This window comes from Vanellus vanellus (genome assembly GCF_965231255.1).
Source record: "Vanellus vanellus genome assembly, contig: HAP1_SCAFFOLD_840, whole genome shotgun sequence".
Taxonomy (NCBI): Eukaryota; Metazoa; Chordata; class Aves; order Charadriiformes; family Charadriidae; genus Vanellus; species Vanellus vanellus.
The window spans coordinates 15471-80029 of NW_028127020.1; the positions used below are offsets into that span (position 1 = coordinate 15471).

The following is a 64559-nucleotide window of genomic DNA, read 5'->3' on the forward strand; positions in this document are numbered from 1 at the left end:
CTTCCTCACTTCCATGTGTTTTTCTCTTTGAAAGCAAGAACTCCAATAATGTATTTTTGTTGCTGTTGTTTAAACTTAAATATATTTAATGGATTTCAGTAGCAGTAGCTGTGAGTCATGATATAGTCAAGTCAAATATGACATGGACAAATCTGAATGTAATATAATTTGTTGGATGTTGAGATAGTCCATAATCTAGTTAAAATGCAGCAGTGTTGCCCTGTGTGCTTCACTGTAACTTCAGAGAAGTTGTTTGATAAATATGGTTTATATGCTTTGATAGCCTGTTTTCTTTTTGCCAGCAAACCGGTCACCTTACCAAGTTGTACAAGTGGCATGGAAATTTATTTTGAATGCCACTGATCTATTTAAGAGTGAGACAAAGTATGTGACTGTGTCCTTCAGTTATAATTCCCCTTCAATTGTAAATTGATGCATTTGTTCAAATATACAGAATAAAACAGTATTACAATCAAGCTGTAGTTATCATGGGAACCATAATTCTTGACTCTTCTTTTTCTTGGCTTCCAATGTGAAAAACCGTACTGTAGTATATTAAATTGTTTAGTACTGAGGTCTCTGTTTTATCATAGTATGTGACATGCTACAGTACCACTCTGTATAAAAACCTTTGGTGCTTGAAGCAGGAGTGGAAGAGTAAGAGTTTATTCATGTCTTCATGTATAGATATGAGACTACAATATTTAAAAAATGCTTGCACAAATGATAACCACTTTGTAATGGGTGGTTTTTTTGGAGAATTGTGTTTCTTTGCTTAACTGAGGAGCACTTGGAACGTAGTGAGTCTGTAAATCTAAAGTCATAGGCGTCGACTGTTAGTTGTGTGTTTCACTTAGTAATTTCTGCTATCCTGAAAGTTACTTAGACTTTCACAGTAGTCTGTATTATGCACTCATGCAGTATTTCAGCATAACCCGACTGAATTTTGGGGAGCTTTACACTTCAGTAATGGAAAAAATGTTTGCTGTATAAGATCGTGAAATATTTGAGACCCCACACTCACGAGAGTAGGCAAACTGATTTTATGAAGAAGGAGCAGTTGTGTTTTCAAAATGGATGCTCTGAAAGGTGGCAAGTATGAGATCCTAACACTTTGAAATAAACAGAATTTTAAGAGAGATCTTACAAAATTCTTTTGTCCTACCAAGAATGCATGTGTCGCGCAAGGCTTGTGCCCATTCTGATTGTTGAGGAGTCACGGTTGTGCTTTGATAAGTTAATTTTTAAACTTTCTCATGAAACCTACTTCAGCTTCTAGATAGCATGCCATATGTACAGGATAAGCTCATCAGTTATTTTGTATTCTTCTTAAACTAAGTTAAATTGCAATCAGTGTGCTTACAGGTAAATTTGTTGAGAGTAACAGGGAAAGAAACTATATAGCAGTATAGATTTTCTGTTTAAGAAAAAACTTAAAGGAATTTTAGGATGGGGTTGTTTCTTAGTTCAAATAATACTAGCAAAGCACCTAGAAGAAAGCGGAGGGGTGGTTTTGTGTCCACAAAGTAAAGGTTGCTAACAAAACCTGAAGTAACAAGGGTTGAAACTAATCCAGCCTAGACACAATCAAAAGCAGTGTGTTGTAAGACAGTAAATTCTCTTAGGTGGTGTTTAATGAGGGCTGCTCTTGCCATTTTTTGTATCTCTTCCTTAACTACTACATTTTGAACCTCTTCTCCAAAGTAGCTTTCACAAAGAATAGAGGGGAAATCTTGAATTTGTTTAAAAGCTCTGTAGTTGTTGTGCCATTAGTACAAGGTATCTCTGCTACTGGAAGATCACGAGCTATCAGTCGTTTAGTGACCAGGTTTAAACAGAATAGGGGCTTTTATAGGCTGATTTACTAGAATACATTGCTTATAGGCTTGTTTAAAAGCGTCCCTAGCAAATTTGATATGAAAAAATGGCATGAAGACAGTTGGAGAAGATTTCATCATCGTCTATGAATAGCTGATAAACAAAAGGAGGTGCTGTAATGCTGTTGTTTCCTCCCTTAACCTCTTTGTCCCCCATCCCCCCATGCACATGGGATTCTGAAAGTGGCATTGGGAGGGGGAAGTAGATCTCAATCTAATAGCGTGAACAAAGCTATGGATTATAGGTACCTGCTCCTGTTTCTGTGATGCTTGTCAAAGGCATATATCACTTCTGTTACCCCTGTCCCCGAGCAATAAGGCAATATCTTTTGGGGCTGGCAACAGGCTTTTAAAAGGCTGTGCTCCATCAAGTACGTTCTTAACAAAGACCTCTAAGTAGCACGGTACTGCACCACAAGTGACAATTACTCATTAAATTGTAACTTTGAATTGCTGAAAACCGAGACAACTGTATATTAGGTTTCTTTATTTTAAACTATGTTAGAAGCTCAGTGTTTTACGTCTGAAATATGCAAAAGGTGTCAAACTAAAAGGCAGGGCAGCTTTTCTGCAGGCCAAATAAGTCTTTCAGATAAGTTTGATGTTGATGATTTAATGATCTTGTTAGTATTATCTTATTTTTAATCGAAAAGGCATGTGTGTTGATGAGTGGTATGAAATGAAGTCTTGTGCTTTGGGTTCCACATCCCTGTTTTAGAGGATATATGGAGCAGTTACACATTAGCAGAATACGGTCCCAATGTAGGGTTTGTTGTAGGATAAAATCAAAACTGACTCTTTGACAGTTAGTTGTCAGTTTTCCTTGCCTTTTCAAAGGCTTGGATATGTATTTGTTTCTTCTGGTCTATCCTGAAGTTTAACAGGATGGTAGGACTCATCCTGAGTTAACTACAACAGCAAGCTCTTGGAAATTTTATGTGGAAAGTACTTAAAAATGTTCATAAAGACTATCTTACTGTGGTTCTGATGCCTCCTTTTTCCCCTGTATGGTTATAGATCTGAATCAGGCAGACATATGTGATTGGAGCATGAGTTGATACACATTTGCCCATCACTCAGCCTCATTTTCTTATTAATAAGATAAGTGGAAGGAAATAAATTATTTGTTCTTGTTTAAGCACAGGTTTTGTATGGTTAAGAATGATGCTTATTCTTTCCTCTCTTCTTCCCCTTTTACCCTCCTATGATCACAAAAGAAATGGTCAAACCACCAGTTACGTGTTTTTAGCTGGAAGAGTGGAAGAATCATCCATCCATCTAATGTGTCAGGTATAAAAGGAAAATGCTTACCCGAATATTCAGGTAGATACTACTGTAGTAGAAAAGAGGTGTAAATTTGGAGTAACTTCTGAAAAGCATGTAATTGTGAGGAAAAAAAACCCCGACAAATCAGGACGGCCAATTTGTCCTTTTTTGAGTGGGAAAGCAAGTTGGGGCCTTAAGGTGAAGGGTCTGGATAGTTTCAGAATACGCAGATGCAATTTAAGACAGTAGTCTTAGTCACCTGGCTTGGAAGGAAAAATACAACTTCTGTATTTAAATGGATGCATATTTAGAACTGGTAACACTGTTGACACCAATGTTACAAACGCTTTGCATTTTTATGGACTGAAATCCCACCCATCATCTCCGGCCTTTCCCAAAAATCAAGAGATCTGAATTCTGTTTGCATAGTCTGTCTTGTGATAAGCCTGATTGTATATAGCTATTCTCCTGGTCATGGACCGCCATTTACCCTATGTGATTACAAAGCTGTTGTGCATTAACTGATGGAATCCATAATATATTTAAATTCATACACAACTGGCATTTTCTGTGTTAACAATTCCAAACTTTATATTCGGTTTCTTTATGTCTTGCAGTTTCTCCTTAAAATCTATATGAAATTAATAACTTGCATCTTCTGTGTATTAACAGCATCCATAAAAGTGATTTTTTTGAAGGAAAAATGATTGATTTTTTTTGGAGATGAACAAAACTTAAAGTCACATCTATTGTGCATCTTAGTCCAAGTCAAGGTTTCTAGAACATGAAATGTCATTTATTGGAATTAAACTTATTTCATACTGAGGCTTCTGTTTTAAGATACAAGTATTTTCAACCGTGGAAGGTTAAAAATGATATCATGAAATATGTTCCTGTTATCTTGAAATATGTCTTGAGTCAGCAGCTTAGTCAAGTTCTGGTTTTGAAACTTGATAGATCCCAGCCTCTGGTATTCCTTCAAATAAAACTGTCTCTTGCTCAGAGATGGAACATTTGGAGTTAGTCACAGATGTGAGCTTTGTGAAGTTGCGAAAATGAGGCTCAGGTTATAGAGCCAGAAATCACTCTTTTAGAAGTTTAATTTGTTCATTCAAGAGATTTGGCGTAGTGAAGGGTAGAAACCTGTTCTCCAGAATGGCATTCACTTTCCCTATATCCATGTGTACATTTAATTTTTTGTTGGCTAGCTAACTGACCGCAGCAAAGGGATTACGTGAGATAAAGCAGAAAAATTACAAAAGAAAAATTGTCCTCTTGCACTGATTTTTGTATATTAATCACAGGTTGTTCTTCATGTCTGACCCTGAATATTCACGTTTCCTGCTAGAGAACTAATAACTCTTTAGCAGATAAAAAGTCTCTGGTCTGTAATAATATAGTCTACGATGTAGGTATTTGCTGTAAGCTGTAGGATCAGATTTTTGTCAGTCTTTAAATTTTCATTTTCTTCTTACGCTCTTTATTGAGTATAATTATGGTTTGGTTGCTGATCACTGCATAATTGCACTTGATACTCAGTGGATCCACTGTATGTAACTTCAGGTAAAAGATCATCTATATAATGATGCCAAATGATAAAGCCACTGGTAATTTATTTTCCTTCAGCAATAGTGTTGCAATTCTGTGAGATCACATTGGTATCCCTTTAAAAACACCTCTAAATTGTTGGAGAAGCATCCTGTGCGATAGGTCTTGTATTCAGTGAGTTCTTAGATGTTCCTGAAAGATTTATAGCTAAGTCCAAAGCATTTCAAGGCCAAGTATAGCAGTCTTGTCAGATACAGCTTTACAGCCTAGTGACTTATAATGAGAGTAGAATGTAATTAGAAATTGTCCATGTCTTTACTGAGTACTGGTGAAAACTATGGCTCAAAGGTTAATTCAAATAATAATTAATATTGGTTTCTGTCAGAACAGGGTGGTAATGAAATCTTGTCGTACGATGACTCTGATCTTAAGAAACGGGTGCATAAGAAATAGAGGCTACGGTTTACCTTTTCTGATTATATTCAGTTATCCTACAATCAGCATGATAGCTTGATAAAGCGTAATTTGAGGGCAATTTAAACATACTCAGAAATATTACAACCTACAGTGAAAATCATCTAACATGTTGCATCTGTTTAAGGAGATAGATTCATAGCTAAATTGCTGAAGTAGATGGATTTACTACAAAAGATCCTTAAGGACTGTGTAAGAATTTTTTTTCGTTGTTAATAACTGAGCAATACCATGTGTTTGTGGAAAGTATTCTTAATAAGATTTGCTAGCATGAGAAATGTGGGATGTTACATTGATGTTTGTTTAAATTGGACTAGTTTCAACGAAAGCGATAGACCAGGTTTTGCTGGCAACCAAAACAAATTCTGTTCAGTTTCTTTTCCTGAGTTGAAATTTTCTATTGGAAGAAAAGAATGCTGTTAGCTTTTGCTTAAGCTAAAGCCATAATTTTTCAGTTGCAAGTGGTCAGTGAGCTACTAGACCTATTCTTTTGAGAGGCTTTTCATGAATGCTTTGCTATCTTCTGTTTTTTCTGTGTCTGCTCTGACTGTGTTCTTAAAATCAGCCTACTGAAAAGCTTCTCCAGAAAGTTCTAGTTATAGCTTGGTTTCATGGATCCAAATAGTTCTGCATAACATGCCTTTCTCAAACTGCGCCTTTCTATTCAATCTGCTTGTCTTAAATGTTAGTGGACTGCCTCACGCAATTTTAAAGTTGCTGTAATTTTTTAAGGCCGTTTCCTCTATGGCCAAAAAGGAAACTTAAATGCGTCTGATTAGATCTGACAAAAATCAGGTATTTTCATTCTTACTCTTGTGAAAGTGATCACAAGACTGATTATTTTTTTTTTATTTTTTTTTTTTTTTCACTTATCTGGATAATGCTTTCCATACAAAGTGCTTTGGTTCTTGGGAAGCAGAGAGAGTCCGATGTTGAGATTGGACCTCTCAGGAGTGGGGGCACCCTCTGGGAAATGTGTTACATGGGGGGGGGGTGTGGGGAGGGTTGAGAAAGGCGGGAGTGGGGTGTGTTCGAGGGGTGTTGTAAAACTGTTGAGTTAAGAGAGATGAAACATGTTCATTTCTCAGAGCTATTCCTGCTGTTCTTGCTACGTTCTTCATACATTTTTGTCAGTAGCCTGGATGAGGGAGTTTGTGCTATGGTGAAATTTCCACTAGGTGAGATGGAAAAAAAAGCACAAATTTTAATGGTCGCAGTGGGGAAAAGCTCACTGTGCAAGTTAGATGCTTAAATTTTCTCTCTATATTTTATCGTAAGCAAAGAAATAGTGGCTTGGGAACTGAGCAGCATTTAGTCTTATGGAGATGTCTGAAGCTGCAGGGTTTGAAAAGTCTGGTGAATGAGCCTGATTGGGAAGTAGAGACTTTTTATCTAAAGTGAAATCTATATACAAATTTTGAAAAGCTAACAAAAGAAAAATCTAATGGACAGCTGAAATATTTTTCATAGTGAATTAAAGTTGCAGGTTTATGCTTAACGATTTAGTTAAGGGAATCCATTGCCTGTAGAGTTGATTTGGCTTCTGTAGTAGGTCTGCTGTAGTGGTACTGAAAAAAACCCATCTTTCTAAATCTGAAATAGTGGGATTTACTGAAATGTTAAATCCTAATGCAAAAATGCTCCACTTGTAGCAAGACCTAAATATGCCAAAACTTGTGCTAGTGCTTGAAGGTGTCACAGTACAAATGCGAATAGATAGAAATTTAAAGGGAGGTGCGTTGTTGAACATCATAAAATTGGGGTTTGTTTCTGTTTACTCCTCCAAATGGGAAATAGAACCATAGTTCTCCCAGTCCCTTTACGTGACAGGTCTGTGTATTGATATGGAGGTATTGGCGAGGACTATTCCTTTTTAACCAGAGATGCATGCACTGGTGTACATATGCTGTCTCCAAATAGCAATGGGACTACATGGTGGGGAGGGGGGAAGGGAAAGGGAGGATGGTCATTTCAGTTCATCTTTTTTTACAGTGTAAGTGGCAAAGTTGCTCAGGCTACATCTGCTTGAAATGTGTCATAGATTGTCCCATAGCCTGCCTTCTCCAACCACTTGAAATTCTTTCGGAAGGGAATCTTCCAGAGGATTGTGTCTGTGCTGCGGCATAAACAGTTGTCGTGTGAAACTGATGTGAGCCTTAGTTTTACTCTGCCTCCACTAAAATACACTTTTAGGGTAGTTTGTGCAGGATCAGCACAGAGGAGTACAAAGAGGGAGCTTTTCAGTACAAAGGCTGCCTGTTTGGCCTGCCCAAACCACCGTGAATGTGTTTAAAGGGGACTTTTATTGCCATGGAAACTCTCAGACAGGAAGGAATTTGTCCTGCCATATCTAGAAAATAGTCTGTAATGGTCAGCTCTTGGAACAAAAGTGTTTCAAATAGTGGGATATATTTAAAAATTCTTGTGGTGAATATGTTTTGAAAAAAAGAATATGTAAAACCCAATCTTATGCTAATAGACTTTTAGTATGGGGATTTAGGGAAGGATGCAGACAAGTACAATGTAAGTAGGGGAACTGTGATAAGAAATCTAAGAAAGCTTTACCTCTCTCTGTCCAGAAGGCTTCCTAGGTGTTGAATGGACGTGGATGAAATATTCTTCCTTTAAGTAGTGTGTTTTTTCTGTCACAGCCGTTCATTGAGGGACTGTGCGTGTGCTTGGCTTGAACTGCTGGAGGCAGTCCTCTCTGAGCACTGTGTATTAATTGCTTTTGGAATGTCTTAACTAGAACCTGTTCTTTGACTCTCTTGACAAATATCCTTAGTATTAACAAATGGCCTTTATTTTCCTATATCACACTGAGATATAACATTTCTTGTCTAAAATGAATTCTAACGCCAGATCCCAGAATATTTGCACATCCTTCACTGGAGTTGTACATTGGTATGAAATAATTCAAAGTCAGCAATCTTCCCTTCCAGCCAGCAGGAGTAGCTAGTGGTAATGGCAAGATTTTCCATGCTTTGTGTAGTGTTTGGCATTTATTTGATTGTGTGTTTGATCAGTTTGATGCAAAATATTTTTTGACGTATTTGATCAAATTAGAATTCCTTTTTTTTTTTTCTCTGCAAGTTATACCAGCAGACACTGTTTTCTCATGTTATTTCTCTACAGCAAATGCCTGGCTTGTTTTAATGCTGTGCTTTTCAGGTTAAGTTGTTGAACCACCTGGCTGTGGCCTGAAGGCAGTTTGAAGGAGTGGTATAGTAATAAGCTGATCCAATGGGTTGTGCTGCTTGAAATCAGCCATACCACTCTTGCTTCTTCCCTCGTGCTGTCATTGCTGTTCAGCTGCCCCTGTGGTGATGATCTTCTGATGGCAACTAATGGTTAGGTCAGCTTAGCTCTAGTGTCAGACTGCACCTGAACGTTTTCTTGAGATGTTTGGGGTAAGCAGTAGAATGAAAGCATCTTGTTTGTGGTTAGGAACAAGAATAACTAAGGAGGAGAAATTGTCACGAAAACTTTCCGCTGCCCTGTCAATTTTGCCCTTGGTCACAGCTGCTGAAAATCAATGTTCAAAGTCTAATTCTACATGGCAGGCCAGGTAAAGAACAGTTATATATAATGGAGTATTTCTGCATGCCTTTTACAAGCATTGAATGACCTTGTTTGTGTTATCTGGGTTAACACTGTAATCTGCTCCTCTCATATGAGGACTTCCGTCTTACACATTGATCAGTTTAGTTGCTTGTCTCCTGACTTGAGGAGCCAAAAGGATTGCAGAAGGTAGTTACAACCAGGATTAAAAGAAACAAGAAAAAAAAAAACTACCTGCCTCTTCTTGTTTATAAAACTCTCTCTGCTTAATGGCTCTGTTTCTCTTATAGGGCTTAGTTCGTTTCCCTCATCTGGGGACTGAGGGTAGGCTGCCATCCAGACTGTGCCAGGGAGTGGGCATCTTAATCATGGACAGTCATTTGTCTTTCCAGAAGTGTGGAAACTCCTGTTAAATGTATTTCCCTAATAGTTAACTAAGTTGAGAAAGGAAATACTGGTGACATCATGTATGACCTAATACGTATTAACTGTGCAGGTGTTGTAAAGCTGTGAATCTAAACTGTAGTGGAATAATTGTACCATATGCCATTTTTTTCCTTCTTTTTTTTTTATTCTTCCTCATTTACCATGTTTGGTTTTTTCCTCTTTAAAAATGTATTTCTGTGTGGCTTTGGTTCTGTAATACTTCTTATTTAAAAAAAAAAAAAGAATACCCCCGAAACCTTGATCGGTTTCGATCTTAATTCATTTCCTTACTCATTTCTCCAGTATGCATGAGTAGTTTTTATCTCCTTCGTCACCCTTCTAGTTCTAGGCTTTCTCGAGCCAGCAGTTCTTCATCTGCTGTGCTTTTCATGAAGAAGGCAGATGCCCAGCGTGCTCTTTTCCGCTACCTCCTGCTCCCCTGAGGAGCTAGCTTGGACCCAGTGCTTGTAGGTCCATTTTGCACGGCTCAGTGTTGCTCTCCTGATGGGAAGTCTGGGAAGCACTAAATCATCTGGCCACGTACCACTTCCTTCAACTTTTTCCCCAGCAGATCCCGTGGGCTGAGTTTGCAGTACGGCGTGATGGCTGTGCACAGCTTTAAAGCTAAGGAGCTGGGATGGGCTTTCTGCCCCCACCCCACCCCCTCGCCCCACACCCGCACAGACATTTCCCTGCTCTCCAGCTGCTCTGGTTTCCATCTGTTACAGGGCCTTCTGGTGTGACTGTTTCCTCATCTGCTGAGCCGAGGAAAATGTTTAAGGACCAGACACTGCGCTGACCCGGGAATTAGGGGGTTGTGGTTTTGGAGAAAATGGCTTGCATGCTTATTTTCCTTTCCTCTCAGAAACTTGGCACGCAACTCACACATCTAATATCTTGAAAAACTTCGTTAGGTGCATTTTCATTTCTTTGTAGCAAACGTGTTGTGTATGTGGTGTTGTGGGCCTGTTCTACATGGCAGCTGCCCCCTGCCCTGGGAGGAGTGCTGTGCTTCGGTCTGTGATGGAGTCGGAAATGTACAGTGATGCTAAATGTTAACTTGAAGCAGACGGTGAGAGAAACAGCTGAAGCCTTATTTGTGAAGACAAAAATATTCAACTGGTAAGAAGTAGCAGAGAGGCGAGGGAGGCATTAGGAAACCCTGGAGTGGCCATCGCTCGCTCTCTTGGCCCACAGAACTAGGGAACTGTACCCCATGAGGTGTCTTCTCTTGGCAGGCTTCAGATGGCTATTTTAGGCTGCTCTTGTCTTTAGCACTTCTTCCATCCTGCAGTCGCTTAGATTATCCCTTTCACAGATGCTGGGCTGTTGCTCTCTTGAGTGATACTGGTCAGTTACGGACAGCAGCGGCAGAGATGGTGGCAATGCCAATGTGCAACTGAGGAGCATTCTTGTAAAACAAAATAGGTGAACAACAAAACGCCCATTTTATACATGGAGAATTGTAACTGCTTCTGACTTGCTGGTATACAGAAACCCTGCAGAACTTCATTAATTGTCCCTGCCGATGTATATAAAATTGTCAGAGTGCAGTCCCTTGCTAGTTAAATTGTCCTAGTAAGTTAGTAGCTTCCCTTTTTCTGTCTACCGCGTGTTCTTCCTTTTGGAATTATTCATTCTTGGCTTTTAAAATCTGTTTAGACACTGTCAAATTGGTTTGGATTTCAAAATTATATGTGTAAATGAGAAATGTACCTAGCACCCACTTTTGTAATTGAACAAAGCTTTTATTTCCAGAACCTGACTGCTACTCAGCGTGTGGGAGAAGCGTGCTCTGACAGCTTGGGCTGTTTTTTGAGGACTTCTGTGATCTCACTGAAGGGTTTTAATATTAATTCATCACTAGTGTTATGGTTGTGTTTTGATGATAGTCACTTAGGAGATGGGTGTTAGGCAACCAGTTGAAAATTACTGTAAAGTGATATATTTTTTTTTAAGTGGTTCATACATTCAACTTGAAATCCCAGAGCACATTAAAAGTGCTAATGCTCATTCTCCTGAAAGCAAGGTTTCTATGTATTTCTCAAATTAGCCCCCCCTCTGCCCCCAGATCCCACCTAATACAGTATATGTAACTTAACCACTGATTTCTGACTGGGGATTGTGCGTTTATTAGCTTGATGTTGGCAGAAATTGATAATGGAGAAATAATACATTCTAGAGTTGCTGATAGGAACAATTGTTTGCCTTTTGGGAGGATAGATGTATTGCATTATGAGAGGTGTCATATACTTCTGGAAGTTTTTCTATGCAAATGCATGACCGTCAGTGCAGTTGCCGCACGTTGTTCTGTGCAGAGAAGAGAAGCTCCATGCCCATGAAATGTATTGCCTTGAAAAACATGAAGTGAATGAAACAGCGATCGAGGAGAGGACTTGGTGAAATAAGAATGTTTGTATTGATGGATAAGAGTTGTGCGACTCAGCATCTCGGTTGTGTGCTCAGTCATGAGCAACTACCATGTTGTAAATACTTTAGCTGAGCAATGAAAATGGGTACGGAGATGTCAGGTAAGGGGCTCTACAATGTTTTGGAAAGAAGCTTCCCCACCCCGTCTTCTACACTTGGAGCATTACTGGGGAAGATACAAAATCAGGATCAAGGGGAAGCCAACTTGTGATTTCTGAAGTTCAGGGACAAACAATGGTTTAAGGAGTTAGGTTATTTGGTATGCTAGTTTGTCTAACTACAAGGCTCTCAGATTAAGTAGCTTCTGTATGGTGCAGCAGAAATGGGAAATCAGTTTAAATGACCAAATTAGTAGTTATCTGGGTTTGAATTCAGCCAAAGCTGCAGATGCCTAGTTCAAAAAGATATAGGGGAAATTGGCTGGATAGTCTCCTGGCTCCAGTGAAATGTGAAGTTTGTGGTAAACACTGAAATCTTCAGTCTAGTTCTCAAAACTAGACTGAAGATTCCAGAGTGTGTTCTGAAGCCCTGTTTCATTTGTATTGGTTATCATAAAAGGTGGCATGTCTTTTGTGAAATAACAGGTGGACATGGCTTTTCTAACAAAGTATAAATGATTGAACTCTATTGATGTCATAGAAATCTATGTAGTGTCTCTATTTCAAACCTATCTTGTAGATGTTCCTTGCATCACTGCTTTGTTGATGTATACTTCCTCCTTGCTTCTCAAATGAAACTCTGTCTTTAAACTTGGTTTATTTGGCTTCAGCTCTAGAAAGAAAGGCTTTTATGGTACTGCTCTGGACCTTACCTGTAAATTCATCCCAGCTTTAATACTGTTACTTCATTCAGTGTTTTAGAAGGTATGAGAGGAAGCTTGGTTTTGTCCTTGTTGTGAAGAAGTCATAGGGAACAGGTGTGAGACATGAAAAATTAACTGTTCGTCCTCAGGTAAATTAGTATGTCATGGCCATATCAGTAACCTCAAATTTTCAGATTATCAACAAGGGCTATTTGCGGACCAGGCTGATAGCATGGAGCTGACTCTCCTGGTTTAAATGAACTAAATTGACTTATGTGTTTATTGTAGACAGAAAAAGTGATTTAGCCCGTTTCATAGTAGAGCATCTTGATGTTGTGGAAAAAAAAAAAAAAATTAATTCCCTCCTGTATGTGATGCTGCTGACATCCTTTTAACCAGACAGATGTTGATGAAGTGGTTTTGTTGTTTTCTTGGTGTGTTTTGGTTTAGTTTTTTTACCCTATGCTTCAATTACTATGTACTAAAAATACTATAGATGCTATGAAAGAAGAATTTCTATATATCTTCTATCCCTTCTAAAGACAATCCATTTTATATGGAGGTGTTAGGAAAAGTTACTAGAGTACATACACTATTTAGCATTTAGTGTTACTAACACCTAACCACTGCTTCTGTAATGCAGGTGTCTACAAATGCATGTATTGAATAATCAGAAAAATAAGTATGCCACTTATGGTTTTGGATATGTATAGATATTAACTTTTTTGATAAAAGACTGTCAATATTGTCAAGTCTGAGGCTTAGAATTTGTTCAATAAAACCTTCACTTAGCATGCCCCTAGAAAGTTACCTTATAAGTCGCCACAAATCAAACACAAATGCAGTCTTCCCCAGAGGAAAAAAAGACACACAAAAAAAGCCCCCTTAATTTTAAATAAATACTTCTAGGTTTTGGTAGCAACAGCTTTTGAATACACGGAGAGTGCAGCCTATACTGTAACTCAAGCTTGCCATGAGAGGCATGGCTGACTAGTGAGGAGTACCTTTGAAAGGGAAGGTGGCAGCTGGCTTACCTGGATGCTCAGAAGCAGGCTGGGACTCCTGACGATCCTGATGAACAAATCCGGTTGACAGCTGTTGCTACTGCTTTGCAGACATCTCTTGATTAAGTTGATCCCAGTATCTCTCGTTTAATTCTTATCTTTTGGTTTTTGAGTAATTTGTAGAGCTGTGCAGAATGTGTTGGGTGCTATGGAGATACGATAGGTGCAGTTGGTGTTACGTCTTTTCTTAGCATCCATTACACTGAGAAGTGAGACCTGTGTTTGAGGAAAATCTGAACACAAGAGCCTCCTTAACAGTCTTTCTAAAGACCAGATGGTAGAAGATCAGTCTATCCAGTTAAGTCTTCATGTATTTTAGAGCAGTAAGACACTGAAGTGTCTCAAATAGAATTCTTTTTTCCTCAACAACTCATCCGTGCTTGGCACATTGGTATACCGTGTCCAAGGGGACCTGATTCTGAGGACTGTCTGTTACTGAGGTGAGAAGCTTCATTGCTTGCTTTGCTTTGAAGCTGCAGTCTCAGTTGAGGACATAACACGTACTTTGAGGTGATCTTCTCTCTTGCTTTTATTTCAAAACTAGGTTCAGAGATCACCGTTGTCTGAAAACACAGAGGTACATGGATTTCAGGTGCTGAGCAGGGTAGGAAAGGAAGAATGGCCATCTTACCTGTTTCAGATTTCTGGATGATGCTTTGTGATCAGATACAGTAATTTAAAAAGTGCTGTAAAAAGTTGGTCAGGAATGCTCATTGTGGAAGTTTAGTGGCAGCAGGCAGTTCCTCAACCCTTTCAAATAATTCTAAGGGGGGGTGGGGGGTGGGGGGGGGACACGACAACAAAGAGCTAGATTTTATTGCTTTGCAAGCATCATTAGTGAAACAGTTACCTAGCCTCAGCTGTAGGTCCAAATAATATTTGATTGTACAGCATAAGCATTTCATCTGCCACTAATTCCTGTGACTTCTAAATCAATCTATCTGTAGGAGAACCTCATCCATGCTTTTTCCTCAGCTGTGCACTGTATTATCTGATGCAGGTGATGTAAGTCTTTGCATGCTAACTGAGAAAGATAGGCCATCGGGACAGTTTTTGATGTACTAAGGATGCTATAAGAATACCATTTACTGTTTGTTTAAGTAAAACATAGTGTAGGGGTTCATGCTTTTAGTCTTGTGATGGTTGTTGTATTCTGAATGAGGGTGGGGGTTTTTTGTAGACAAAAATTTAGAAATGTTTAGCACTGGAACTTCAAAGTTCTTTGTACCTGTTATAATTTCTTTCTCTATGTAGTTCATAAGCAAAAGAATATGTCTGCATGTGTTTGAGTTTTTTCACCTTTGAGTAGCAGGTTTTTGACTCTTAATAGAGTGAAGATTTTCCTACTAGTGTTTCTGCAATGCCCTGTAGCATAGACAGTATGCTAGCTGTTGTAGGTCTTGTTCTGACAACCAGACTGTGAATAGTAAGTAAAATAGCTCTAAACTTGGCTGGTTACACAAACCTGTATGGTAGCAGTCTTCATACAGTACTTGATCAAGAGTCCTGAATTCTGTTGTTCTGGGATCTTTGCTGCTTTAAGTGTTTGTGCTTGTTTGGGTGGATTTTTTTTTTTTTTATGAGCCATTTTATTGGTCAGACTTCCACTTTTCCAGGTATTTACAAACACAAAGAAATTGCTAGTCCAAGGAAGTCTGCAGTCTAAACTCTGAAAAAGTTATCAAAATAAATCTTACTATTTCTCACTCTTGTAAAACAGTATTCTAATCTTTTAGTCAACCTGTCCCCCTCTTTTAATTTGCTTTTTTCCCCTACTTAAAAAGCTACCAAACAAAAAAAACCCCGAAGTACAAAAAAACCTCTACGCTAAATTGTACCCACACAGAAGGTTTATAGTGAGTAGAAATACATTTTTGGTTTAGCTGAGGGGAGGGCAGTGTGGGAATGTATCTTTGGGTTTTTTTGTTTGTTTGTTTAAAAGGACTTGGAAACTTCTAGCCCACTGTAGATAGTGCAGCAAGATTGATAAGCTTGAAAGGTAAATTTAAATGAAATGTGAATCATTAGGAACAGTGAAGATAGTGCTTTCTGTTACAAAATTAAGAGATTCTGCTTTAGTTAATTCTCTCTGCTTTTTGAGGGAAGGTGGAGCTACCTCCTGTGAAATGGAACCAGTTTCCAAGTTTGTTTTCAGATGAGTAAAAATTTCCTTTCACATCTTATCCATGAATGCAGCACTGCTCTTGTACGTTCATCATCAATCTCTGAAATGTTTGTGGAGAATTCAAGGTAGCTCAAGAACTTTCCTGTTGGGCGTAAAAGATTTTGTGGTGGGTGAATGGCAGCTGCTTCTACTGCTTGCAATAGCTTGAATGACTGTGGCTCTGGGTCAGTAATTATCCTTGACTTGCAAACTGCTTCCAAGTTCTTCACAATCTTGATGAGAAGGGGAGAGAGATTGCATAGTTCTAAAACTTTAGATGACAAATTTTTCCCTGGAAGGCTTTTTTTGTTTGTTTGAACATAACTACATGGGAGTCATTTTAGAAGTACATATCAATTAAGAAACACAATTAAAAACACCCCAGTTAGTTTTCTTCTTGGTGAAGAAGAAACTGGAGACCTGTTTTGCACGAGAAAATTTGGTTCTCTTCTAATCTCCCCTGCTTTTACAGAAGAGAAGCATTCTAGCTCAGTCCTGCATGGAAAGAAGAGCCACACTGCACACGATGCCTGAGGGTTGCGCTCATCTGACAGTCCCTGTTCCAACTGATACCTTCTGGCATCACTGCTTGTACTGTGTAGGCACCCTTTTTCCATGTCTAAGTGAACTTGAATACAGCAGTTTGTTTACTCTTAAATGTCGTAGTCTTATACAGTGGGAGCTGTTGAGAGCTCCAAACTCTTCCTTTTGGCATTCTCCATCGCAGAGAACAGCTTGGTATAGTCATTTATGTTGTGGTCTGAATAAGCACTGATGATCACTGTGAGCCAGGCATCATGTTAAAAACAAAACAAAAAAAAAATCAAACTTCATTTGTACATGCAAGAGCCTGCTTCCATTCCACAGGCCAAGAATAAACCACCTTTTTTGGCAAATCCTTCCAAAAAGTCCAATAGGATGTTCAAGGTGCGTATCTTAATTTTGTTAAAACAAACAAACAAAAAAGTCAAATAAGTAGCCCAAGAAACAGTAATTGTGGAAGGTCTTTTTGGTATCTGTTCTGTATCTCAGCTGTCCCCCATATTCTGTGGGATGTTATTTGACCTACTTAATGGTTCAGGCAGTAAATGAAGGTTCCTGAGATCTATTCACTCCATCTCCTGCATTGTGTCCTGCAGTGTACTGTCTTTCTCCACACCCCTCCTTCCCCCACCCCTTTTTCTTTACGGTGGACTTTGGTAGTGAAATAGTTCAATGCTTCTTTTAAATAGTCTGCTGCATATGATAAAATACATAATTAGTCTAGTACTGCAGGTCTTTTTTGTAACAGAAAGTTAAGATTTGTAAAATCCAATAGGATCACGTGTGAATTCATTTAAAAAACTTCATAAAACATTGATTTTTATTTTTTTCTGTGAAAAAGATAATTTGTAATCCTTTCCCAATGTAACGTGTAATATTTTTTTTCATTGCTGAAAAGTTCAAGGCAGTATGCTTAAGTATACTGGGCAAAAATTATCATCGATACTGGAAGTTGAGTAAGGGCTTAAGCTCAGATGTAGGGCAATTCATCTTGCCACATGTAAAGAGTGTAAGGGAGAACTACCATTTTGTTCCATGGTCCTGAAATATGTTCTCTTTAGTTCTGTGAAAACTCTGGCTTTTCACTTTGGATGTATAAGGTGTATTTATCTTCACAGAAATGAGTGTGGATATGTGGTTCCTGTACAAGCGCAGACTGTGATCTACCAGTATTTATGAAGAACACATGTACAGGAAAATGACTCTTAAGTACAAGTCATAAATTGAAATGATTATAGAATATACGTGGACAAATATACCATGTGTGGTATCGGTAGACTGTAATTTCATCAAGTGGTTTTTCAGACTTCATAAACTATGAATGAAACATGATTGTATTGGCCTTATAACAGGTAAAGTAAAATATAGGGTCTGGCGACTTTAAAGCGCTCATAATTCTAGAGCTGGAAATAGCCTTTTGGGATACGATTAAATCTTAAAACCTGCCCGTGATTAAAAAAAAAAAAAAAAAAAAACCAACAAAAACATTTCAGTGAAAATCACATGTTCGGAAACCTCGGGAACCGGTTGAGTATCCACCTCATGAATTTTTACAATTCCCAGCTTTCTGGGTGTAAACAACTGCGAGCTACTTTCAGCAAAAGGAAAGAGAAAAGGCTCCGTTTCACTTCAGGCTTTGTCGCCTCTTCCATTATTTTGTTGTTTGCGACGGTTTGTTGTTATGCTTTTGGTGGGGTTTTTTTTGTTTCTTTTTTTTTTTTTTTTTTTTTTTTTTTTTTTGTGAGTTGGGCCGTGCGGGGCTTTGTTTACTGCAGGGGACGTAACAAAGTGGAAAGGCTGCGGCCTGAGGCGGCCATGCGGGCCTGGCCTCTACGCAAACCTTCCCGTTCGCCGCGGCGACCTCTGCCCTTTTGTATCCTGTGACACCCAGCCTGTCTTTGTGCTCAAGTTTATTCATGATGGATACGTTTCCCTCCCAATCGCATGTGCCGGGAGCCCGGCGGAGCGAACAGATAAATTATTTTCAGCTGCAGGCCTGGCAGGCCCAGGGCTTAGGGGGAGGAGGACGGTGGAGGCGGGGGCCCTCTCCGCACCACAGCCCGCCGGACGGGGCGCAGCCTCCCCCCCCCCCCCCCCCGGAATATGAAAGGGGATGACTCTCGGCCTCTCAGATCCTTTTTAAATGCAAAAGAATGTAGGAAATTGCCAGATCAGTTGGTTAATCAGTGACAACTGCAGTAGGTGCACAAAAAGCACGGCCCTTAACAAGAGTAATCACTTGCGCGGGGTGTTTTTTTCAGCGCCGCAGCGGGTCGCCGCTGGCCCCACCTCTTGAATCCCCGGGCCAGTTTAGTGTCAGCTTTTTATAAGAGAATGTAATTGCTGGGAGATTTCTTGGTGACTGATGGCGACAATATAAGTCTTCTCTCTGACACCGCCTTTCTCCCCCCACCCCCCGTCCCCGCCGGGGCTTTTTGTTGTGCGGGCCGCACGGGTCAGGCCGGTAACCGGTGCTCGGCCCGGACCAGCCCGGTGACACCCGTGGTGGTACCGGCGACATGGGCCACGCTCGTCACCTTCAAACCTCGTTTCGGTTTAGGTTGAACCGTGTACGGTTCCCCTTTCCACAGCCGTTCACAAGATAACGTCGCTATCAAATATTTTAAAAGGTATTCCTGAAATGTTTTTGTGACTGCCACTGTTTCTCTTGTTTATCTAGGGCTATTTTTAGATAAACCTCCTTCTCCTCACATCTGTATTTCAAACTTATGTTGGGAGAGAAAGGTGGTCGTATGACCAAAAAAGGCCTCTTAAAATTCCAGGCTACGTAACACTAAAACTGAAGTGTTTCTGGCTTAGGCTTGTCCACTCTCCGCCCACCTCATGTTTGTGATGTACTTAAATGTAAAAAAACTTTTTTTTTTTAATTCCTCTGGTTACCTCATAAAAAAACCTCCAAGTACACACTTCTAATAAGTGGCTATAAACTTTCCCCTTTTTCTTCTGGGCTGGAAAGAAAAGACGTGCTGAGGCTTCTTATTTAATGTTATAGGTGCTGACTTTAAAAGTGCCCCACGTTAGGAAAAGAGTTTGCAGCCCCTCTGGTATGGCGAATGCAAAAGTCATTCGCAATGGGAGTGTATGATGTAACAATGAGTCTCGGTGGGTTTTGCATCAGAGTACTCCTACGTGGTGCTGCTGTGGTCTCCTATCGGAGCTCTTGTGAACTTGAATGACGTAGGATATTATTTCCAAATGTGTGGCACAGGCTGAACTCTAGCTGGTCATTCCTGCATCAGCTGCTTGACAGCAACAAGCTGCCAAATATTCGAAGGCTGTTGTGCCCTCAGTTGCCTCTGTAAATGCCTGTTCTTTGTCTAAATACATGATGCATTAAGGAAATAAAATACAATCTGGTTTCTACTTAAATATTGTATGATAAATTCAAAATTTGATGCATTTCTTGCCCAAAAGGTGTTACTGAATAGCATTCATGGCATTTAGCTGACTGCACATATGAAAAAAGTGTGGCTTTTGAGGAAAGGCCACATGAGTTTTTCACTGCCGCCCCCCCCCCCCTCAATTTTTAGTTTAACAAGAGATACTGACTGCCTTAAATTTGCTACTGTAAATTTCTGTAAGGATGTGTTTCTCTAAAGAGCTAACTGAACTTTAGTATGATAGATGTGAAATTAAACTTTTCAGAAATGCTTATACCGTGTTTGCTGGCTCTTCCCACTGAAGGCAGAAGTGCATGAGGTCATTCTTTTCATCCTTGCAAGTCCTGTCTCACTTTCCTGGGGCGGGGGGAACGAGATTCATGCTATCCTTTGATCTGATACGAACTATACGGACTTAATTTTTAACACAGCTGTCTGTACTATGTGAAGTGTATACTAGGAAAACATTCTACATGAAGGAGGACAAAAGTGTCTTTAGGCATTCACATAACCAAGTTTCTTTGGAAGTTACAGTCAGAAATTGTGTTGCAATCACTTTGCAGATCTGCTCTTCTGTTTTGACTAATCTATATGCAGGAGGAACATACCACGCATGAAGAGTTGTCTGTGACAGCCATGAAAACTCAGCATTAAACATGCAGGAGACTAGGTGTGCTTCCCACAGATGTGGTCAGGCACTTGCATAATTGTCCTGGCATCAGCAGCACTGTTAACTCAGTAGGTAAATGAGCTGAAAGGTAGAAGTCTCAACAGCCATTGTCCCCTATTTGAATGTCTTGGCATGACTTTTGCGATGTCGTCAGGGTGTTACATGTGTTTGTGAAGTCTTTGGTGAATGTTTTCCTCCAACTTTGTTCGTAAAATAAGAATGTGACTTTAATGGCTGTCATTTGTGTCATCTAGTTCCATGCAGCAAATGCTTAAATTACTACCCCTAACAGCCAGCGGGAGCTTAGCAGTTTTGAAAAGCAGTTTAAATACGCAATGTTTAAATGCAGATTTGGTAGCCTAATGTTTAATCCTACATTTTGAGGCTCCAGTCTCAAAATGACCTTTGGCATGGCTTTGGTTTTTAGCATGAGAGGTTTTTTTAGCCTAGTTCTTCAAAATAGCAGGGTATTTGCAGTGTTTATTGTATTGTGTTGTAGGTGCATAGTTCCATTATATGAGTAACTGTTTTGTTTGTTAAACAAAATTCCTTAAGAGTTTTGTCTGAAATATCAACTGATAGCTGTAAAAAATACCAACTCTGCATGACACATCTCACTTCAAAGCTGGAAGCAGTCAGTATTAGCTGCCTTCTCATGTTCTGATTATTCAGTTTGCTTGCTGCATGGTCATCAAGAAATGCTGCTAAATTTCTCATATAGAAGGATTGATAGCTGAATCGAGGAACCTGTTTATTTATAAAATGTTCTTTTGAAAGGTGGAATGTGAGGATGGTGGAGGGAATGTGCATTTCTGTGCAGCCCTTGCTGCTTCATGGTCTTGACTGCCTGGATCTGCTGCTTTGGGACCAAGGCTAATGAAGTTCAGGTTTTAGTGTTTGCAGCCCTAGGTTGGGTTATGTGTATGCAGCAGTCAGTTTTGTTCCACTCATAAAAGTGGGGAGCTGCCCGAGGCTACTGAGTCCACGTAGCTCTGAAATATTAAGTTGAGCAATGGTTAACTACTACTTAAATTTGAGATCTAGCTGTTCAGGACTGGAATGTCGCAGACTGGAGTAAATGTAAGCTTTGTCTGTTGAGACAACAGGGTTGTTAAGCAATTGACTGTGTCCTGGTAGTTGGGATCATACCATTGCTTTGAACAGAAATAGGTTGTCTAGGCAGTCTTAGGGAACTATATTCATTGACTCTTTAATTCAGTATTGTTGGTGCAATCTTTCATGTTCAGGAACAGAAAAGCTATGGAATTTTTAGAATTTTATAGCAGAATCTGTATAACTTGTTTAAGTTGTGTGGGGTGGGGTTTTTTTGTTTGTTTGGCTTTTTTAAAGTTCACTCTTTTCATAGATTCACACTTTTATTCAGCAATCCACCTTTCCAAGGGTTCAGATATTCTCTCCTTTGTACCTGGAAAAGAGTCACTGCTTCATGAACGTCTATTGGTTTTAACTTACGGGATAGTAGAGAAGACTATGCACACACTCGTATTTTTAAACTATTTAATCCAAAAGAAGACTTTAACCTGAGTTTATCATGGTTTGTCATGCTGTTAGTATGTCTTGCTTTCACGGGGAAGTGAACAGTACTGCTTAGTGAATATTTTAGCTAGAATTGTTGCTTGATGCAGGTCTTACCTTTGTGTGGGGGCTTTTTTTGGTTTTACTTATTTTTTTGGACAAGCCTTGAGGATTTAAGCAGAGAAGATGCATTGCATGTAGTGAAAGAAGCGAAGCGATGATTGCAATTTAAAATAAGGCTGTGACTCTCATGACTTGCTTATCTAGAAGACACCTATCCTGTTAGTGTAGAAGGTTGAAAGCTTATTAGATAATTCCAGTATTAACTGATTTCTTATCAAAACATTGGTTAATTTATTTTGATCAGGCTGTAGCTGCTACTGCCTTCCATTCTTCAACATGTCCTGTTAGCCATATATCACATAAGAGGTGTGACTTTTATTTGGAGAAGTAGAAGGTTTGGCAAGAGCACAACTGACTCTAAAGGGCTGTGGTCATTAAAGTTAAGGCCAGACTTCAATCTGAAGAAATTACTACAGTTTTGCGACATTTTCTCAAATGTGTTCTCATGCTGTGTTTCAGACCTAATAGCTTTAGTATCAACTGCTCAAACATTAAATCAATTCACATTTCAGATAAAAGTGTGGAACGAAAATCATAAATAGTGGCAAACAGTGGTTTTGCTCTTAATTTTGATGATGGATTTGTTTGCGTACAAACTGCATCATAAACTTAGGGGTTACTTTTCTTTTGAAAGAGCATGTGCTAAGGAAGCCAGATGAGTGCTGGGTTCCATAGCATATCTCCTTCATTGTAAGGGACCAAACCTGCAAATTGGGATATAGTCAGCTGGGCAGAAATAAGATCTGTTTAATTAAAACAAAACCCTTACCCTATTTTAATTTGGTTTTCTGGGTATAGTAGCAGGTCCTAACTACTGTTAGCCGATGTTGACTGTTACCAGTGGCTGATTCTGGCCTGAATTTTATTGGAAGCCTGTCAGATGAAAAACAGTAAACGAAGCAGTACAATTCAAATGTGTGCTTGATGCTTGTAACCTTGTTTCTGGAGATGCTCTGTTAGTTTGTTTATAACAGATAGCAAAGAGTTCTTCTGTGTAGATTTCAGTTATTTTTATTGCAAAGTTTCATTAGTGCTTCAGGAGAGTAAAGCATACTTGTCTTCAAAAATGGTTCTTTTAGTAGGCATGATTTGTATAACAAAATGAGTGAAAATTCTTACCTGTTCATAGTTCTGTGGCTGTAAACAGGTTAGCTGATGGGTGAGATCCTCTACTTGGCTCAAGTTCGTTGCCCAGATTACGTCAGTGGTTGGGAGGTAACAGTATCTGTGGTCTATGCTTTTTAGCATTTTCAAGTAAAGAGACTGTTCCGTTAGATGGAGACTCTTAGTACACACTGATCTCCAGCTTTGCCAGGTCCTGATAGCAGTGGGCATTAGCAGAGGTAGCAGTGTCAGAAATCCTGGAACAATTTTAAATCACTGGAGGGATCTTTGCAATGTGTCATGATTTAACCCCAGCCAGCAACTAAGCACCACGCAGCTGTTCACTTGCTCCCCCCACGGTGGGATGGGGGAGAGAATCGGAAGAACAAAAGTGAGAAAACTCATGGGTTGAGATAAAGACAGTTTAATAGATAAAAGCTGTGTATGCAAAGCAAAACAAGGAATTAATTTGCCACTTTCCATTGGCAGGCAGGTGTTCAGCCATGTCCAGGAAAGCAGGGCTCAGCATGCATAACGGTTACTTAGGACGACAAAACGCCGTAACTCCGAATCTGCCGCTCTTCCTTCTTCCCCCAGCTTTATATACTGAGCATGATGTCATATGATACGGAATATCCTTTTGGTTAGTTAGGGTCAGCTCTCCCAGCTGTGTCTCCTCCCAATTTCTTGTGTACTCCCAACCTGCTTGCTGGCAGGGCAGTGTGAGTAGCAGAAAAGGCCTTGACTGCCTAGCAAAAACCAAAACCACCAGTGTGCTATCAACACCATTCTCATCCCAAATCCAAAACATAGCGGTATACCAGCTGCTAGTAAGAAAGTCAACTCTATTGCAGCTGAAACCATGACACCATGACAAAGTGGTCTCTCTGGAGCAGTCTAATACCGAAAGCTTGTTTTGGTCAAGGCAGCTCATTCTCACCTGTTGGTACTTTCTTATGCTGTGCTTTAATAAACTGATTGAGGTGGTAAATATTACAGATGGTTTCTGCTTAATAAAGAAAGTGAAATTAAAAGAAAGAGGTATTGGAGATATGAATATTGCTTATAGGAATTTGCCCCCAAGTGATTTAGAAATATAAGCGTTAATATCCCAGCCAAGCACTAAAGAGATTTAAGAGTGTGGTTTTAAAGGTGACATTCAAATGCTATTTTAAGAGGAGTGATAAATGCTTGTGCTTTTCGTCTTGCCCTCTGCTTTATGCTGTAGAAGGTCCTCTTGACAATGGCTACAAGAAGTGTAATAAATGTGCTGATATTTTCTCCCTAAAACTTGTCTGGGACAAATTGCCTTCACTTAAAATAGTCCGGTCTGGTATTTTGCATCCAAAGTGACTGGAAGCATCCCTCCTCTGCAACAAAATGCAAGATGTGAAAGTACAAATTTGTAAATCTTTTCTTTGATCACTGATTAAGGGCAAGTTGGTATCTGCAAGTACAGTTTCTACAAAATTACGGTGAAGATGCAAAAATAATTGGTTTTATTTACTATGTGGATGGGCTTCCTTGACTATTGTCTTAAACTTTATTTTGAGATATAAGAAATAGCATTTAAAATTCTGATCTTAAGAAGGAAAGATAGTATTAGACTAGTATTGTTCATAATTAGCAAATCCAAACGAAATCTTTCAAGTTGTTCCAGGGAGAGGACAGGTGACACATTTCAGAACATGCCAGTCTTTCTGTGAAAAACCTAACAGGAACTTTTCTGAATCTGCTCTGTGTTGCTTTTTGTTACTTTCCCAAGTCCAAGTGTGTACCTTGCTAGGTTAGCATTTTATTATTTAAATTCTTTTTCCATTACTAATTCTCTTGACTGAGTTTTCAAGATTATAATTCTGGAGAGAACAAAACTCCAGCGTGGTCTGTAGTTGCAGTTGGTACCAGGATTGCCCGAAGATGAATAATGATCTCCAGTGATAGTGTTCCTTGTTATCATCATGAGAGAAATTAGGGTATGGATTGAGAAATCTATCCTATCATAGAACGAAGCTTCTGAATTTAATTTTCTTACACAAATTGAGTGTATAGTGCCATGTCTTTGAGTTTACAACTTCATTAAATTAAGATAAATTGTGTGTTTAAAAAAAAATACGTTTTTTTTTTTTTTCCTAAATGCTAAGTCTTGGCATTTGGTATGTTTTGGAGACTCATCCCTGTGTGCGTTTGAAAAATCTGTTGTCCGTGTAACTAACTTTAGTGCATTGTAGGACTTGGTGCTTCTGCTTGCTCATCTGATTACGCAGCTCAAGGGAATAAGGTTAAGGACATGCTGTTGGTAACTAGAGCGTTTTCAGGGCTTTAGTTCAGCAGATGGGCTGCTTGGCTATATTCATACATCTGCCTACCTGCTGTGGCAGCTGCTGCTGCTGCATGTTGTGTTCTTTTGTTCTATTCCACCCAAGAAAGGAGCACTAGGAAGTGTAGTGAATGGATTAATTTAAGGTTAAGGCTAGCGTTTTGCTTGTTTCCTAACTCTATCATCATAAAGCTTCTGATAAAGCTAATGAATCCTTTCTAAAGTGAAATAGATTTTAAAGATGTATTTCGGGGGCTGAAACTAGCTAGCATTGTCTAAAAAACAGTCAAGTATGTCTTCTTTATATTGCCTGACATTTATTTCAATGTCTTCCTCTCTCTCTCTCTCTCCCTCTCTCTCTCTTTCCCTTCCCCCGCTTTTTCTAGGAGCAGTAACCAGACTTTGCCTGACACTGCGTGGTCCAAAAGAATTAAGGAAATATGGAATGACATGAAGGAGATTAGTTGAGGATTAAAGGCTTTGAGGACAAAACACCTCGCCGAGGTGAAGCACAGACTAGCGTTCTAGTTGTAGCTCCAAGGAGCTGTGTGCTGAAAAAAGATGGCAGATCCAGGAATGATGAGTCTGTTTGGAGAAGATGGGAATATTTTCAGTGAAGGGTTGGAAGGTCTTGGAGAATGTGGATATCCTGAAAATACAGTAAATCCTATGGGGCAGCAAATGCCCATGGATCAAGGATTTCCCTCTTTACAGTCATCTCTTCATCATCCCCCTGCAAATCAAAATCAAGCCAAGTTGACCCATTTTGATCACTATAATCAATACGAACAGCAGAAAATGCACCTGATGGATCAGCCGAACAGGATGATAAGCAATGCCCCTGGGAATGGTATAGCGTCTCCTCATTCACAGTACCACAACCCTCCAGTTCCTCAGGTTCCTCACAGCAGTGGTGCTGGTGGTCAGATGGGAGTCTATCCTAGCATGCAGAATGAAAGGCATGGGCAACCCTTCGTAGACAGTGGCTCCATGTGGGGACCACGGGCAGTTCAAGTGCCAGACCAGATAAGAGCACCATACCAGCAGCAACAGCAGCAGCAACCACAACCGACACAGCCGCCACAGGCGCCCTCTGGACCCCCTGGGCAGGGCCATCCTCAGCACATGCAGCAGATGGGAAACTACATGGCTCGTGGTGATTTTTCAATGCAGCAGCACGGTCAGCCGCAACAGCAGAGGATGAACCAGTTTTCTCAAGGCCAAGAAGGCCTCAATCAGGGAAACCCTTTCATTGCCACCTCAGGACCTGGCCACTTGTCTCATGTGCCCCAGCAGAATCCCAGTATGGCACCTTCTTTGCGACACTCGGTCCAGCAATTTCACCACCATCCCCCCACTGCTCTCCATGGAGAATCAGTAGCCCACAGTCCCAGATTCTCCCCTAATCCTCCCCAGCAGGGTGCTGTTAGGCCGCAAACACTTAATTTTAGTTCTCGGAGCCAGACGGTACCCTCACCTACTATAAACAACTCAGGGCAGTATTCTCGATATCCTTACAGTAACCTTAATCAGGGATTAGTTAATAATACAGGGATGAATCAGAATTTAGGCCTTACAAATAACACTCCAATGAATCAATCTGTACCAAGATACCCAAATGCTGTCGGATTTCCATCAAACAGTGGTCAAGGACTAATGCACCAGCAGCCCATCCACCCTAGTGGCTCACTTAACCAAATGAACACACAAACTATGCACCCTTCACAGCCTCAGGGAACTTATGCCTCTCCACCTCCCATGTCACCTATGAAAGCAATGAGTAATCCAGCAGGTACACCTCCTCCACAGGTTAGACCTGGTAGTGCTGGAATACCAATGGAAGTTGGCAGTTATCCAAATATACCCCATCCTCAGCCGTCACACCAGCCCCCTGGTGCCATGGGAATTGGACAAAGGAATATGGGCCCCCGAAACATGCAACAAAATCGTCCGTTTATGGGTATGTCTTCAACACCACGGGAGATGGGTGGGCACATGAGACCAAATGGTTGTCCAGGTGTTGGCCTTGCAGATCCACAAGCAATACAAGAGCGACTAATATCTGGCCAGCAGCTTCCTAGTCAGCAGCAGTCTTTTCAACAGCAAATGCCAACCTGTCCTCCCATGCAGCCTCATCCAGGGATACATCATCAGTCTTCACCACCCCCACATCCTCATCATCAGCCTTGGGCACAGCTTCACCAGTCACCACAAAACACACCACAAAAAGTGCCTGTCCTTCAGGTAAGCTGCTTCCAATAAGTAGAAAATGGTTTAATTTACTGTAAATGTGTTTCAAGATACACAGGAGCTATGGTTTCAAAATAGTTGATCCTGTTTGACTCCCCTGTTTTGTTACTGGTTATGTGGCTTTTTTGGTGTGCAGAAGCTGAAGGTAAAATGAGGTTCCGGTAGATTGCTAATGTCCTTACAGTAATTTTTACAGGATAACATTATGGATAGACCGAAATGTGATACAGCAACGGGACAAGCTGTGTATCTGCGCTTTTTTTGTGTTGGTTCCTTTGAGGGCAAAATGGAAAGCATGTGTGAGAGTTGTCATTTATACTATTAATTTTTGTATTTGCAACTTGGAGAAAAAAGTGTGTGTTATACTGCATTTGTTTTCTTTAAAACCTAAGGGAATGTTTTGTGGTTGTAAGTTAAAGCTGAAATTTTTACATGTGAAAAGATTTCCAGGATGAACTTCTTCAGCACTAAGTAATGCAACTAAGAAGTGATGGGGCAACTGTTTATGCAAGGAGAAGACAGCAGATGTGAATCAGTCTGAAATCAAATTTTCTGAGGCTTAAATGAAATCTCAAATAGGATAGAAGCTTTATTTTACTGAGTCTCTGATCTGCTGGGTTTTGATGAAAATGTATTGTTTCCACGTTATTTTTCAATTAAAAGCTAAAAAGGTAAAACTTCTTGATCCTCTGGAGCTTGGCAGGTTTGCATACATGCTAGTTTAAGTTTCAGCTGAAACAGTGCCTTTTGGGGTCTTTGTGTTTGCCATTGCTTGCCTCTGGCTTTACCAGTCATCATTCAGGAGGTTTTGGTACTGAATGAATAGGTGGTCAAGATATGAGAGGTTTAATTTTTTTTTTTTTAAACCAGTCGGTAATTAATGCCATGTAGCTCTGCCCATAAATATTTGGAGACAATTGTTGGAATGCAGTCATAATGATACGATGCTACAATAAGCTTAATAAATCATAAAAACAGCTGTCCTAGCCCGTGTCCCAGGCCTGTGTGGAAGGCAGCTGCTTAGCAGTCCCCTCCACTGCTGCCTGCCGGCTGCTTCTGTTAGCCGCTCCGCACAGCGTGAGGTGGGTCTGGGAATCAGATGTATGGGCTGCAGAGAGGCAGCTGACAAGGAGTGGTAGATGGAGCAGCTCAGCAGCTGGGAGAGGCTTCTGCATTCCCAGTGGAAGAGAGGAGGGGGGAGCACTGGAGGTGCTGTAGGGTGGTGAAACCCTGGGAGGGAGGTTGGGGACTAAGCTGGGCAAGGAGGAGGACACTGTCTTTCTGGGAGGGAGATGGAATCTGTCCTCTTGAAGGGGGAAAAAAAAAATAAAATCTTCAAGACCATCTATCTCCCCTGCCCTCCTCAAAATTGGTGTGAAATTTTATACCCTTGTTAGCCCTTCCTCTCCCCCCACCTCCATGCACAGGCTTTGTTTGGAGAACCTAAATTACAGTTCTCACACACGCATGGAGTTGTATTCCTTCATGAGAGAGCAGCTCTTGACAGTGTCTCTTGAGTTATTGACTGTGAAGGTAACCAGGACGAAAAAGGAGAGCACTCATGAAAAAACCCAAGTGAATGAGCAGATATTTGGAAAGGGGGTAATGACAGCATGGACAAATTGGTACAGAAAGACTGGAGGTTAGAAACAGAAGTAGAAGTTGTGGCTTCTACCCTGAAGATGAGGTCTGACACATCTAGTGGAAACAACTTGAAAAAGAATTGTAGGAATGGTAACATAAGACTTCTAAGACAGTAAAGGAACAAAAGCCAGTGCCATTGTGATCTTTCACAACTAGTGTGGTGTGGGTGTGGGAAGGGAAGACTTGAGATTGAGCATGCCCTAAAGCTGTGGTGTCCCTCACTGGCATTAATTCCTTGTTTTCATCCAGTAAACAATTTTTTTGGCAACAAGAGATGGTTTGGGAGGAAAAGGTTTGCTTGTAGAACGGACCGGCTTGTTAAACATTCTTGGGACACTTATTTCCCTCTGATCAGCGAAGGGGTAAAACGCAGGCAGGTCAACCCTTAAATTAGCTATGCAACCTGTTACAAAGTTCTGAACTGCTGATGAACGGCATGAACAAAGGTAAGTGCTGAAACTAATTAGAGGAAAACCACATGATAACTCAAGTTATTTAATTAAAATCTGTAATTCAAACAGTTGTAGCTAGCCTGGTAACTTCTCTGTTAGCCTGCTTCTGTTAAGTTTTTATTTGGTAAAACTTACCTTCCCATTAAGTAATTAGCTTGAGACCTGACTGTAGTAATGAAACTCTTGACAGGCAGGCATTTCCCCCTTGAAAACTGTTTGGATGAAATAAATATTGTTCAAGTTAACAAAAACTCAGCTCCTCCCCACCCCCTGGGGAAACATGCAGTGTGTGAAACCCCTGCTTTTAAGACTGACTGCAGAATTTGTAGCTCTCCTATCTGCATCGTGGTTTTCCCTTCATGTCAGTTGGCAGAAAACTGTTCACTGAACAGCAGTTATTTAAATGTTTGTTTTTATTTGTATAAAATGAATCAACAAAATATAGTCAGTGAAATGGAAATGACTATGTACTTTTAAATCAACAGAAGCCATCTTAGTAATTATTTTTCAGTGATTTGAAGCTAGCCTTATCATGGGAAGGCTGTAATACTTGTGGTTAACCAAATTACTGTTTTGTTTTTAGATATGTTGGAAGGAAAGTGAAGTTCTCTTGCTTTTAACTTGAAAGAAATCACCATGTCGATTCTAGGGCTTGTTATTTCTATTTTGTGTGCAAAACTGCAAATTATTTTGGCTGGGAGATAGAGCTGGTGATTGACAATTCAGCTGGTTTAGATTCATAGCTGAAAACTAGATGTGGTTATTAGGACCTTGTTAGCAGTGAGTTGCTGGCTTCAGCAGAGTTTGATAGATTTGTAAGAACCACTGTAGTAGCATAGGGATGTTCAGTCAGTGTGCTTAGTTTTTCAAGCCCTCTTTTGAAATGTTCTTCACTGAAGGCTTTTGGAAGAGCTTGGTGGCCTTGGGGTAGGGAGATGGGTTCTGCTGTGGCTGGGTAATCAGCCAAGGTGCAAAGCGGAGGGTAGGAGTAGCTTGCTTGTTTTCACGGTGGAGGCATCTGTGTTGGGCTTGTGAGCTTGTGCTATTCAAAATACTCGTAGATGGTCTGGAAAAGAGTGAAAGGTCAGATGGCAAAGTTTGCTGCTGCTGTGAACGTACTCAAAGCTGAGTGCCAAGTGCAGGCATAGTGAAGGGCCTAACAATAATGAAACTAAATAATTAGAAATACAATGGGAATGTCAGTTGCTTGGCCGTAAGTCATATGAGTCAAGGCATGGTGCCTGGGCAGTGAAACAGCAGGCAAAAACCTCTCCTTAGGACCAGGGTGTTGGTGTTAGATGGCTATCTGGAAATGTGCTATGATAGTCAAAGAAACAAAATGGTAGGAATTGTTATGGAAGTAGTAGAGAGCAAAACAAAGATTGTTATCATGTTGCTACATGTATGCATGGTATGCCGATGTGGCAAGTGTTGTGCAGCTCTGGGTCCCTTCCTCGGGCCTCAGAAAATAGGAGCACTTGAAAAAGCACAGGGGGCGGTGATTTAGGAGGGAGGGGAAGGAGAAAGACGGTGAAAACCTCTCAAATCCTGAGTGATCATGGGTTCATGAAGATGGTGAATGTGGAATCAGGGTTGTTTGTCACCTGTGTTTGTCTCCTTGAATTCTTTTAGGGTATTCAGCAAATTATCAGGTGGTGAGCTCAGAACCACACATAAAGATGCTGATCTCTCAGATGTTGTGCAGAAAAATGCATCATCGTTTGATAAACATGAAGGCACCACGTTTGGCTCAGCAGATCTGTGCCATAAATAAGAAGTGGCTGAGTGTGTGTTACTGGGGTACATCTACTGTGCGTCCAGTTCTTTTACTCTTCCACAGACTTTAGCAGAGATGGCATGTCAGGCTAGACAGGCCTCTGGGGGTCTGATGCTATGCAGTTTCTCTTAGGTATTGTTATTTTCAGAGAATTTGCTTAGTGATAGAACGAGTGTAGGAGTTTTCTCTGCCAAGAATAGGCTATCCTGGGTGTGTTGTTATACAGAACTTATTTACCCACAGCCACTGTGTGGGCTGAAGTCTTGAGTCCTGTTCATTAATCATGTTCCACAAATGTGATCTACATTATTTATAGTCAAACATAAAAATACTTAAATGATGAACAGTTATGGTATAGCCTCCATACTTGACTAGATGGTAGAGCTCAATGGTGGGCACTGACAGCGTTGAAGGACGCTGGGTTGCAGTGTCCAGCTTCTTGTGGGGAAGGAATTCATTTTGTGTGTGTTACTGGTTCACTGCCAGGTTTACTCTGCTCCCCTTACTATCTGTGGGCATGTGACTTTGCTTTAAGTCATAACTCATAGCCGTGTTTGGTATGAACACATTCTTTTGACATTTCCTGCCCTCCCTTGCAGGGAAGGAGGCAGGGAAAGTCCTGCTGAGTCACCAGCTGGGTCACCCCTGTCACTGGCCCTTCCTGCATTTTCAAACCCTGTGTTGCTGCCTCACTTTAATTTGTACTTGGATATACCTGAATGGAGAGGCATGTTAATGAAAACTGCTGTCAGCTGGAGTGGTTTGACACAATATTCTAACCCAGCAGAGAGTGCATGTTAAGTCAGTTACTGCTGGCACGCTAAAATGAAGTTGACTTTCTCCTGGGTATTTAATTGTTTTAATGCCTAAGAGTAGTAAGGAGACTAACTTCTTACTTATCTCTTTACTGTCTTCGCATAACCAATTATCTTTCAATGTGTGTCCTGTAATTTTATTTGGTAAGAAATCATATTATTTCAGATGGTTAGGATTTTTCCCATAAATTAGTATTCGTAAGCAATGTTCCACAGTTCCAGAGAGAACTGTTAGCTTTTTCACCCCTTGAGTGTTTAGCTTTTTGACTGTTTCCCGGTCAATAAGTAGAACAACTCAATTTAAAACAAACAAACAAAACCTTAGGAAAACTATCGGGTATTTCTTGTTTTGATACAGCGGCTATTTCACGTGACTGCTAGCTGATCTTTTGGGGTACTGTATGTACTGCACATTCAGCAAAATCTCATGGCTTCCCCTGGAAATTCTAGTTTCCCTGTTTCAAGTCTTCATAGACCAGCAAACTAGTGAACGTTGGCAAGATTGTTGAAGGTGCTAGACTAAAGGGAATTAAAAAAAACACTAATGCTGAACCTTGATTACAATTGCATCTTATTTTTATATATAGATGTGCGTACTTGTGCGTGTATGTAAAATATATGTAAAAAGCCTAGGCTGTATCAGAGGTTGTGCAGGATGATGAAAGAAAAGATGAGAAGAAAATCCATAGCATTCGTCTAAAAGTAAAAGTTGGTAATAGTAAATTTTTCCTAAAAGTTTACATGCTTCTGCCGTATTTTGTTGAGACTCTGAAGAACTCCTGTGTTTGAGAAATGTATGCAATGTAAATAATTGTAATTTTCCAAATAAAAGAAAAAGACTGTGAAAGCTACCTTTCACAAGTTATTTCTCACCTCTGTGGAATAGAATAGTCTGACACTGATAACCTGATCCATCTGTGAGCTAGTTCACGTGCAGGACTCAAAGGATATAATAATTAATATGAAGTACTTTGTCCAATGAAAAATCATATTCTAAAAATCCTCGGATATATTCCAGTCTAACAGTTAACATTAACATATCCAAAGGCTTATTTCTTCCTCGCCCTTGAGAAGGCTGTATGTAATTTGGTAAACAAGGGGTTGCAGTAAATAGGCCTTTGGGCCAAAGACTTGTAGTTTTGAGGTGGTTTTGCTATGGATTTTTTGGTCTTTTTTACTGTTCAGGAAGTACAGGCAACTTCCAAGAATACTTCTTCCCTCAGGTGCCATGATTTGACTGTGATGAAAATAATTTGTGCCATTAAATTATCTGCTCTGGAGTTTTGGGTAAAGCCAGTTTGCAGCATTAGCATAAAAATACAAGTCTGCATCAGCATACTGATTTTGTAGGCTTAAGAGTTAAAGACTTGTTCTTCAGCATGAATATGTTGAAAGTTTCTATGTTGTGTTGGTGTCCTGAATGTGTTTTTTCTTGAAATCATTAGCATTATCTGAAGAATCACCTAACTAGAAATATTTTAAAATTCATGCTGCTGTTCAGTACTTGAGTGCAGTATTCTTATCTGCTGATGGTCACTTCCAGTGGGATTTGGCAATCATCTTATTTTTCCACGGCTGAACACATTCTCCTATTTTATATTTATTTGAACAAATTTAAATCTGTTGTTTCAGAGAAGCTTTTTTTCATGACTGAGAGCTGATAGTCTAATACAAAGTCTCATGTCTGTATCATCATCAGCCTGCATAACTTAGAAGGATGGAAAATTGGGGCAGATGAAAGGAGAACTGCTTGTTTTTTTAAATTTTTTTTCTTTACATTTACTTTTTTACTTCTTTAAACACAGGTGTAATCTTAATAAGGAACAAGTTGCAGGCTAAGTAATAATTTCCTGCCTTTTTATTATGGATCCTCCTACCGGTATTCCATCCTGCTCTTTCACATGGAATTTGAGGCATCCATTTGTTTTAAACTAATCTACCTTTGCTTGTATCTTGAATGCAAGTGTCAAACTTGCGTAACTGTCCTTTTTTTTTTTTTTTTTTTTTTTTTTTTCCTTCTGGGGAGAGTAAATGTCTCGGCTCCCACTGCGATGGGACACCATCACTTTGAAATTTGATTTTTAACTTCAGTCTGTAGAGGTTGTTTTCTCCCTCAGTTCAGTGAGCCAGTGCTTTTCACTTTTGAATTTTCAAATTTGAGTTATAATGAGATAACTGGTAACCAAACAATTGTGAAGGTAAAATACTGGAATGGTATTTTTAAAAAGGGACAGTCTCACCTGAACAGCATATCAGAATGGATGCATGCGCCCCTCCCATTCCTTTCTTTATTCTCTTTAAGAGCTTTCCTTTTCTAGGTATCAATGTTCTTTTAATTGTATGGATATATATTATACAGGTGGTAATGTGGTCTGGATTTGGGGAACAAATTGCCTGTTTCTTTTTCTTTAGAGATGTCATCTATAAATATCTGGTACCTTCTTTTGTCAACAGGGTTGTAAAGTTTGGTAGCTAAGGAGTGAGATAACACCCTCCACTTTTTCACGGAGATTAAAGCATCTGTTTGTACAAATCTTTTGAAAAATTCCCAAGTTTGCTGGTATTGCTTAAAGGTGGTGAAGCAGTGTCTCGGGAGCTGGTGGGAGCAGCTTAGGGAGCATGGGCAGTAAGCGGTGATCTGGGAGAGGGCAGCCAAAGGCTGAGATGAGCTGATGGAGCAGTGATGAGCAGTAGGAACAGGGAGGAAATGGCCAACGTCTGTGTTAAAATGGAGACAGAGGAGTTCAGGGAGTCACCCCACCTTTCCTGCGCTGGCTGCTTGAGTCACCTAATGAGCCCTTGCCAGAGGCAGCCGTTTGGCACTGTGGTGCCTGTTACTGCTCTGCAGGTTGCATCAGGATGCACCTTCGTCTCACTGTGCTGTCTCTTGCCCTTCTCTGGGCAGACAGTCCACTCGCAGCTTCCCAGCATAGTTGTGTGAACTCAACTCTCGATATCTAATCTGCTTTAAAAAAAAAAAAAAATCCATGGCAAATAAAGATGGCTGAGGTCTGGGATACCGAACCTTAGCTCCTTCCTTGCATCAGCACGCCTGATCATTTGGTGAACTGGCTTATCTGGCCAGCTCGCTTCTGGCCAGGTCACGTTCCCGGCATCGCTTCACTGTGTGACCACAAGATCACCCAGGCTGGTGGTGTGGGAGTGGGAATGCCTGATGAGGGAAGATAGAGACTGCCTCTTCTTCTGGGAGTGAGCTTTCTGGCCCTTTAATGCCCTTACATAACTCAAGTTTCAGTAGCACTTGCCCTCGGTAAACAGCCCTTGAGTCCTCCCTCAAAATTTTGATAAATTAAAACTTCCATTAGAAGTCAAAGCTTTGTCTTGTTTGATTGAATTAGTGGCAAACAGGTTCCAGCTTCTCCCAATTTTTTTTTAACTCACCTTTTGTTCCTTTTTTCACACAAATATAAATGACATTTGATTTCAGGAATGTGTTTTCTTTTTTAGAAAAGAAAGACTTTTTTTCCTCTTCAAACTGCAGTATTTGCAGCTATTTTGTTCTTAAAGAGATGAAAGAACATCCCCTTTCCAGCAAAGAGAGCTTGGCACAATTTCATTAGATGTGCGTCATGTGCATTGAAATGAGGGAAGATGCCTCCAATATCAGTCAATGAATTGTTTTCCTTGAGCACTGAATGGGATTTTTTTCTTCAACATAGAGAATCGTTTAAAAGCATGAAAAGTTAGAAATAAAACTCAGATTAGTCGTCTTTATGAGGAAACAGACCGAGAGATAGGATGGCTTAGTGATCTGAGTGTGGGTTTGATTTATAAACTCTGGAATCGGTGTTCTTTCTGATTGTACTGATCTTGATATGTCACTTACTTAGAATTTTCTCAGTTACTGGGCAAGGTTGGTAGTAGGGTTGTCCCTGTATATGAAGAGGAACATGTACATGATGGGTGTAAAGATTGTTATTTATTCAAAACCCAAATTCCTAAAACTCCTGATTCCAATTCTGGTGCAGCTATTGGTTACTCTAAAACATGCCATCTCCCTGTTCTCCTTGTCACTCCTCCTAGTATTGTTCTTGCTTAAGAGTGCAGCTCAAGAAGATGGAGACGACCAGTCTTAACAGGTCAAAGCAGGAAATCCCACTTCTTGTGTAGGAATTTGGTAATTGCAGAAGTTAACCTGAGTAGTGCAGTTGTACAAGATGTGCAAGAAAAAAGTGGATCTCTCTCTGATCTTCCAGTGTTGGACTGGGAGGAATCTTTGTTCCATTGCTTCTATTGTTCCATCACCTGTTCATCCCTGAATCAGTACTGAGCATCTGGATGCAACTCTTTGCTGTACACCTCAGCCGTTTTATTGTGTTAGCCAAGCTTAGGAGACAACAGCTCATGTATATTATTACACTGAACAAGCACAAAAATTAACAACTTCTGTGATTGGGTTCATATTGCATGGGTTGCTGCTGTAGAAATCAAACGTCAAGAAATCTTAACTTGTATAGAATATTAATAACCTTTTGATTTTGAGAAGTTGCAAGTATTTGTCATAGAGTGCAACACAATCTTCAGTATACAGCACCAAATGTATCTTTGCTATATTGGTATAACATGTTGTAGGGGAGTGCTGAAGTTTCATCTTTCACTTTTACATCTTTTGTTAAATATAAACTCTTGTTATTTTGATCAGAGAGGAAATTTTCATATGTAATACAAGAGTTTCCAAAAAGTATGTGTATCCACCTGCAGTGGACTTTTTTCTTGAAATAGACAGAATAATTTCATCAGTTGAATAAAGAAAAATAGTCAATTTTAACTGTGCTAATTAAATTGTATTTTATTATATCTATGTAACTCCTGCAACCAAAAGAACATAGTAACCACAGTAACTGAGAAGTTAATACTTCTATAGATTTTTGGATTTAGTGTACCTGTAAAAAAAGAGAGAGAGGACTCATAACAAGATACATAACAAACTTCCTAATATCTACTAGTCAATATGAACTCTGTTTTTTCCACTCTCCTTTTCCATCTGCTTTCTTTCCAGATGGCCCTCCATCCACTTGCCTTCTGGTACTTCCTATCTTTTTTGGCCCTGCAAGACTCTGATAACTGTGATAATACTGTAATTTTCCTTACATGTGAGCGCTGAATGATATGAAGTGCTTTATTTTATTTTTGGAAGAAATCTTTCTGTACCAGCCAATTGTTGCTAAATATAGTGGGAGGCTTATAATATACAGTGCATGTTTGAATTTAAAGTGACGCCTTACCATAAAAAGTTGACCTCACCATTTACTTGTACAACTGTATATGATCTATATAGTCATTGAAGCTAGTCTAAAAATTCGGGCTTTATAGTTGTAATTTGTATCTCACTCAGTTTGTTAATAGGATATTGCAAATGTTTACTGGGGAAAGCATCATCAGTTGTGGAAATATGGATACGTGCCTACAATATTGGAAGACTATTTGAAATATTTCAGGAAAACTTGTTGAAAACCAGATGATTCTGTAACTAAGGCATTAGATGGGGATTCAGGGAGTTTTTGCTGTGACATAGCTTGATTGTTCACCATTTGTTTCATGTTTGTATTGCCAGTATTGCTGTTGGGTGCGCTTGAGAGGTGCTGTGCAGCAGTGGTGAGCGAGGGATAGCAGAGCAGTTCCTGCAGTTCCCTCCTGCACTGTACAGCAACACCTAGGAATGTAACTCAGAAACTGATACTGGCAGTGAGGGGTAAGTTAGTTATAAATGGTCACTTTAGAGACAGCTCTCTGGTTATAATGTAATATAATATTACAATATAATACAAAATGTAGACCTGATATTGCTGTAGGCATGTCTGATTTAAGACCTGCGTATAGGGATTGTTACACTTTACTGTGGATTGCTTAAAGAATGGCTGGAGCTAGGATACTAAAGATATCTGCACTAAAGATAAGGTATTTACTGTTTTATAGAACAAAATCAAACTGGTTGGAGAACTAAAGTAGGATTTAGACATTATAATTAAGAGTTATCTCAGTTGGTACTGCTGAATGAGGTGTTGGTCCACAGTAAAGGGGTGGGGTTTGGGGCTGGGTGTTTTTATTTATTTTTTTCCCCTTCTCTCCAGTTTTAATGACACTTTGGTTTAATTGTTAGTTTAGTTCAGTTACTAGAGGAGCTGGGAAAAGGCCTACCTGTGACGTGTCATAAATACATATTAGATAACACATTCAAAGGCTTTTTTCATTTACTTCTGTGACTAAGGAACTAGAGCTTGAGAAGTGTCTTGGGCTCTTTGACATAAATGGATCTCGGGCAGCATATATAACATCAAAGGATTTTTAACAATTCTGTGATTTCGAGCCCACTTTGTCATGCTGAAGTTAATAAAATGCTGCAATGGAAAGGGCATTTGGAGAAGTGCTGTCTTTCCACCCCAAGAGAAAAATAGAGTTGATACTGACAATCTCTTTTGGTTTTGTATGTCACGTGTATCCATTAAGATCTCTTTGAGTCAGTGGTTTCAACCTGTGGTCTGTCTAACTCTGAAGTCCCCTGCGGACTGCTTTTAAGTGGCCTGTGAAAGGTGATTAAGGAGAGCAGGTTTACATGTTAAGCAACAATATGTGGATGGGAAGTTTTTAAAGAGAATTACATCTACACTACTAGAGGCTTATGGATCAAAAAAATTAAAAAAGGAAAAAAATTGACAGAACAGAGTTCTGTGTTGTAACATAAGTCTCACTTTGGGCGGGATCTGCTCAGGCTGGTGTCTGAAATGTGTAAAGCACAATGTCGGGAACTCCTGACCCAGCAAAATGTATTGGGACCAGTACTGTTTGATATCTTCATCAACAACATAGTGGGATTGAGCATGCCCTCAGAAAATTTGCAGGTGACAGCAAGCTGAGTGGTACAGTTGACATGCCTAAGGGACGGGATGACATCCAGAGGGATCAGGGCAAGCTGAAGAAGTGGGCCCATGTGAACCTCATGAGGTTCAGCAAGGCCAAGTGCAGGGTCCTGCATCTGGGTCAGGGCAAACCCTGGTATCAATACAGTCTGGGGGATAAAGGAATTGAGAGCAGCAGCAGAAGTACTTGGGGGTATTGGTGGATGAAAAGCTGGACATGAGCAGTCCCTGTTTTCTTGCAGCCTGGAAAGCCAACTGTATCCTAGGCTGCATCAAAAGAAACGTGGCCAGCAGGTCGAGGAAGGCGATTCTGCCCCTCTGCTCCGCTCTGGTGAGACCCCACCTGGAGTACTGTGTCCAGCTCTGGGGTCCTCAGCACAGGAAAGACATGGACCTGTTGTAGCAGGTCCAGAGGAGGGCCATGAATACGATCAGAGGGCTGGAACACCTCTCCTATGAAGACAGGCTGAGAGAGTTGGGGTTGTTCAGCCTGGAGAAGAGAAGGCTCCAGGGAGATCTTATTGCAGCCTTTCAGTACTTCAAGGGGGCCTACAGGAAAGATGGGGACAAACTTTATAATAGGTCCTGTTGTGATAGGACAAGGGGTAATGGTTTTAAACTAAATGAGGGTAGATTTAGACTAGATAGAAGGAAGAAATTATTTACGATGAGGGTGGTGAAACACTGGCACAGGTTGCCCAGAGGTGGTAGATGCCCCATCCCTGGGAACATTCCAGGTCAGCTTGGATGGGGCTCTGAGAAACCGGATTTAGTTGAAGATGTCCCTGCTCATTGCAGGGGGGGTTGGACTAGATGACCTTAAAGGTCCCTTCTGACCCAAACCCATTCTATGATTCTGCGATCTCTTGGGGAAGGGGTGGTCCTGATGGTGAGTTCTGTGTTGGCTGGTCAAGATGCTGTATCCTCACTCACCTGGAAATAATGGATTTTACAGTGCCACCCTTGTTGGAATGGACATGGAAAGACTGAAAGGAATGTATATGGAAAATATTATATTTGCCTTTGGATTTGAAGGGAAGCAGGCATAACAGCCTTTCTGTGGAGCTACAAAACTGATAGTGGAAAGTGACAGAATGAAACCACAGTTACCTGAGTAGTTTGACAAGTTAGTATTAGTAAGCCAGCTAGAAAAAGTTGGCTTTAGCCTGCAGCATGTACCCTTCGTATCTGTTAACTTTTTCCATCAGAAAACCTTTGAGTAATTTGAGTCAGTGGGAATACACTGGCAGGGCAGGCAGACGTGATCACCATTTCCATTTCAGAGGGTGGAAACGTGCAGACGGGTAACATGCCGGGGGTTACACAGGCGGCCACAAACCTCCTCCCTCTTCCGCCCTACTGCCCCGGGCAGGCTTCTGCTCGCTGCCTGGTGCTCCGAGGGGTGCCAGCTGCAGGAGCCCTCCCCTACGAAGGGTTAACACCCCTTGTTCCTCAACTCTTGCATGCTTTCTGAAATGCCAGCTTGACTTCTCCTGTGCATTTGTATGTTCTCAAAAAGGCAAAAAGCCTTTGAGAGTAGTCTTCTGTTCTGCTTTGTCTTTTAGTATATCCAAAATACAACCACTGCAGTTTCAGAAAGTAACTTTCTGTATTTAAAGGGCTTTTACTAACTGTATCTAATTGGATAATCGAAAGTTCTTATGCAGAACTGTGAGGACTAATACATAAAAGGAATATTAGCAGTGCACATACCTTACTTCAGTCCTAGAAAACCAACAGTTTATTTCTTGAGTCACACACGCAGAATTACTGAAATCTTGATCAGCATATTTTGCTTTTAACTCAGGAACGTATTCTGTGAGTTGTAGATGCTGAAGGGGCGGATGCTTCTATTCATAAGTAAAGCAAAGAAAACACTGGGGGGAGGAACATTAAATATATATTATACAAGAAAACCTGGGCTGGAAGTAGTTGAAGTATAATCAGCAGGTTGTCTTCCTCTTTCAGTGATTAATTGCTTTTGTCTGATATACTTACTAGTAGGTGTACAGGATAAAAACCTCTTGCTCCTCTCCCTCTCTTCTAAGTGTCTCTACACCAACTTATACAAACTTACCCCAAAACAAAGCACTCCTGTAAACCACCTAATTGCCTCAATGGGTGGGGATGGGAGAAGGGGTTTACATTGTTAATTAACTGGTCTGGAGAGCCTTCAAAGCAGGTCGGGGCCTTCTGGTACCCGAGCTCTGCGGTAATTTCTATGGAAAAAGTCTTTTTTTTTTTTTTTTTTTTTTTTAAAGGGAATAATTTATTCTGCCTTCATTTATGCTCATTGATTCAGATTTCTTGTGTTAGGGATGTTGTGTGCAGGAAGCTCTTGAGGGAGAACAAGTTTTCCAACTCAGCATTAGAAAGAAGTGAAATTTTCTTGGGATCCTTTCTAGTTGGAGTATTCCTGTTGCAAGTTAAGACACATGCCCAGCAATTGAATACCAGCATCTCCCGCCCTAACCCACTTCTTACAAGTATATCACTCCTATTTAAATAATGGAACTATGTAAATGAACAATTGATGACCAGTAATTCCATAAATTGCTTACTTCTGTTTTTCTCAAATCTCTGTCATCTAGAATACTAAAATTAAAAATGATTTTTGCATTGTTTTGGGAAAATTGTCCAAACCAGGGAATAGAAAAGCTATTGCAAAAGCACACTGGGACCGTGGCATCTTTATTTTAAAAAGTAATTTTTTCTGGTTTAAACAGCACTGTTGCCTTTTGCATGATATGAACCATGATATGAATGAAGACAATTTCTAGTCAAAAAAAGATGTTATAAATACAAACACTTGAAATCACAGACGTTTTCGTTAGGGTATTGGAGTTGTCACATGCATAGCTGTGATAATTTGAAGATGTGAGCAAAGTAGGGCTTATAAAAGAGGTAATATTTAAGTTTGTTGTTTTTTTTTTCTGCTTATATTGGCCAGTGTAAGTATAAAAGCTTTTTGCTTTTTTTTAGATTTGAAGGTGAAACTTCTGTGACCAGAAGCTTGTCTTACCAGCCCTATTAGTCTGCTTAGATTTCCTTCCCCTAAAAAATTAAACCTAAATTGTTGTTCTAAGGATATTAAACTAATTTCTGAACTAATGTATTCAGTGCTTGTCATATTCCAAATTACATTTGTGAAAATACATTTATTTTTTAATCTAAACAAGATTTTGCTGTTGCTTTTTACTGTTGCCAGTTGTTAGGAGTAAAGTATTTGTAAAGATTGCCTGGGCCAGTGAGTTGAGCCTACAGCTGTCACATGTATCATCTTATGAACTACTTTTCATAACTTTATCAAACTTTACTTTAAAGAGCACTTGGCTTTCGCTCCCAATACTCCCTCCTTTTTGAAATTCTGACCCAAATCAGATTACTCTGAATGTTGGAACAGGCATCTGACTTTCTATCCTAAATGTATTAGTCACTGGTTTTATACTCATTTTGCTCTGATGCCAGTTTTACCCATTTTAATTCTTTTTATTTCCTGTATTAAGATCTGCCAATGTTTTCATAAACAGAAATTTGTCTAAAGTGAGTAAAATTCCCTTTAGCCTTCTCTGGGGCCCCTAACATAATAAGGACATGGACCTGTTGGAGCAAGTCTAGAAGAGGGCCATGAAGATGATCAGAGGGCTGGAGCGCCTCTCCTATGAGGACAGGCTGAGAGAGTTGTGGCAGAGAGACAGCATGGAGAAAGGATGGCTCTGGAAAGACCTTATAGCAGCCTTCCAGTACCTAAAAGGGGCCTATGGGAAAGATGGGGATGGACTCTTTATCAGGGAATGTAGTGATAGGATGAGGGGTAGTGTTTTTGAACTGAAGGAGGGTAGATTTAGAATAGATATTAGGAAGAAATTCTTTACTCTGAGGGTGGTGAGACACAGTAACAGGTTGCCCAGAGAAGTTGTGGATGCCCCATCCCTGGAAGTGTTCAAGGCCAGGCTGGATGGGGTTTTGAGCAACCTGGTATAGTAGAAGGTGTCCCTGCCCATGGCAGGGGTGTTGGAACTAGCTGATCTTTAAGGTCCCTTCCAACCTAAACCATTCTATGATTCTCCTTCAAGATAATCCGTACCTGTGTCTAAGGTCTAATTGTTGTTGATGTGGATGATTAGATTTGTGGACAATATTGGACTATGGCACAAATACTTCCCTGGGTTTACTGGGAGCCATCTTGAGAAGCACATTAACATTTTAATTTTCGTTTCCTCATTGTACATTGCACCAGTTGTTTATAGACGTCCTACGGTTAAGGACAAACTACTTTAGTCTTAGTACACAGTCTTACCTTATTTTATGTAAGCATAAATGAATAGCAAAAATTGTGGTTAATAAGATAGCACAGAACTTAAAAGTACTGAAGTATTTCAAGTTTGGAAATGTATATGAAATGCTAGTCAAATTTGTGAGGTCTTTACACTGACGGGCTTAATTTCTTTGATAGTGTTTTGAAGTTGTGAGGTGTCCACAAATTTCTGAGCATCTCATTTAAAACTAGGATTCTGAGTAAGCGCAAGATGCTCTACTGCTGCTAGTGTCACAGCTGCCTAATGCTTAAAGGACACCTTCCTTTGCAATAACATTTAAAAATACTAATTCCTCTTACTCATCTGCAATCCTCTTCCCACAGCTTGAGCTCAGGGCTATAATGGAACCTATTATAGGCAAGAGGTCTATGACTCAGCCATTGAGCCATGCAAACTCTTGGCTTCTTTAATTGGCACCATTAAATCTTTAGTAGTTTTTCTCTCATAAAATAGCTGTCGTTGGTGTAAAGTGCATCACTGCTGAAGATATATTGTACCTTTTGCCCTCTGATTTGCATGAGCTGATCAACTATAGGTGTTTAAAGGCTGTTTAGTCAGAGAGACTCTTCTAGAATTCCTAGCTTTTTCTTAACTGTTCAGGAATGTATCTAAAACAAAATATAAGAAAGCCATCTTACAAGTTGTTATGTTTTCAGTTTATTTTCCTTTTCTATTTAGACACGGGAGAGGGAAAAAGAAAACCTGCCTTTCCATTCTGTTTTGGTTTATCTTCATAGGATTTATTTAACCTCAGAACTGGGTATCTTCTACATGACAGTATGGAAAACGTTAATTCTTGAGTATGCAACCAGGGAAGAGCCCATGTGATTTAGTTGTATTTTCTTTTCTGTTGCAGGGATTTGAGGTTGGGGCTGGTTGGTTTTGTTTTTTTTCTGATATATTGGAAAGTGGATATGGAAACAGTTGTAGTTTGGGAAGGGGGTCAGATATCAGTAGAGGAAATTTAAAGAACACTGTGGAAGTAAATGTTTGAATATGTATAGTATATATTTGTAAATATATATGTATGTAAGAAAAAAAAAAAAAGTAGCTTTTAACTCTCTTTGTTGTCTTCTCACATACTCAATATGTGACACCTTAGAGCTTTTAAGTATTTATATTGCTGTAATCATCAATGCCTCTGAAAGAGGGGTGTGTTGAGGATATCCAGAAAACTGTAATTGTTTGTTACCATCTGCAGAGTCTGCCTTGTTTGTATGTACAGTTGGCAAGAAGTCTTGGGTTGTTATGTTTGTATATACTTTGTTGAAAGTAACTATCAAGAAACAAGGAAGTTATACAAAACGTTAAACTATGTAACTTAATGCACATATTTTAAATTGATTGTGTTTACAGAATGATAGCAAGGTGCAAAGCTGAAACTTAAGAAAGATCTGAAGTAGGACTATCGCTACACGTTCCTTGTGCCTATGAAATGGGATGTAATCTGCGTATGCAACCATGTTTTCTCTGTTCTCTTTCTTCTACCCATAGAAGTTCTTCTGTGGTATAAGTAGCTGTTTAATTTGTTTGGTTTTATTATTTGAGGTATGACCTGGTAATTTATTTACCATGTATTATCCAGTAAATCTGACCTCGAATATCACTGAATCTCATGAAACAGACTGACTCTTCCTACAAATGCTATCTCTCTTCATATCTGGGTAAAGGAATTAATAGCTAAATGAGCTTTTTTTTATGGTAATTTTAATGATAACACAGGAAAAACCTCAACAACCACTGATTCATTCATCTTCTAAACTCTCCTGTCACATGTAGTCTCAATTTTACATGCAAGAAAACCAAGACAGAGGGACAGGGAATTGCCTGAGTCCATAATGGTAGACATGGGATTTAGGGCTTAAGTGTGCATTATGCTGGGCTGTGTTGCCCTAATGCTGAAGCCAGTAGTTTTCCAAGTAGGTACTCTTATGCAGTCATGGCTCTCAAGAAGAGGGTCCATGGCAAGTCCTTTGCTGGAGATCCATGTTAGAAGGACATGAGAACGTAATTTAAAATAAAACAAAAAGCACCTTTTAGAAAAAAATAGAAAAGTATCACAATGAGTTGAGGCTGGTGGGGAAAAAAAGGACAGTAAATTACCCTGCCTGACGTTCACTGCTTTCATCACAGACCATCTCGTTGCAGTCTTTCCATTTTCTGTACTTAAGGTTTAAAGGTAACATGAGTCTTCTCTTCAGGATAATATCTAGTCGTTCAGATCTGATTTAATCTAGGAGTCTTGTTCATCCTGAATGAGGCAGCAATTCTAGAGGTAACTAGGGAGGAGTCAGCCTATATGTTAGAGATATTAACGCAAAAAGTTAAGTACTGGGAAGTAGAATTTGTTTCATAAGTGACGCTAACAACACTTATTATTTATTTTGAAGTATTTGAAATACTTAATAATTTAGACTGCCATTTAAAAAAAGAAAAATATGTTTATAATTTATAATAGTTTTTCTGAAGGTTACAGTGAACTTTACTCTTTTCCCAAGACAACAGTGCGTGTGACAGCAGCACTTGCAGGGTGGCTCATTTGGTCAATGTCTGGAGAAAGCTTTTGAATTTCTGCTGGACAAGAACAGTTTAACATTGGATTAAAAGGGTTAGAAAAGTCATTCTAACTTATTAGGGACAGCTATTATAAATAAAAGCGGTAGTGGGGTTTTGGAGTTTATTTTTCTCTTCTGATGTGAAACTTCTTTGTAACTAAGGAAATGGCATTTAGAATGTCAAAACAAAATGTTAACTTAAATCACTTTAAATTGTGAATCTCCTAGTACTAAACATGCTCACCTGGACTGTGAGATTGAAACAGCAACAAGTAAACCGCTTTTATATTTGGAGTAGACATAAACAGTAGAGACAGGATGATTGAGCTACTGTGGATATCATCTTATGAAATTGGAAAACACTTACCAAATATGGCTTTTTTTGGGAAGTTCTGAAGTGAGACCCTTTTCATCAGAGTAAATCAGTAAACTTAAAGATTAAAAGTCATAGAAATAATAAAGTTGGTTTACGTTACGTGTAACTTTCATTGCCTTACAGTGTTAGAAGTCTGGGGGATTGGAGAATTCTGCACTTTTTAAAAAATCAGTAGTAGAAAAGTCCTGAGTACAAGTTGTAGCTTAAAAAAAAAAAGGCACTAGCTCAAGTAACAAATAAAAAAGATTTCGTCTTTTGATTGTGGCTGCAGTGCAGCTTCACCTTGCAGAGGGGGGAGATGGCAAGGTAAGAAAAAGACTATTGTATTATTTGTCTAGTGGGATCCGTTGCAAGTCATCCAAATAAAAATATTGATGAACTAAAAGTCTTTGGTTTCAGTTTGGAGCTAAAAGTGTAGTATCTGTGCTGGTAGTGTTTCTTCTAATGCTTTAAGCTCATTTTTCTTATGCTAGTGCACTCTATCTGCAATATACCCTGGTGAAATTGAAAAAGTCTTGCTACAAACTGGAAGAATTCAGAATGTTTTATTATTTAATTAAAATACTTACAGAAGGTATTGTGGAAGTGTCGCGGGACTTTGGTGGGACCTCCCTTCTAGGTACAGGAGTAAAAACTCAGGGATTGAAGTCCTTTGTTGCATCTGTTGAAGTCTTAAACATCTGAGGCCATTGTCCTTTTCTTGAGCTATTAGAACATGATATATATTTATACCTTTTGGGGAAAACTTGCTCTTTTTTCATGAGGGCTTGCAGATAGAAGTGATAAAGTTCTTGGTAAAGGCTGGCTGTGAATTGCATCCTCTTTTCAACAGCCTCATAATCTGATGCATGTTTGTCATAAAACTGTTGACTGATATATTCTTGATATTTGCAGGCTTCTTAAAGATGAGTGTTCAGCAAGTCTAGAATCTGGTGGGTGAGAATTTTGAAAACAAAAATGCTGGGTTTCTGTTTTCCTTGGTGTATAAGGAATGGGTTAGAAAAGTGATAGAGAAGTTAGATCTTACTTAAAGTCTGACTAATGTATTGTAACAACCACTGTATGCTAACAAACTGTAATTATCTAAAAATACATTTGAAACCTCTTTTCTGGTGGTTGCTATATTTTCATATTTTTTTATGAATTAATGAAGTAAAGTGTGTCAGTTGCTGCCCTCGCTCATTTCTATGAGATGTGCTTGGTGGGCAGCTGAGGTCCCCAGCCTGCCCCCTGAGCTGGCTTTCCCTGGAGGTGGGCTAGACCCATTGCAGACCCTTGCCTTGGAGTGACCTCAGAAAGACGAGTGAGAGGCTGCCCTGGGACAGGTGTGAACAGCAAAGCAGAGTGTGCTTACCATGAGAAGGCCAAAAGAACTGGCTATGACTGTTGTCTTTCTAAGGCTTCCCAAGGCTGATAGGGAGTGACTGGAAGATATCCAAGTGCAGAAGAAAGGATGTGATGTTGCATGTACTCAAGTGTGGCACACAGTCATGGACATGAAGTGTATAATCTGAGTTTGAGGACTTTCTGGCACAGGCATGCTTTAAAAACAAAACACAAAAAAACCACAACCCCAACATATGCATGCAGTGGTGCCAGGTACATAGACCGGGGCAATGCATGCTTCTATCCATGCTACTTCCATCTGTGCTCATCTCTGCTCCTGGTGTACTTCCTTGCAGTCGTTATTGCAGTTTGGTCCTTTTGATTCATTGTTAAAGTTGTAAAGCATTTTTTACTGCCCTTGCAAGCAATGGACTAGGGCTCACAGGATGTCCATCAAACAGGTGGTATTTCTGAAGCTTGTTTTTACTTGATCCTTAGGCACTGCAGAGCAGGCAGAAGAAATAAAAATTTCCTGGCCTGATAGCCTTTGGCTCCATCTGGTAAAAAACAAAACAAAACATGCTGCTTTTCTTTCTATTGTTGTTCTCCCTTCCTTAGCTTAAAGTGCACTTTATTTGATGTAAAGTAGAAGATAAAGTGTACTCTGAGATCAGATAAAGCATACTTAGAGATTTTGCAAATCAAAAAAAAAAGTATCACTTCTGAATTTACATATAAACTTACATTTTTATGTTTTTAATAGTATGTATCTGTTAAGACATATATGTATCTTACATGTTTACATATTACCTCACACCTTATATATTTACATATATAGCCTGTTAAATAAGTTTTCTTGTTAACTCTTTTGGGGGTTAGAGTGGGTGGGGAGAAAAATGTTTCAGAGTAGAAACGCTTTTGCTGTTGTGGTGTGTAACGCTTTTGCTGTTACTGCTGCTTGCAGCAGTGAAAGCACAGGCAGAACTTTTCTGATAGTCTGTGGTCAGAAGCAGCGTTTGCACCAAGTATGCTGGTCTTTGATTTTCTCCTTAATCATAAGCCTGATGCTGTTTGCTCTTGTGTTACTGTGGTTTAGATTTGATAACAGTAGAGAAACCTATTGATAGAAGTAGATATGAGCTAATGAAGGCTCCTCTTAAAATGGTTCTCTGAGTGACTTTAAATCTTCTGTAGAAAACCAAAATTTTAGGGGACATTTATCACTTTAATTACTGTGGGCAGGCTGTCAGATCTTAATACACCAAGTCAGTCAGGACTGTTTTGTTGGGTTTTCTTTTTCTGTGTAGGGGGGGATAGGGTGTTAAGTGGAAATAGTGGTTGATACTGGAGAGTCATAAGTTGTGATGGCAATGCAGTGTGGTGTAGGAACGGGTTACCCTTCAGAGAGAATGGATCTCTCTGTATTTGATGTTTGGTAACTGAGTGGAGGGAATTCTGCTGGCGGAGAGAGGAGGCTGTGAGTGCAGGGCAGTACGCTTGCTTTCTTCCCTCAGGACCTTGGATTTCAAATTGTGGCTCTAAAATGTGCCGCAGAGAGGGAGGATGTTTGCATTTTACTATTTTGGGGGAACTGCTTTGCTTTCACAGTGGAGCTGAAGGGCTGTGGGGAACATGGAGGCAAGCCCAAGAGCAACAACGCAGCCTGTATATATGTTAAAATAGGTAAGGTTACTTTTAATAGGGCTTATGTATTTAATAAAAGCAGTTTCAATATTACTGCTTTGGTTGAAGGTGTTTCCTCCCCTGTAGCCCCTGTCCTGGAGAAGTTGAAGTATCGTACTAGGTCCTCTGGAAACTTTCATCTTGACATGTTCTTAATTTCTGCGCGACTTCCCTATCTTGCCTGGAGATGTGCAGCCCACCACCTTGTTTTAAAGGGATTGAAAAAGACTGGAGGTAGACCTCCTGGATATTCTCTAATCCAAGGGATTCTCTAGCTAACACTAGGTATCTTGGTAGCTGTGCTTGGGTGTAACTTCACAGATGCAACTTCACAAAGAAAATATCCACATTTTTTAAATACAGGTCCTCCTTGGCAGAACTGAGGTGTTAAGAAAAAGATGCATGTGGGACTCTTGCAGGTCTGCCTGCCTTTTTCCCATCTGTGATATGGACTGCATAGCATAAACTCAGAAAAACTTGCATTGGCGTGTTCTGGCATGTCTACTGCTTGATAATGGAGCGTACACAGAAGTGAGGTTTTCTTCAACTGTGGCTGTGCTGGGAAGGCAGGCTTGAGGTAGATGAGCTGTCAACATGAGCAATACAGCTTTTGCCAGTAGAATTCGGGACCTAATTGTCCTGCCCTTTCTATGTGCCTCTACAGCTAGAGCTAGTAACAACTTGCCAAAATCATGAGTCCTTGACTGGTCTACATAGTGATGATGGACAGTGGAGAGTTGTTGTTGGAGTTACTGTTGTGTAACATTTAGGACCTGCCCTGTTGACATTAGGAAGAATCTTACACTGCTGTCTAAGCCAGTATATATTACAAAGCAATCTGTAGCAAAAAAAGTATTAATAAGATGTTTGTCTTGTGGACCATCACATCAGCAGTTATATACAATCCCTGTGGTAGCTATTGCAGTTTCTTAGGTGGAAAGCTAATTTGGAGCATATGTGCTTCATCATTGTAGGGGTGGCAGTTGTCTGAGGTTGTCTGATCAACACTGTTGACTGATCGATGGAGAGCAACCTAGAGCTCTCTTATGGCATAAGTTAGTTGGTTTTGAGCTGTGAACAAACCATCAGTGCTCCTTGCACTGGCTGATACTCCATAGGCTTAGTAATATCTCTCACTTTATGTGAGCACAAAACAGTGTTGCTACAAATGATTACTGTAAAATATAACTGGATGTTTGCTTTTGGGATGGCCACGTTAGTATCACTCATATTTTGTAGTCTGTGTTACTACACAGACTACATGACCAGAAGATAATAATTCTAAAGCTGTAGCTGTGCTGAGACTCAATTAAGGAACTCTGTATTTTGTATAGCATGTCTACATACAGTAATTGGGTGATATTTTCAGCTCCACCAAACCAGCAATGAGTGTACTTTTGCAGTGTCGGCTGAGGGCATTAAGATTGGTTTTAATCACTTCTGCTCCACTGTTAGGATGCTGCTGGCATCAAAATTCTAGTTGTCTTGATTCAGAGTTTTTCAGAAAAACTTTGGATCAGCAAGTTTTAAGTTTTTAATAGTTGTGCCTATTTTTTAAAGGTGGTCTCCATTAGTAGTAGCAGAGCAGGAAGGCATAGGATAGTCTTAGAATATCCTATTCTATTCTGTATTCTATTTCTTAAGAAATAAAATGGTATTGCAGCAGCACTTCATTAAAATGTGAACTTTTGTCGTCCAACATGATTTTTAATTGTCAAGTTATGTCTTGCTAAGAAGGTATTAATAGAACTTTTGTTTTCCATACACTTTCACCTGTGTTTTGTAGAAGTATAGCAAGAGATTTAGTAAACTGCAAGATTCCTGTGTAATCTGTTTGCATAATAGACTTCTTTCATTCTCATCTGGTGTGATACCTTTCCCTTTATTGCAGAGAAGATCACTGACAACACTTGTTGGCTTCCTAATGCAAGTTGGCACTTTGGAACTACAATTTTTGTTAGAGGGATTTCTGAAGTACTGAGATACCGGTTGTTTCTAAACAGCATCATATTGGCCAAAATATTTTAAGTCAATACTAAGTATTTTCATACAGTAAAGTAGAAAAGACATAAACATCTTAAATTCAAGGCAGCAGTTTCACAGAAAAGGGGAGGGATCATCACACACAATAAAGAAGAAACTGATTGGTAAAACATTTTGAAAAGAATTATGGGTGTGAGCATAGTCTTGGGGATGTTTCTTTAGCTTCTTTAGGTACTATAGGAAAAAATACTGTACAGCTGTACTGTTGTTGAATGTAGGTGCTGATATTTGGTTGCGATTTTGGAGGTGGTGTTGATTCCTTTCTGCTCTGGAGTTCTTACTGATATGTGAGCTTTGCACACAGACAATGTCTGAAAAGTATTTACGTTGGTCTAGAAAAACCAAAGCGTGCTTCAGATAGAGGGAGAACCAATGCAGGCCTAATACTGAAAATGTTGATGAGACAAGTTGAGAATTGCAGGGACAAAGCAAGGTATAGAGACATGACTGGAAACTTTCCAAATGATTTGTTTGGAGGATAGTCAAGATAAGTAGTTTGCTCAAAATAATCCAGAGGGATGATGAATCCTTTCATTAGCCTTTGAAAGGAAGAATTGTGGGGCAGTTTCTACACGTGATGGCTTTTAACACCTTGGGGACTGTGCTATGGGGAAGGATACAAATTCAAAAGAAGTGATCTCTGTGGCACTAGGTAGAGCTGCTTCCAGAAGCGATGCTGTAGTACGTCTTCTGTTTTAAAAGAACTTTCTTTGGACGCAGGTTGCTGTTTTAACTTTTCCAAAGTGAAGGTGATAATTTAACAGGACTGCAATCGCTGCAAATGCAAATATTCAGTAATGATTTACATAATGTGAAATTATCCATTCTATAGATATCATATTGGAGAGGTCTGTATTTTGGAGCCAGTGGGAACTGACTGGGCACTTGCTCTACTGTTGCACAACCTAGTTAATAAACCAAAGTTCGAGAAAATTTAAATAAAGTGCAGTTACAGTAGATTTTTTTCAAAATATGGAAAAGACCGGGGAGTCTGGAAATACCCGCGAAGGAAACGAAACTAGACCTGGTAAAAAGCAGCTTTTTTTTGGTTGGTGCTGATGTTTAAATTTCGCAAAGTTAGCTGAGTCATGGCGCATAGTTTGCTGCTCTTGCTTCATACTTCTTAAAGCTCAATATTGGCTCAAGTTGCTGCTCTGCTAGGAAAGTGACACTCGGCTGCTTTCAGTGCTTAAGTACAGTCGATTGTGGTTCAATCCTTGTTCAAGCAACAGAAAGATTCTCCTCCTTAACCTCCCTCCCTGCCACTAACCCTCACTGGATTAATCCTACATCCTGTCCATCTTGCTACTTTACATAACAGGCCTGGTTTGAGACGTATATCTGTGCTTTGGGCTGCGAAGAATAAGCTTAGCTCTAAATGTGTAAGCAGCTGTGAAATGCAGGCAGCTTTGTCTTTAATTTTTCAAATCTTGGTGATACATGTTTGGAAGTTTAAAAATAAGTTTGAATTCCAGAAAAGTGAGATTTTTGCACTCCAGAAACAATTTCTCAAATAGCGTTTTCATTTATTATTTGCTTGGATATTGTTGGCTTTTACTGATAATGCAAAAGCACATTACTGTCCTAGGCAACCTGTTGAGCTGCAAATGATTTTAACTCCTCAGAGTTCCTGAAGAATTTCTATTTTGCTGTAATAAGCTGCGATCTTTAGGAGTGTCCTGCATTGTGATATTGCATGTTAATAGCATTGATTAACTGTCAGGCAGTGGGAATTAAAGCAAAATTATCCATTGTAAAATTAAATGGTATTACTGAAGACTGTACCATGCTGCTGGTTAGGGAGGTGACTACCCCCAGTAGTCAGTGGTAGGAGTATTAATGTGAGCTCCAGGTTTTTTCGCATGATTAAAACAGGCCATCTGTTCTTTGTTAAATGTTTACAAAAACAGCTTTTCTCTAAAAGATTTAAAGAGATGTGGGTCTAGTAAACACACCAATATTCTTGAGCACCTTTTTCACCTTATTTCAAATAATACCAAAAATAATTCTGCTGCAATATCAAATAGGATTAATACCTATTTGTGTTTAATCTTCACTGGTTTCCTTCCTGTGGAAGATTAAATTCTGTACCAACATACTAAATTATGGCTTTGTTATTACTAAAAGCAGCAGGAGAAGTAATTTCTCTGAAGTATGCAGCTAAATTTTTCAATCTTTTGGTAAAAAATTGTAATACACATTTTTTTTAATAAGTGGCAACCTGCTCATTGCAGGGTTGGGTTGGAGTAGATGACCTTTAAAGGTCCCTTCCAACCCAAACTATTATATGAATCTAAGTGTGCAGATAATTTTTTTCAATCTTTTGGTAAAAACTTGTGATATGTGCATTTTTTTAATGTAAATGAAAAATTGGGTTCTTTCATTAGAAATTGAGACCCTGTAACTAGAGTTAATCCTTTGTAGATTTAAAGAAGTAGAACTATTTGAAATAATTCCTTGTGGTAGGCTTAAACTAATATTTACTAGTGAAAGCCTGTTCTTCTTTCTTTTCTCCCTTCTTAAGACAGAGCAGACAACTGGTTTGGGGTAAGAAAACGCATCTTTCAAGCTGTTTCTGATCTCCTTTTCTCACTAGATTTGTGCTGCTCCTACACAGCTTCACACTAGGGAGCAATGTGGGGTTGTCAGTTAGGGATAAACCGTTTTAGCATATTGCAAAAGCGTAGGCACAGACTTCCTAGAAAAACAAACTTAATCGCACCCATTTCTTTGAAAGAGTGCTACAATTTAAAAGATCATGTATAAGTGAATTACAAAACGTGCCAAACTGCAAAGGGAGTGGCAAGTAGCAAAATTAAAGTATTTTCAAGTAATAGGAAATATAACCAAAGCCCAATTAGGGCAGAGTTGGCTTTGTGTAGCTTCATATTTTGGGGATTGTGAATGCTATGAAACTAACCCACAGTATTTTAATTTGTGTGCTAGGTAATGCATGTAACTTGATACTGTAAATAAAAGGCAGTAAGGTTGTGGTTTTTTTTTTAATATTTGTTTCATGCATAACATTTAAGTCTAATGTACAGTCTAAGTTGTTCTAGAGTATGAGAATGACTCTTGTGGATAAGCTTTTTGAGGTAATAAGAATCTGAATTTTCATAGGATGCCATCTTCCAGAATGAATTTCTGAGTACTACACTGTGGAAACAATCACTGCCTTTCTCAGTGCTTTACCTTCTGGCCATACCTTACATTAAACCTACAAATGTCAAATCATGAAGGGCTGACATTGCTGTGGTGGAGACTTGGAAAGCTGCGTGCCTTATGTTCAGATTTGCTTATGACTGTGCTGAAAGTTGTTGTTCAGACTTCTAAAACAAACAAGTAAACAAACCAAAAAAAGAACCCGTGAGTCTTAAAAAGGAGACAAGGATTAATTTTTTGAATTGGATTAAAAAGCTAATGAGAATATTCAGGCATGTATAAAACTTCATATTGGTTTCATTGACACAGTCATATCACTATGAAAGGTGCAACCTTGAAAATTTTATAGACTTATATTTGCATGGCATTACTGGATTTCTTGTGGTTTTCATTATTTGTTGGCTTGGCTCTTTCACGTGCTTAAGAGGAAGAAAAAGAAATTAAACTACCAATTCCTGTTTGTTCTAGAAAGTTGTGCCTTATACATAAGCTTTTAAACAGTTGTAAAAAGTCTCTCAATGTGGCAAACAAACACTGTAGTGCCAAACACAAGGTACTTGCTCAATACAAATTTTCCAAATAATGGAAAGAAAAATTTAGATTTCCTATGTGTTAGACACACCAAGTGAACAATATTTAAAAAGAGGACTGAGTATTGTGGTGGACAGCTCGATGAAGACATTGATGAAACTTGCACTTGTGGTCTCTGAAAAATGTAGGATGCATGAGGTATGAAATGGTAGATAATATAGAAATATATTGACTACCATGGGAAAATGTAGGTTAAACGTACTGGTCTAAAACCCTGTGGATAAGAAATACTTAGAGGTGATCTGTGTAATATTCCTGTGTTTTCCTACCTAAAAATAAGTATTAGACAGTACAAGTAATGGTCTGAGGTACAGAGAAGACAGTTTTGTTCTGTGTCACTGAGCAAATATGAGGAGACGTTCAATTCACCCAACCAAATTCAAAACCAATTACAAGATTTCAAAATATCTCTATCTCATGTAATGCATAATTGGACTGCAATACTCATTGGCACCACTGACTTCCTGGGATCAGCGTTTTCTATACTGATAACCAGTCTTTGTGAGGATCCTAGCATGAAGATATGTAAGTGTTGTGGTGACTAGAGATTTCTAGAAGAGGTTCATGCTCCAGGATGCCTAACATGAGATTGCCTTGAGGGTGGGGGTGATTGATGTGGTGCTAATGGAATAGGTGCATCAGGTTTGCGTTAGCACTGAGTTTCCACTGCAACTAAGACTCTTTTGCACTAAAAAGTATCTCTATAAACAGGTGGAGGACAGAAAGTTGCAGAAGTCATCCGGAAATTCTTGGTTAAGCCAGGTAGACCCAGATGGTTCTTTGGTCTGGCACTCAGGCCTTCCCTCTTGTCCTGGAGTCTCTTCCATGAAGAAATGTAGTGTCTGGCTTGTACTGTTCAAATGTCTCCCAAAGAGCCATAAAGTGCTGTCTTCACTTCTTGGCAGCCTTGCTCCTTCTGCTGCTTGGATAGCTTATGAGTGTGTGAATGTATTAAGGGCACAGTGGTTTTTTGCTACTGTGAAGAAATGCTGAAAATAGTTAAAACTGCACGGGTTCAGTTTGTTTACATTCAGAAAACTGTATTAATATATTTGGAAAAATATACATACATTAACTTTCTCATGTAGTGCTCTTAAGATTTTTATTTCCTAAATCTTAAATGCATTGTTTTTTTAGATTCAGGTAGCTAAAGTGTATGTCTGTGTATGCCCATCAGTTCTTATGCTCAGGGACTGGGTTTATAGTAATTTGTTTGCATGCTTGCTGCTCCTAAGTAAGTGCAGTTTGAATAAAAAGCAGAGAAAAGGAAACGTGAATAACGTTAGACAATTACACAGGCGCTGCAATTCCTGGAAGTAAACTTCTGATTTGCTATAAATCTTATCCCCAATTCAATGGATCAAACATCTCAAATGGCTAGACTTTGTGAGCATGGCTAAATCTTCCACCTGGAATCATCCTGACTTAATTTTTAGGGAAAAGAAAAGGAGGAGAAACGGGGAGAGAAAGAGGATGGGAAAATAGTCTGACTGTATATGCAGTTGCAAGAAAGGCATCAGTATGGTCTCATGCTACTACTTTTCTTTTCGAAAAGTGCTGTTGTCCTGCATTTATGATCACAGGCAGGCAGTGAGGCAGGTTAAAGCTTTGATATGCTGCAAAGTCATGACGGAGCTTAAACATTTTTTCATTGCAGACTCATGGATTTTTGTGTAGAACAGAACCATTCAGAGGAAAAGAGTTGCAAATATACCCAATACGTTTAGTCCAGGCACTTGACATTTGTGTAATTATACCTAGGTTTTCATGTACTTTGTAAGTCTGGCGTAAACCTGATACTCAATACAGACTTTGGAGTAGGATGTTTTTGCAGGTTTACAAACACTTAAAGTAGTTCTCTGTCCAATCTGTAGCAGGAACAAATTTGTTTCAATTACAAGTAGGGAGCTGTGGATGTTTGACATAAAATGTAACATTATATTACATTTTTAAAGTGGCTTAATCCTTCATGTGCTGATCAAAATGCCTCCTGTCACAGCTGAACGAATGTAAATTGTCTTGATTAATTTCTTATAAATACAGCCTGTGAATATACTTTATTTTTCTTTGCATGTCTAGAAACAAACTTTCACAGTTTTTTCCCCCAAGGACAAAATTGAAGTGCAACTGAATAATTTGTAGCAAGTTACTCATTCTACTAACAACTATTTTGAAATATCAGAAATAACAATTGCTTTCCTTTTGCATCTAAATGTTGCAGACTGTAAAGATTTTCTATACTTTCACTTTATATATAAGCTTTAGAATAATTTTACCCTTGCTATACCAAGAATTTTTGGTCATTTTGCTACTGTTTTAACTGCAGAAGACTTTGGGTTTTACTGTTTTATTGTACAATGTTTCAGATATGCTACTAGGTTAATCTGCTTAGTATTTTCTCCCTCTGTAACTTCTTGCTCCAAAAGAGCAAAGTTTTAGAAATCAAAGTTGCAAATATACAATTTAATTTCTATTTGTCTCTCTCAGCATTCTCCGTCGGAACCCTTTTTAGAGAAACCAGTGCCGGATATGACTCAGGTTAGTGGACCGAATACCCAGCTAGTGAAAAGCGATGATTATCTGCCATCAATTGAGCCGCAGCCACAGCAAAAGAAAAAGAAAAAGAAAAACAATCACATTGCTGCAGAAGGTCCCAGTAAAGGTTTTGGTAAGGAAGACTTTCCTGGGGGACTTGACAACCAGAATTTAAGCAGAAACTCGGTGGATTGCTCTCAAGAGGAGAAGAAGAAAAAGAAAAAGCCCAAGACAAAAAAAGAACCGAAGGATCCTAAAGAACCCAAGGAAAAGAAAGAACCCAAGACCCCCAAAGTCCCTAAGACCCCTAAAGAGCCAAAGGAAAAGAAAGCAAAAAATACCACGCCAAAACCCAAGACCAGCAAAAAGGCTAGGTAAGTCAGGAAGCTTCTATATGTGATCAGAGAAAAACAGTGTGTTTGTGGGATTTCTAGAGCATCTGTGCTAAATGGCGTGGGTGGAGAGGAAATCTTCTTGTGTCGTTTGCCTTCTACCATCTACAGCATGTTTTTGAGGAACTTGGGCACATTTCTCTTGTTTGGCTTTCCTGTTTATGGCTTCACAGTTATTTTAAACAACCTGGAAAGGCAAAAGGTTAATTTTTCTTCTCAAGGCATAAAAATTTCTGGTTGTGTTAGATTTCAAAACTATTTCTCTTCTAATGCTCACCTGTCCTCGTATGTGATTTGTGTATTACGAAATTTAATTGCTTCAACATTACTGTGGGTTTGACCAAATCCAGAGATGAAGGCTTAGAGTAAAAATGTTTGATGATGTTTTTCTCTAAATAAAGAAGCTGGGTACTTTGCATTGTTACAAGTTGTACAGCCCTTACAGACACTATTTTATACTGACACAACTCATGGGCTATAAGCTCTGCTGTTATAAAAGCATTTTTATATGGATGTTGATGTATCCTCACTGTAGGGATTATATTCATTTTGCTGTTTCATGTAAAGACAATTTCCCTAGCAGAAAATGTTTGTGGATAGACCAGATGCTTCAACCCTGTTTCTTAACTGTTTTCACTCAGCATCGTGTCCCTTTATCAGAGTAGGCTTAAAATGCTACAGAGGAGTATGAGAAAGAACAAACTGCTGTTACACATGAGTAAATACGTCATAGATAATAACAGAGAGTCTTTCCTTACCCCTCAGCTCCCTAAACACCATGATTATAAATGCCTACTTGAAAGAAAACGGAGAGGAAAAAGACATTAAAGCTCAATTTTTTTTCATTTGTACCTAGAATTTCTTACAACTGTTCTGAATTTGTTCCAAACATCTGAATCTGTTTTTCAAGATGTGTCTAGCGTTATAAAATATAACTTCCAGATGGAAGCACAGCCAGACTTGGTTAATCCAAATCAGTTTGCAAAATCCATTTGTATTAGGGTTTAAAAATGGCAGTTAATGAATCAGCTTTGCATACATTCTATAAGACTGACTATTGGTGAGGTTTGATACAGCTGTATGGCTAAATGAGGCATGGACAGTAAGATCTCACTTGTTCCTTTAGCAAGAAAAAAAGTTTCTATATTAGCAGAGATAGTGTTTATAAATTCTTCAGAAATTTGGCTTGTAAAATCAAATGTTGTCCTGAAGAGGTTATTTTAACTGTTCAGTAAATTACTTTCGATCAGCCCATCCCTATTGCAGAAGTTACCTTGGCTGTGTTCCAGACTGTCTTAAGGAGGGGGCAATTCACATCTTAAAGAGTTTTTCTAAGTTATGTATCTACCAGAATGTGGTTTTGAAACCAAAATACCGTATCAGCTAAAATAACCTTTTTGTTCCATTTCTTATAGTTTTCATGGCTGACCAGGCCATCCATACTGTATGGTATTGAGCGTGTCCCAGCAGTTTTTGCCACCAAGAAGTAAAAAAGCTCTTACTGCACAACTTCTCAATTAGTGTGGTTTTACAAGGTCTTGACTACAATGATGCTTTATTTAATCAGCAATGGTTAGAAGGAGTCTGCCTTAAAAACATGCATGGGTTCCTGTGGCTGTGCTGGACATCAGACCTCTCGGAGCTGGTCTGTCCTGTCCACTCAATCCTAATATCTCTTTGTGTGTTTTCTCTAAATCTTGGGACATGCCATGCACATTAAAGGAACAGTGTTCCCTTTGAAGGAACAAATCACTGCTTCCTTAGTTGTACTTGTAGGAGAGTCTTTATCTTCTTTCCCCATGCAATGACTCTTGTCCCTGGGTGGCTAGATGACTTACAGTATTCTACTAAATACTAAGCCCTGTTGTTTTACCTGTTAGAGAAACGTGTTTGGAGCAGCATTAAGAGCATTTGCTGTTCCTTATGCTTACTCAGGGGTGTGGAGAAAGTCCTACAGGACAGGGCTTGTGTCTGTGTTACCAAATGCTTTCTTGAAAACAAAGTTGTTCTCATTTTGTGGCCTGTCAGCTTCAGTATCAGACTTCTTTGAAGAACTCTGAGACTGTGTTGGGATGCTGTGCTGCCAAAGAATTTTAAATCAGTGAAAGAAACTTGCTTACTTCGGCAATATCACAGACTGGGGAGCCTGTCCAGTGACAGATCATTGAATCAAGGCTTTAAAGAAGTCAACAGTCCAAACATTTAATGATTTGAGCCACAGTATTTCAGCAGCACTAATTCTGGAAAGGAAATACTACAGTAGCTGAGATGAGTGAGATTAATTCAATTTAATATAGATTATAGATGATTATGTCAAAATAAAATATTTTGATAAAGTTAGTATCTGGCATGTGCTTACTACTACTGCTTATATTGCTCAGTATTTTGCTTCTAAGCATTGAAAGGCATAGTGTGATTTTTTTTTATTATTATTATTTTTTATTTTTTTTTTTAGATTTCTAAATGCTGTGCAAAACTAACGGTTTTCATTCCTGAGTAAGCTGATCAGTTTGAATAGTAGTTTTCCGCTTATGTGAAATTCAAGTAAATAAAGTCAGATGTAGGAAATGTATTTATTGAAGATCAAAACGTTTTTGGATAGAGCATAACAAGTCCTTGATAGTTAATTTTGATACAGGCTGTATTAGAGTATACACATACTTAAATACCAGATTTTTTTATGTATATTAACCATTTTTGTAATTTAATATAGCTCATAATTTAACCCTGTTATTTCAGTTCCAATTTTGACTAACAGTATAATTCTTTTATTAAACAAACAACAAAAAAAAAAAACCCAGAAGCTTTATCCTTCACATCTCTTCTATCTTTGGTATAAGTTGTGACAAAATGAGCAACCTGCCTCACTGAAAAGCACCTTCATGTGAGGGACAGCAGTCAGATTGGAGAATAGAAGCAACTGATTAATTTCCTGCTTGTTTGAATTGTGTGTCCCGTGGCATCTTAAAAAACCCAGATGGGCTGCTAGTATGTTATATGGCATACTTGGTGATTTTTTTAAGAAAGACCACACGTTGATACTGTACTATTACTCTTGTCATGGATATTAGCCCAATCCTGCCAATGCAAAAAGACAAATATAGCAGTGGCTGGGAAAAAAAAAAAACAAACCACAAGTGTTTGAAAGCAAAATGTAGGTATACCTGGGATCACCAGTTAAGGGTTTTCATTAAATACGTGTGTGGGCACTGAGAGTTACGTGGGCTCTTAATGTTACGGAGCCAGGTTCAGGCACATGCAAAGCTGGCAGTTTTTTCCAAATGTAGATTGACAGGGAAAGGCAAGTAGTCCTACTGAACTGCAAAGTCATGGCTCAGATGTCTGTTCCTCCTGTGCCTGTCCCTGGAGGAGATGAGGACCACCTGTTTGAGAAGATCACACTGCAGCACAGCTGATATCTGTCCCACTGCTTCCTATGAAACCCTAGAGAGTCGCCACTGATTACAGTGGAAGAAGCAGTAACTATTTGTGAGGGCCAAATAGTCGTCCCTCTCCCCATCTTCTCAAAGCAGTGTGCTGTGCTTTGCAGGGCTGGTCTTACCTGCTTCTTCCAGTCCCGGTGGCAGGGGAAACTCTTCATCTTTCCCACACATATGGCAGCAGCCTGGGATGCAGGGGTAGGATGAGTGGGTTGCTCCTTGCAAGGGGAGCGCTAAAAAGCATGAGCATAATTACCTCTTTTAGAGGGAGGTAGGAGGTGGACTTTTTTAGCGCACAGATTTGCTGTTTGTTGTATCGGAAAGGGGATGGCTCCTGGCTGCGGAAGCGGGAAGAGGCTGCTGCATGGGGGAGCAGTGCAGGCAGAGGGACGCAGCACCCTGGGGAGCTGGAGGACAGGAAGAGAGGTCCCGAGGACGTGGTGGTAGTTTCCACTCCCAAGCTCGGATCATCCTGACCAAGGCAGGAAGAGGGTGCCTGTGGGAGAGAACAGGAAATCATGCAAGATTTCCATGCTCGTGTCCACTGAGACTGTTCCTGTTCACACCTGTCCTCATCTCCCTTTTGAACCAGTCCAGCTGCCAGATATTTACCTTTGCCTTTGCTACAGGGAGACCTCGTGGGCTTCGCTGTTACCAAAGCATACTTTTAGTAGTTTGGCTGACGTTTCAGGCTGGAAAAAAACTTGTCCTATTATATTTCCTACTTTTGTGACATAGAAACTGATTTTTTTTTTTTTTTTTTTTTTAAAAAAAAAGGTTTTGACTACACTGCAAGCTTTAAAAAATAATTGTTTTCCTCAGGTATGGCAGTACAGCAAGTCTGACAGCTCTTAACATTTTGAGAGGATGGGATTATTCTTTTTACGGTTCTGATGCTCCACAGTGGATGTGTAACTTTTTATTTTTTTAAGCCAGGTTCCAATCATGAATTTTTCACAGGACAGTTTTCGTAAATGATAAAATAGGGATCAATAGTCTGTCTGACTTATTTTAAATGTTTAAATTACAGAAAAAAGCATCATCCAAATCCTGATAGCCATCATAAATTACACTAATTAACGGATCTGTCAGTTACCCAGATCAGATGAAGTAGTTGCAGAATGTAAACATACAGGCTAATTACTTCCCTCCTTAATCCTGCTAATCATGCCATGCTTTTTGGGGTATTTTTAAGTCAGATGGTTTGGCCTTGGTAAATTCCTGGAGTTTGACCTAGCTCCGTAGGTGGCTGCCTGACTAACTGACACAAAACACTGTCAAAAGTTTGGATACTTGGTCTCAAATTGTAATTCAAGCTTTCTTTTCAGTTACCCGAGTTACTGTTTTCCTCTTCAGCCCCTGTTTCCCTTCATATTGTTTGCGCATCTGGCCTTCTGCAGGTTGTCTTCTTACTGATCCCCTTTGGTCAGTATGCTATGTAGTCCTTGGGGATAAGAGGATGAAACCAGAAAGTGGTGTTGGACAGCGAGATTGTAAAACATCTAATCTGAAATATCTGTGTTTGTATTGCTTGAATAAAAGGACTAGTTTTACATGACAGGTTTAAAATACTTTAGTGTTTTGTGTGTGGCAAATACTCTTCTAGTTTCTCCTAGAGTTCTAGTTCTTGTTTTGGGACTGGATGCTCTCCTGCCTTTAGTGAGACTTGGCTAAATTTCGTATTCATGCATGTGTGAAAACAAATATGAGAAATAGTCATCTAAATGTGTATATTACAGTTTGCCTTCTGAGTTGCCAAATTTGGAAAGTACTATCAGATTTACATCCAGAGTTAAGCACTGATACACAGTCCCTAACGGTAATGGCAAAGTGTCTAAGAACAGGTTTTTACTTGCCTGTATGTACATGTGGAAAGGTAATTCTGGTCCAGGCTAATGCCATTCCTAGATGGCATGGGATATGATCTGCTGGAAAGTGGAAAGGCCGAGTCAAAAGTGAGCAGATTTAACTGTTAGGAACAGATCACATGGGCTCTGTGGGAGGATGAAGAGGAATAACAGTTGCTGACAATTTGAGGAAGCTGATGCTCCCACCGGCCAGGTGGGAAGCAGTGCCTCACTTCGCTCAAGGGGACAGCGCTGTCCTTCTATGGTTTATTTGTACTTCACCTTCCTTTCTTTCCTGGAAAGAAACTGTAGCTGTGCATTTAAAAAGAGCAATTCTTCTGCTGAATTGAGAACTTAAAATTCCTGTTGGAGCTGCTCACACATGGGCTTTGTTCTCTCCAAGTTGGTGGCTCTTTCATGTGTCAGTTTTTAACTGGCCTGGCAAGGGAGAAGATGGGAAACTGTGTCCGAATTGCTCCGTCCGCATCTCTGTTACCGAGAGTGACTCAGTACGCCGAGGCACAGCTCAGGGGTATATATAGGTCATGAAATACTCCTAGCTGGGAGTCCCTGCGCTGCGAGCGGGAAAAGGCCTGACAGGGGCTGGAAAGGAACCTTTGTCGGGGTGGACCTGCCGCTGGGGCCGGAGTGGCCGTCGGGGTCTTTGTCTGGGCCTGGCTGTGGCGGTCGGTCTGCCCGGGGCAGGCAGGCCCTCGTTAGCGCTTCCCGACCTTTCAGCAAATTGATATTTTATCGAACCTCGGCCACCCTATTCTTCCTGACTTTTAAGCCTGTTATTCATAGGCGGCCGTGCACCCGGGGCACCGTAACGACGACGGAACTTAATTGCGTGTCTTGCTCTGATTTACGGGGGGTCAAGGGGCGGCAAAGGGCCGGCCGGGCCCGGCCCGCTTCACCTGGCGGCCGTCCAGCTCCCCTGACCGGGGGGGGGGGGGGGGGGGCGGGGGGCGGGGGCTACCTTTGATTTAAACAAATTCGAGAAATACGTAAAGCGGGGTTTGTTGTGTTGGGGTTTTTTTTTTTGGTTTTTTTTTTTTTGTGTGTGTGTGCGTGTGTGTTTGGAAGCGGTTTCGCGGTGATTTGATAAAAGGCGGGGGGGCGGGGGGGGGGGGGGGGGGGGGGGGGGGAAGTGTGTGTGGGGAGGATG

At 39.7% G+C, this 64559-nt stretch overlaps 1 protein-coding gene across 1 annotated transcript; it reads left to right on the forward strand.

Annotated features, from left to right (window-relative positions):
- The first annotated feature begins 25689 nt into the window (after positions 1 to 25689).
- On the forward strand, positions 25690 to 58231 carry LOC309685570 (chromodomain-helicase-DNA-binding protein 7-like). Its single transcript, XM_082501315.1, has 2 exons — positions 25690 to 27550; positions 57665 to 58231. The coding sequence occupies exons 1-2, from the start codon at positions 25868 to 25870 to the stop codon at positions 58088 to 58090; spliced, it is 2109 nt and encodes a 702-aa protein (XP_082357441.1). The 5' UTR covers positions 25690 to 25867; the 3' UTR covers positions 58091 to 58231.
- Positions 58232 to 64559: the final 6328 nt, after the last annotated feature.

Coding starts and splice junctions, on each gene's coding strand:
- LOC309685570 (XM_082501315.1), top strand. CDS start 25,868: ATGGCAGATCCAGGAATGATGAGTCTGTTTGGAGAAGATGGGAATATT. Junction 27,551..57,664: donor AAAAAGTGCCTGTCCTTCAG/GTAAGCTGCTTC, acceptor TGTCTCTCTCAG/CATTCTCCGTCGGAACCCTT.